General features: G+C 38.3%; 6 protein-coding genes across 6 annotated transcripts; 3 read left to right on the top strand and 3 right to left on the bottom strand.

The window, feature by feature from the left end:
• Positions 1–25,212: 25,212 nt before the first annotated feature.
• LOC149587330 (glutamate receptor-like) lies at positions 25,213–28,524 on the top strand. The gene is made up of 7 exons (XM_089863561.1): positions 25,213–25,260; positions 26,245–26,346; positions 26,874–27,026; positions 27,091–27,249; positions 27,889–28,030; positions 28,095–28,162; positions 28,336–28,524. Exons 1-7 carry the CDS (start codon positions 25,213–25,215, stop codon positions 28,522–28,524), a joined length of 861 nt encoding a protein of 286 aa, XP_089719687.1.
• Positions 28,525–29,198: 674 nt separating this feature from the next.
• On the top strand, positions 29,199–34,277 carry LOC149587331 (uncharacterized). The gene is made up of 4 exons (XM_089863562.1): positions 29,199–30,192; positions 30,241–31,150; positions 31,211–31,585; positions 31,664–34,277. The coding sequence occupies exons 1-4, from the start codon at positions 29,199–29,201 to the stop codon at positions 34,275–34,277; spliced, it is 4,893 nt and encodes a 1,630-aa protein (XP_089719688.1).
• Positions 34,278–38,148: 3,871 nt separating this feature from the next.
• LOC149587332 (uncharacterized) lies at positions 38,149–39,020 on the bottom strand. The gene is made up of 3 exons (XM_089863366.1): positions 38,704–39,020; positions 38,547–38,648; positions 38,149–38,479 (listed from the first exon to the last, which is right to left on the bottom strand). Exons 2-3 carry the CDS (start codon positions 38,634–38,636, stop codon positions 38,162–38,164), a joined length of 408 nt encoding a protein of 135 aa, XP_089719492.1. The 5' UTR covers positions 38,637–38,648; positions 38,704–39,020; the 3' UTR covers positions 38,149–38,161.
• Positions 39,021–42,673: 3,653 nt separating this feature from the next.
• On the bottom strand, positions 42,674–44,278 carry LOC149587333 (uncharacterized). The gene is made up of 5 exons (XM_089863778.1): positions 43,592–44,278; positions 43,469–43,534; positions 43,193–43,407; positions 42,916–43,134; positions 42,674–42,847 (listed from the first exon to the last, which is right to left on the bottom strand). Exons 1-5 carry the CDS (start codon positions 43,728–43,730, stop codon positions 42,674–42,676), a joined length of 813 nt encoding a protein of 270 aa, XP_089719904.1. The 5' UTR covers positions 43,731–44,278.
• A 426-nt stretch (positions 44,279–44,704) lies between these two features.
• On the bottom strand, positions 44,705–47,628 carry LOC149587334 (uncharacterized). The gene is made up of 3 exons (XM_089863563.1): positions 47,590–47,628; positions 47,336–47,482; positions 44,705–46,348 (listed from the first exon to the last, which is right to left on the bottom strand). Exons 1-3 carry the CDS (start codon positions 47,626–47,628, stop codon positions 44,705–44,707), a joined length of 1,830 nt encoding a protein of 609 aa, XP_089719689.1.
• LOC149587335 (uncharacterized) lies at positions 47,407–49,053 on the top strand. Its single transcript, XM_089863779.1, has 3 exons — positions 47,407–47,825; positions 47,912–48,514; positions 48,584–49,053. Exons 1-3 carry the CDS (start codon positions 47,627–47,629, stop codon positions 49,051–49,053), a joined length of 1,272 nt encoding a protein of 423 aa, XP_089719905.1. The 5' UTR covers positions 47,407–47,626.
• Positions 49,054–72,089: the final 23,036 nt, after the last annotated feature.

Genomic DNA, 72,089 nt, shown 5'->3' on the forward strand with positions numbered 1-72,089 from the left:
AGTCTTGTGTGCAAACAGATGTTTTAGTCTTGTGTACAAACAGATGTTTTAGACTTGTGCACAAACAGATGTTTTAGGCTTGTGTACAAACAGATGTTTTAGACTTGAGCATAAACAAATGTTATTGACTTGCGCAAAAAGAGATGTCATAGAAATGAGCAAATCAGATGTCATAGAAATGAGCAAATCAGATTCCATAGACCTGTGCACAAACAGAGGTCGTAGACCTGTGAACAAACAGAAGTCATAGACCTGAGCACAAACAGAAGTTGTAGACCTGTGCAAATAAAGATTTTTCACTTGGACAAATAAAGATTCTTCAGACTTTTGTGTGCACATAATGATTCTTCAGACTTGTGTGCACATAAAGATTCTTCAGACTTGTGTGCACATAAAGATTCTTCAGACTTGTGTGCACATATTGATTCTTCAGACTTGTGTGCAACTAAAGATTCTTCAGACTGTGTGCACATAATGATTCTTCAGACTTGTGTGCACATAAAGATTCTTCAGACTTGTGTGCACATAAAGATTCTTCAGACTAGTGTGCACATAAAGATTCTTCAAACTTGTGCAAATAAAGATTCTTCAAACTTGTGCACATAAATATACCATAGACCCATGAACAAAAAATTCCATAGACCTGTGCACAGAAGATTCCATACTCCTATACTCAAAAGGATTCCATGCAGATTTGCACAAAAACATTCCGTAGACCTGTGTAAAACAATATTCCATAGGCCTGTGTAAAACAATATTCCAGAGGCCTGTGTAAAACAATATTCCATAGGCCTGTGTAAAACAATATTCCAGAGGCCTGTGTAAAACAATATTCCATAGGCCTGTGCACGAAATGATTGCATAGGCCTCTGCACAAAGAGATTTTATACTCCTTTGCACAAAAATATTCTGTAGGTCTGCGCTTAAACAGATTCCGTAGACTTGTACACAAACAGATGTTATAGTTTAGACTCGTGTAAAAATTTAATTACCTATAATTGGTAATTATCTTTAATTGCTTATTTTGTTTAATTATCTTTAATTGCTTATTTTGTTTAATTAAGTTTAGTCCGTACTTCGCAACTAAATTAGTTGGACGCGCAATAGTTATAATGACAATTAAGTTAGCTAATTGCCCTACCAATTTGATTATCCGCAGTAAAACGACGTAAGTCCTAGAATGACTTTCTTTATTACTTAACCCAAGCAAAAAAGTCTTAAGTTCCACAGTTTAAAGGTAAACCACGTAATTCGGAGCAGGTACTTAAAACTATTAAAAACAATACTTAAACTTTGTTTTTCGTAATGAAACAAAAATTGGCGCCCACTTTAAAAATGGGGCTTTCATTTAAGACCGTTTTCAAATCTATCAAACATTTATCAAAACTGTCTTTGTACACAAAGACGCGAAAAAGTAAGAGATATGTGTAGAAAATTAATTGTTTGAAGTAACAGATATTCAAATTTTCATTTTTGAAGACGTGATTATAAAACATCAATTATTTGAAAAAATTTCTTATCTTAGTTTTTTTCACCAAAATTCCTTAAGTAAAATATTTTATCCTTAAACATGTGCATCATTTGAAAAATAGAACACGTATGCATTTTATTTTCTTTTTAAAATTTAGAGTTAGTTTGAGTATTCGGGCCTATAAGGAGAATAAAATGGACAAAAAATCGTTGATAGCAGACAAAATAAAACAAGCATGAAAACTTAACAAAACGTGTTCGTTAATTTTAAAGTTTTCGAAGTTTCAAAAATTGACGTGATGTATATCTCTCAAAAGATCACGATCAAGCTACAGATCCTTTTGACTCTAATAACTACATCACAGTCAAAGGGCGAATGTAATTTTCGGTTCGCAATATTTTCAATTTTAAAATATAAAAATAAATTCTTCTATCTCTATTTTTCAGATATCCGAGCATTTGAACTTCCTCGAAGCAAATGTTTCTAGAAAATAAAAAGTAGTATTAAGGTAGTTTCTCTGAAATTTTTGTGAAAAAAAACTAAGATAAGAAATTTTTTCAAATAATTGATGTTTTATAATCACGTCTTCAAAAATGAAAATTTGAATATCTGTTACTTCAAACAATTAATTTTCTACACTTATCTCTTACTTTTTCGCGTCTTTGTGTACAAAGACAGTTTTGATAAATATCTGTCACTTCAGTCTTAATATGAATTAAAACTGTTTAGAAACTAGTATTTTAAAACGTATACTGAAAAGCAGGCGCTCCATTTAAGTCTTGTGGTGTTGCGCGTATATTAGTTACCACGTTTGAACTAACAAGGCCCTAACCATCAATTATAGAAGTATTAATCTTGATTGCTTCAACGCCCAGTCCAACTCAAATTGCCTTCCCGTCGTTTTCACGTGCAAAGCACAGTGGATGCAATAATACAAATAGATTCCGAAGACTTAGGCTAAAAAAATATTACGTAGACCTGTGTACAAAAACAATCTATACACCTGTGCACAAACATATTCCGTAGACCTGCGCTGGGTGACCACATTTCCTAAATTTTATAATTTTTCCTATTTTCGGATGTCTTCCTATTAGTTCCTATTATTTCGATAATTTTCCTATTGTAACCGTAAAGTTTTAAAAGTAGGAAAGGGGCCTAACTTCACGATTCCACAAAGATAATTAAATAAAAACTAGAAAACTAGAAGTTCCCAGGTTACCCGCTTAAAGATCTTATTGATCAAGACTAAGTATTTACCAGATAGTCCATTGTTGTCAATGTTGTCAATAAAACGCCGTAGTACTTGAACTAATATTTTTATTCCGAAAACAAAACACGTCTCGACCTGCAGACGGAATGCGTAGACTGAGCTACTGTTACAGTGGCGGCGGGGGTTTTTATCCCCGCCAAATTATATTTTTTAAACAGAAAGGAGCTAGTGGCGCTTAAGGCGCCACTTGTGAGCAAAATTGTAATTAAGAGATTAGATGAAGCAGACGACTTCGGAGGAATGTGGAGGCCGTCGTTACATCCTCCCCCCCGGAAAAAGTCGTCTGCTCATGAGGAGTCAGACTCCGGCTCCCGCTGCTCCGGCGATCTTCTAGCCGCTGAAGGCGCGCTTTCCATTTTGGTCCGCTGGCGCTCCGCTTGGGCCGTGGCTTATGGCAGTTCTTTTCATGGTGTCGTCCCACCTGGCAACGGCGACACAGGGTGTATCGTTCGTCCGGAACCATGTTTTGGCGGCGCGGCGCTGGTTGGGCGGCTCGTGGAACCCGCGGGTGGTGGTAGTGTCGCCGCTGAAGTCAATGGGCGTCTCGTACCGTTTCCCACGGTTCTCGCGATATTGCTTGCCGCGCAAAGGTAAAGTCACACGAAGTCACATCGGTGATGTCATGCGCGCGCAAATAGTTTGCAACGTCCGGGCGAGACCGGAGAGTCTTATGCTGGTATTGTTCTGGAGGATGATAGTAAATGTCCATCTCCGGACCTCCAGGCTTAGGATTCTTCCTCAACACTATCTCACGTCTCCATCCTCTTCGAAAAGGGTTGACGAATCTCATGGGATTGACGGGAACAGGGTTAGACAATTCCTTATCGTCTTCCTCAGATTCGGAGGAAGAACTGGAATCGTCAGGGTGAGATAGAGGAGAGGGTAGAGGGAGAGACTTCTCCCTCGAGCTCCTATCAGGAGAGGAAGGTGGAGAAAGGTCTGGCGGCATCCGATTCACTCGGAAGACCGCGGGAGGATCTGAGAATAGGCGAATGCGTCTGGCTCAGATTCCTCAGGAAGATCAGAGACTTCTGGGAAGGCCTCTGGAACTTCTTCCGACGGGGAATCAGAGGATCCATTAGTGGATGAAGCTGAGGGTTGACGTCTCCTCGTTTCTTCTCCAGACGACTCGGTCTGCGCTTCTTGGTCTTTCAACAGTCGTCGTCTTCGTTCTCGTCGAGTCTCACGACGTTCGTCACCAGTACTGACTCCAGCGTCCTGAAGCGTATGTACGGACGGTGACGAGGTAGAACGGGAAGATGAACTACTTGACGTTGAGGATGACTGGCCTCCGGCCGGTTGGCAGACATCCTTGTTTGACCAATAAAGCTTGAGATGAGCGATATTCTCAATCCCTTTATTTTCTCCGGTTTCTGGGTCTTCTAATTTGTATCGCAAGCGGTCTAGCTTCTTCGCGATCTTGTAGGGACCATCCCACTTGGGACATAACTTAGCGGCGACATCACGTGCCGCTTGAGACAAAGGATGCGTCTCTTTCCAGACAAGCGCACCAACGGGAAACTCAATTCCTTCCCGCCTTTGATCGTAGTAGCGCTTCTGGTGTGCTTGCGCTTTCTTGGCAAGCTCCTTAGACAAAGCAAGTTGCTTCGCTAAAGCTGAGAGTGAGGCGGACCTTTCAACAAAGTCCGCTACTGGCATCCCCACGTCTAAGTCCCAGGGAAATCTCGGTTCCCTACCCATGTTAAGGTAGAACGGAGTTCTTCCTGTCGTGGTGTGAGTAGTCGAGTTGATGGCGAACTGAATGAACGGTAAGTTCTCATCCCATCTTCGGTGATCTCGACCAACGAACATTGAAATGATTTCGCCCAGAACGCGGTTTGTGCGCTCCACGATGTTACTCTGAGGATGATACGGAGTGATGTATCGTGGCTTTACTTTGAACATCTTAAGAATGTCCTTCCAAAGCTGAGAAACGAATTGAGTTCCATTGTCGCTTACGATGGCTTTCGGACATCCGTAGCGAACTATCATGGAGACGAGTTTCTTCGCACACGTTCTGGCGGTGATGTTCTTCATCGGGTATAGTTCGACAAATTTGGTGGCATAGTCCGTGAATACCAGGAGGTACTTGTGGTGGTGACGGCTTCTTGGTAGAGGTCCCATTATGTCCACTCCCAGCAGATCAAATGGCTCAGAAATGGCCGTTGGCTGCATGAGACCCGGACGTTTTCTATTGCGGGCCTTGTGCATCTGACACAAAGGACATCCGCGGACGTACTCGGTAACGTCCTGCCGGAACGATGGCCACCAGTATCTGGCTCGTACTTTGTCGAAAGTACGATCTCGACCTCGATGTCCAGACAGAGGATGATCGTGAAATAAGCGGATGGCGTCCCGCCGAAACCGCTGTGGCAAATAGAGCTTCGCTGGTTGTCTACCATAGGCCTTTCGGTACAAGACGTCGTTCTTCAGTTCGTAGTACCGATGTCTTTGTGGATTATCTCCTGATAACTGGACTATGATGTCTTTTGTGGCTTGTTCATCTTGTTGGGCTTTCCGCACTTCTTCCAGCGTGAAAGAGTGGTACAACGCGTGATTGGCGGGAGGAGCTAATCCGCCACTGGTTGAGGACGAGGTCGACGTCATTGAAGAGGACTCCGCTGGACTGGAATCTTCTGACGAGGACGGTGAAGTCATGTCTTCCAGCGACATGGCTAATAGCGAGACAGGCGCTCTTGATAATGCGTCCGCAACCTTGTTCTCAACTCCCTTCTTGTGTATGATCTTGAAGTCATACGTTTGCAAGTACATTGCCCAACGAACAAGACGAGAGTTCGGTTCTTTCAGTGTGAACAACCACTGAAGTGCTTTGTGATCAGTGATCACAGTAAATGGAATGTTTTCCAAGTATGGTCTGAACTTTCCAACTCCCCAGTAGATGGCAAGACATTCCTTTTCCGTGGTGGTATATCGTCGCTGGACGTCGGTCAGTTGCTTACTGGCATAGGCAATAGGTACCTCGACGTCATCTTGAATTTGCGACAGGAACGCTCCAAGTCCGGCGTCGCTAGCATCCGTTGTTAGGATACACGGCAACTTTGGGTCGTAAGCCGCTAAAGGAGGCGCCATACAGATCGCATCCTTGATGGCTTGGAACGCTTTCTGCTGTTCTTCTTTCCATTGGAATGGAACGTCTTTCTTCTTAAGATGATTTAACGGGGCAACGATCTTGGAATACTGCGGGATGAAGCGTGAGTGCCATCCCGCCATGCCCAGAAATCTTTGGATTTCTTTCACGGTTTTCGGGATTGGAAAGTCTACTATAGCCTTAGTCTTAGAGGGATCAATGTGAATCCCTCGTTCATTGACTATATGTCCTAACACGGTCGCTTCGCTTTGCGCAAAGCGACATTTCTTAGTCTGAAGCGTAAGGCCTGCTTCAGACAGTCGGTGAAAGACATATTCCAAGGCTTGAAGATGGTCGGCCCACGTACTGGATGGAATGACGATGTCATCCAGATAGACACAGATGGAAAAGTGATGTCCATCCCTGAAGACTTCGTCGATGAGTCGTTGAAACGACGACGGCGCATTGCATAGACCGAACGGAAGTACTTCGAATTCGTACTTTCCCGCATGCGTGATGAAAGCAGTCTTCGCTTTCGCTTGCGGATGGAGGTCTATCTGCCAATAGCCGCTCTTTAAGTCCAGTGCTGTTATGAACTTCGGGGCTCCCATTTTTCCTAATAGTTCCTCTATTCTCGGAAGCGGATACGGATCTTTCACGGTTACTTTATTTAACGCGCGATAGTCGACGCAGAAACGTATCTTTCCGCACTTCTGGTGGACAAGTACCACCGGCGACGCGTAAGGACTAACGGATGGCTTCACGATACCGTCGCGGATCATTTCGTGAAGGTGGTCTTCAATTATCCGCTTTTTCTCGTCACTAACACGATACGCGCGTTGACTAACGGGAACATCGGTGGTAGTGTGTATCTCGTGATACACTAAGTTAGTTCGACCCGCTTTTTCCGAAAATAGTTTAGGAAATCGTAGTAGTAAAGTTTTTAAGTCTTCCTTCTGTTTAGTACTCAGTGTAGGCGACGCGACAGCTTGTTCTACATCCTCGATAATCTGAGGTGTTGGAGTCTTTAACCCCGGGAGATTTAACACGAAGGGAAACGTTGTTCCGTCAATCTGACAAGTTTTTGTACCGAAGTCCAAAATGGCACGATGTTTATAGAGGAAGTTTTTCCCCAAAATAAAATCGTTTGGCAATGACGGAACGACGTGAAACTCTTGCGTCAGTTTGAACTGTCCTAAGCGGAAGTCTATTCGCGCGCGTCCCTTTGTAAAGGTGTAACGTCCATCGCCTAACACTATACACTGAGTCTCTTCTTCTTCCGGAAGCACTAAGTCTGGTTTCAAAGTTTTGACTAATTTACGCCACTGATATAAACTGATAAAACAAGCATCAGCGCCGGAATCTAGTCTGGTCGCGAAAGTCCCATGCGAATATACGGCATCTATGGCCACGGGAGGATCAACCTCACAGCGACGCACATCCATAGAGCCGCATTCAATAAGGGGCTTTACTTTCGTCGCGGGGCGGGAAGACGATCCCCTTTTTGCCTTCCCGCTTTCGCGTTTTCCGAAGCCTGTCTTTGCGCGACCTCTTGTTTTTCCGGACAAGTCGTGGCATAATGCCCTAAGTGTCCGCATTTATAGCATTCTATGTGACTTAAGTCATTTTGCCCTGTCTGAGCCGGTGTCGGTTTATTGGAAAGTCTTGCGTTTGGCGTCGCAACCTTTGATGTCGCACCTCCCCCCTGCGGTTTTGTTAAAACCGCGGCTGTGGGAGAATTTCTTCTCCCACTGGATTTACGCGGGGTAGACTTCGCACTGTCTCTAGGATACAATGCGCTAGAAGGGGTCGCCCGTAAAATTTCTTCTGTTACGCGGCCCTTTTCTATGAAGCTGCGCATTGTCCTTATGTTGTCGTTAAAGACATGAATGCGTATTTCGGGGAGGATATTTCTTTTGCAAATACCAACGAGTTCTGAGTCAGTGTACGGAACGCGTAAGTTCTGATTCATAGCGGTAATACTCGCGACATACGCGTCAAAAGACACACCTGCGGGTTGTGCAAACTGCGCTATTTCTAGGCGGAGGGATTCCTCCGCTCTTACAGAGAAGAAATAGTCTCTGAACGCGCCTTTTACTGTACGCCACGTTAGTGCTTGATTTGGCCTATTCAAGTCTCTAAACCAAATTAATGCACGGCCCCTTAATATTTGGGGTAGAAGCGCGATAATGTCGTTTCCCGACATGCCGTGATAATCCGCGAATTCCGACAAGGTCCGAAGGAATTCCGGCGCGCTTTCACCTTCGACACCACTAAATACTAAGTGAGGGGGCGGTTTTGGCCTACTTTTGGCAGCTGGTCTAGTGCCTACATTTGCTAAAGTAGTTGCTAGGGTTTGAATTGTTTGCAGCCAAATATTTGACGCTGCACCTTGCGGTGGCAGCGGCGGAGGTGGGAGTCCTCCAGCCGCTTGTCCTTGCGAAGGACTAGTACCGAGGCTTGGAGGGGGAGTGATCCCCCTCGGGGGAGTATGGGATCCCGGTAACTGCGCGTTAATCGCGGCGATCAAAGCATGCGGATCGGGCGGATTCATGACGCGACAGTTAATCAGTTCCAAGCAAGGCACAAGTAATTGTTCACAAGTACGCGTTTAAGTATAAATGGTAATGTCAGTCTAACGGGTCCTGGCAAGCTCGCCACTTTATGTAACCGTAAAGTTTTAAAAGTAGGAAAGGGGCCTAACTTCACGATTCCACAAAGATAATTAAATAAAAACTAGAAAACTAGAAGTTCCCAGGTTACCCGCTTAAAGATCTTATTGATCAAGACTAAGTATTTACCAGATAGTCCATTGTTGTCAATGTTGTCAATAAAACGCCGTAGTACTTGAACTAATATTTTTATTCCGAAAACAAAACACGTCTCGACCTGCAGACGGAATGCGTAGACTGAGCTACTGTTACAGTGGCGGCGGGGGTTTTTATCCCCGCCAAATTATATTTTTTAAACAGAAAGGAGCTAGTGGCGCTTAAGGCGCCACTTGTGAGCAAAATTGTAATTAAGAGATTAGATGAAGCAGACGACTTCGGAGGAATGTGGAGGCCGTCGTTACACTATATTTTCCGATTTTTTGAAATTGTAGATATTTTGTGCGCTCTCACTTTTGGTTTTGTTATATATCACCAAAGCTATGGAAGCCTCTAAAAATATTTGTCAGGGAAGTCTGTGATGTTTTAAAGTTATAGCATATGTTTCTAAGATTACGTTCCCTAAGTATGACACTTCCTATATTTCGAAATGCTAGAGACTTAATGAGAGCTAGTTCGAGAACGACGCGAGAATTGACTACACGCGATTTTCTACTCCATCTTCCTATTTAGTCTGTACTAAGCCTTTGACAGGGATTCATCAGGCGTCGCTCTACGAGAAGCTATGACGTTTCATTTACGTCACTTCGAGACAAGCTCTCAGTTTCCAGTGACAAATTTATGTAACATATCTTACGAACTTATGGTTATAATTAAACCAAAGCTCCTTTGTAAATCTTGTCTTATTACTTTCAAAGCATTTGCAACCTATATTTTGCTATTTTTTCAAGAGTAGTTCTCTTGTCTTTTCCTGTTTTTTTAATTATACATCTATATCTATATAAATCAAAGTCCTGACCGACTGACAGACTGACTGATAATCATCGCCCAGCCCAAACCGCTGGCCCCAGAAGGCTGAAAATTTGGAGGAACGTTACTCGTAAGTAGTAGGCGCGTACTAAGAAAGATTTTTCCAATCCGCCGCCATCTTCATAATTGGCGCACAGAAATGTAACAAATCTTCTCTTTGTAAGAAAGTCCGTGAGTTTCAACCGATTTCACAAATATTTAGTACACTGGATTCCTTTAACCTATATATATATGGTCTTTCGGGATCGATTTGTTGCCATCATTTTAAATGGCGGCCAGATATTTAAAAACCTTTCTTTATAGAATGTCTGCGTGTAAAGTAATAAAAAATGTCCCGACGAGCTGATGGGCGACGCCGAGTGCCTTCGCTCCTAGGATGCTACAAAAATATTAGTCGACTCAGTAAAATGTACCCATTCTTGATGGAGTTCTTACTACACTCAAGCGATGCCGCGGGTAACAGCTAGTCTCCCATAATTTCCTGTAAATAAATTGCAAATTTCCTATTTTCCTATAACTATTACAAGGTTATTTGTGGTAACCCTGAGTGCACAAACATATTTCGTAGATAACATAGACTTATGAAAACACATGTCATATAATTGTGTACAAACAGATCCCGTAGACTTGTGCACAAACAGATCCGTTAGAATTGTGCACAAACAGATCCCTTAGAATTGTGCACAAACAGATACCTTAGAATTGAACACAAACTGATGTCATAGACTTGCGCACAAAATGATGTCATAGACTTACGCAGAAACAGATGTCATAAACTTGTGCAAAAAGAGATGTTATATACCTGTACACAAAAAGATTCCATGGACCTCTGCACAAAAACATTCCATACCCCTATGCTCAAAAATATGCTCAAGAATATCTCGTACACCAGTGCACAAAAATACTGCATATCCATTTGCACAAAAATATCCCGTATCCATTTGCACAAAAATATCCCGTATCCATTTGCAGAAAAATGTTCTTTAGACCTGTGCACAAACAAATGCAGTGGCCTTTGCAAAGACAGATTCCTTAGACCTCTGCACAAACCGATTCAGTAGGCTTGTGCACAAAAATATTCCGTAGACCTGTGCACAAAAATATTCCGTAGACCTGTGCACAAAAATATTCCGTAGACCTGTGCACAAACAGATACCGTAGACATGTGCACAAACAGATACCGTAGACATGTGCACAAACAGATACCGTAGACATGTGCACAAACAGATTCCGGATACTTGGACACAAACGGAAGTCACAGGGTTGTGCACAAACAGATGTCATAGACTTGCACAAAAAATACATCATAGACTTGCGCAATAAGAGATGTCAAGGATATGTGCACATCAGATTCCACGGACTAGTGCACAAACAGAAGTCTTAGACTTGTTTACAAACAGAAGTCATAGACCTGTTTCCATAAAGATTCCATACCCATTTGCACAAAACAATTTCATACCCATTTGCACGAAACGATTCCATACCCATTTGCACAAAACGATTCCATAGACCTGTGCACAAAAATATTCCATAGACCTGGGCCCAAAGAGATTCCATAAAACTGTGCACAAAAGATTCCCTAGACCTGTGCTCAAAAAACTATGCCGTAGGCCTGTGCACAAACAGATGCCGTAGACCTGTAAGGAAACAGATTCCGTAAACCTGTGCACAAACAGATGCCGTAGGCCTGTGTACAAACAGATTCCGGAGATCTGTGCACAGATTCCGTAGCCATGTGCACAAACAAATTGCGTAGACTTGTGGAAGTCACAGGCTTGTGCACAACAGATGTCATAGACATGTTCAAACCAGATTCCATAGTTTTGTGCACAAACAGAAGTCATAGACATGTGCACAAAAAACATTCTATAGACTTGTGCACATCAAGTTTCCATAGACCTGTGCACAAAAGATTTCATGAAGATGTGCACAAAATATTTCATGGAACTGTGCACAAAACATTATATATGCTTGTGCACATAAAGATTCCATAGACGTGCGCGCTAAAGATTCCATAGACCTGTGTACATAAAGATTTCATACCCATAGCACAAAACTATTCCATAACCATTTGCACAGAAATATTTCCTAGACCTGCGCACAAAACATTTCATAAAACTGTGCTGTGCACAAAAAGATTCCATTGACCTATGCACAAAATATTCTATTGGCTTTTGTATAAACATGTGACATAGACCTGTGTACAAAAATATTCCATGGACCTGTGCACAAAAACATGCCTTGGACCTGTTCAGAAACATTCCATACCCCTATATGCTCAAAAATATTCCACACCCATTTGCACAAACATTTTCCGTAGACCCGTGCACAAACAGATGCCGTAGACTAGCGCATAAACAGATTCCATAGATTTGCGCACAAATATATTACGTAGACTCGTGCACAAATAGATTCCACAGACTTGTACACAAACAGAAGTCACACGGTTTTGCACAATCCGATGTTATAGACTTGTGCACAAACAGATGTCATATGCTTGTGTAAAAAACTGATTTCATAGACTTCCTCAAAAAGAGATGTCATCGACATTTGCACAAGACATTCCGTAGACTTGTGCACATAAAGATTCTTCAGACTTGTGCACAAACATATTTTGTAGACCTGTACACACAGATACCATGGACTTGTGCAAAAATAGATGTCAAATATTTGTGCAAAAACACATACCTTAGACTTTTGCACAAACTGATGCCATAGACTTGTGCACAATCATATGTCCTAGACCGGTGTACAAAACATTCTATAGATTTGTGCACAAACATGAGTCATATACCTGTACACAAAAATATTCCACGGACTTCTGCACAAAAACATTCCATATACCTGTACACAAAAAAATCCATGGACCTCTGCACAAAAACATTCCATATCCCTATGCTCAAAAATGTTCCTTACCCATTTGCACAAAAATATCACGTTCACCTGTGCACAAAACTATCACGTACACCTGTGCACAAAAATATTCGGTATCCATTTTCACAAAAATATTCCGTACACCTGTGCACAAAAATATTCCAAATCCATTTTCACCATAATATTCCATACACCTATACACAAAAATATTCCGTACACCTGTGCACAAAAAAATTCCGTACTATTGTGCATAAAAATATTCCGTACACCAATGCATAAAAATATTTCGTACACTTGTGCACAAATAGAATCACAGGCTTGTGCACAAAGAAATGTCGGAGACTCGCGCAAAAAGAGATGTTATAGACATGTGCACATCAGATTCCATAGAGTTATGCACAAACATTTTCAATGCCCCTATGCTCAAACAGATTTCAAACCCTTATGCTCAAACAGATTTCAAACCCTTATGCTCAAAAAGATTCCATACCCATTTGCACAAAAATGATACGTAGACCCGTGCTCAAAAATATTCTGTAGACCCGTGCTCAAAAATATTCCGTAGACCCGTGCTCAAAAATATTCCGTAGACCTTTGCTCAGACAGAAGTAACTCGCGTGTGCACAAACAGATGTCATAGACTTGTGCACAAAGAGATGTTATAGACTTGTTCACAAGCAGGTGTTATAGAATTGATCACAAGCAGGTGTTATAGAATTGATCACAAACAGGTGTTATAGACTTGTTCACAAACAGATGATTTAGACTTGTGCACAAACAGATGCTTTAGACTTGTGCACAAACAGATGTTTTAGTCTTGTGCACAAACAGATATTTTAGTCTTGTGTACAAACAGATATTTTAGTCTTGTGTACAAACAGATGTTTTAGACTTGTGCACAAACAGATGTTTTAGGCTTGTGTACAAACAGATGTTTTAGACTTGAGCATAAACAAATGTTATTGACTTGCGCAAAAAGAGATGTCATAGAAATGAGCAAATCAGATGTCATAGAAATGAGCAAATCAGATTCCATAGACCTGTGCACAAACAGAGGTCGTAGACCTGTGAACAAACAGATGTCGTAGACCTGTGCACAAACAGAAGTTGTAGACCTGTGCAAATAAAGATTTTTCACTTGGACAAATAAAGATTCTTCAGACTTTTGTGTGCACATAATGATTCTTCAGACTTGTGTGCACATAAAGATTCTTCAGACTTATGTGCACATAAAGATTCTTCAGACTTGTGTGCACATAAAGATTCTTCAGACTTGTGTGCACATATTGATTCTTCAGACTTGTGTGCAACTAAAGATTCTTCAGACTGTGTGCACATAATGATTCTTCAGACTTGTGTGCACATAAAGATTCTTCAGACTTGTGTGCACATAAAGATTCTTCAGACTAGTGTGCACATAAAGATTCTTCAGACTAGTGTGCACATAAAGATTCTTCAAACTTGTGCAAATAAAGATTCTTCAAACTTGTGCACATAAATATACCATAGACCCATGAACAAAAAATTCCATAGACCTGTGCACAGAAGATTCCATACTCCTATACTCAAAAGGATTCCATGCAGATTTGCACAAAAACATTCCGTAGACCTGTGTAAAACAATATTCCATAGGCCTGTGTAAAACAATATTCCAGAGGCCTGTGTAAAACAATATTCCATAGGCCTGTGTAAAACAATATTCCAGAGGCCTGTGTAAAACAATATTCCAGAGGCCTGTGTAAAACAATATTCCATAGGCCTGTGCACGAAATGATTGCATAGGCCTCTGCATAAAGAGATTTTATACTCCTTTGCACAAAAATATTCTGTAGGTCTGCGCTTAAACAGATTCCGTAGACTTGTACACAAACAGATGTTATAGTTTAGACTCGTGTAAAAATTTAATTACCTATAATTGGTAATTATCTTTAATTGCTTATTTTGTTTAATTATCTTTAATTGCTTATTTTGTTTAATTAAGTTTAATCCGTACTTCGCAACTAAATTAGTTGGACGCGCAATAGTTATAATGACAATTAAGTTAGCTAATTGCCCTACCAATTTGATTATCCGCAGTAAAACGACGTAAGTCCTAGAATGACTTTCTTTATTACTTAACCCAAGCAAAAAAGTCTTAAGTTCCACAGTTTAAAGGTAAACCACGTAATTCGGAGCAGGTACTTAAAACTATTAAAAACAATACTTAAACTTTGTTTTTCGTAATGAAACAAAAATTGGCGCCCACTTTAAAAATGGGGCTTTCATTTAAGACCGTTTTCAAATCTATCAAACGTATAGTTATTTTTGTAAGGGTAGTTACAAAATGGGTAAGTTTGGAAAATTTCCCATGTTATTTCTATGTAGATTCTCTAGTTTTTCAACAAAATCTGTGATTAATTTTATGGAAATGAAAACCACCCTTAGCAACTTTATGCTTTATAAAATAAACTGTTAGGTGGATCATCTTGAAATTTTTACCACATACTAAGGGCCCGGATTTTAGTTCAGTAGAAAAATTTCGAAACAATAAACTTAATACGAAAAAAGTTAAAACCAATCCAAAAACCTGGAATATGATAATTTAACAAGTTGGGAAAACCAAAATATTTCCTCTCCGAGGAGGACTACTTACAAACTTACTTAGCCAGATATGGAAATGTTTCTTTTTTTAAGAACAAATACTGAAGTTAAAATTTATGAAATATTAAAGGAAAAGTTCAGGGTACCTAACATTAGGCCTCAAATTAACGGCCTCGTTTAGAAGATATAGAAATGATTGATAAAAAAAATTATAATTTCCCTAATTACGATTAAAATCCAATTAATTGACCCAAAAATTGAATAGAGCAGCCGCGCCATTTTTTAAAGTCACGTGATAAACTCGCACACACGACGTTATTGGCCAAATGGCTAGCGAATAGGAAAGTTAGATTTCTCTACTGCAGACGACGATATTTATTGATATATTCAAGGTTGACTTTCAGCATAGCCCACTCGATCACGCGCATCACGACGTAAGCTGCTCGTGCTATAGAAGCCCGTTCAATCGGCCAAAAAGGGCAACTTTTGGATTCTTGGCGAGAAATTCGAAGTCAGCGAAAATTAACATTAAGTTCTATGGGATGAGGTAGGTTTTTTGACCAGATCCTCTGTCCTATTGATCGAAATGACCTGAAATTTTAATGAGACGTGTGTTTTGACGTGTTTTATTAATCTTAAAAGGATTCAAGCTTCTAGATTGGATAGCTTTTTTTAAAAAGAATTATTTTCATAGCCAAAATGATGGGTTCAGTGCTAAGACTGAATATATCTTCAGATCTACTGGTCCAAATGTCCTGAAATCTTAATGAGAGGTGTGATACAATCGTTTCTATTATATTAAAAAGAATTCAAGCTTTTAGAGTGGATAGTTATTTCAATAAAAATTAATTTCCAATGTCATAATTGTAAATTAAAAACTTAATGCACTATATCTTTGGATCTACTGGCCCAAATGTCTGGAAAATTTAATGAGAGGTGTGTTAAAATAATTTAACTTTCACTCCCTTTCCAAGAATAAACGTATAGCTTAAACATTACGTTAAAAATCTTAGAATTAAACAAAATTATAGGCCCTAAAGCCTAAAGCACACCTATTTTGGGGAAGTTCAGAAGAACCCCTGTTTTTCTGCCAAAAGCACTTTATTATGTAAACGCAATTTTAGTTCAAAAATGTATTTATTGGAAATATCACATATTTTACAAAAACCAAAAATTAAGCATAGAAAAATCATGATTAAGAAACTAACTAAAAAGGGTTGGTGAAAAGTGTCATAATACCAGTTGCAGTTGGTAAAAAACAAAGATTTAGTCGAGAGATAATTTTAAATTATAATTAATTGTCAAAGAGGTCCAAGAAGAAAAAGCTTCCTCGCAGCGATCCTATACTTGTTCAAAGACATTCTGAAGCATCTTGAGTGGTGCTTGATCTTAGATTTGAAGCTTTGTTTTAGCATTTGTCAACTTTTCTTATTTTGACGATATACTTTATATTTTAATCGATTAATCTTTTAAATGCCCCGCCCAACAAGTAAGGATAACAATTAAAAATCGCCAAGGGTTTTCGAGACATCTGCCCCTCTGCATGTTTACAAATCATAGAAAATTGGTTCAAGAGGTCTATGATTTATAATCTATTAATCCCCAAAAGGCAAGTTTTGGACAAGTAGAATGGGGCTGGTTTTTTATCGCGGAAAAAGGTTGTAAGTTCTTAATTTACAATTGTGACATGGGATATTAATTTTTTTTAAATATAATCGATTGTAACATACCTCTAAGTAAATTTTCGGGACATTTGGGCCATTAGATCCAAAGATATAGTGCATTAAGTACTTAGTTTAAAATTATGACATTGGAACTAAATTTTTATCAAAATAATTATCCACTATTAAAGCTTGAATCCTTTTTAATATAATACAATAGATTGTAACACACCTCTCATTAAAATTTCAGGACATTTGGACCAGTAGATCTGAAGATATATTCAGTCTTAGCACTGAACCCATCATTTTGGCTATGAAAATAATTTTTAAAAAAAAACCTATCCACTCTAGAGGCTTGAATCCCTTTTAGAATAATAAAACACGTCAAAAGACACGTCTATTTAAAATTTCACGTCATTTCGATCAATAGGACAGAGGATCTGGCCAAAAAACCTACCTCCTCCCTTAGAACTTAATGTTAATTTTCGCTGACTTCGAATTTCCCGCCAAGAACCCAAAAGTTGCCCTTTTTGGCCGATTGAACGGGCTTCTATAGCACGAGCAGCTTACGTCGTGATGCGCGTGATCGAGTGGGCTATGATGAAAGTCAACCTTAAATATATCAATAAATATCGTCGTCTGCAGTAGAGAAATCTAACTTTCCTATTCGCTAGCCATTTGGCCAATAACGGCGTGTGTGCGAGTTTATCACGTGACTTTAAAAAATGGCGCGGCTGCTCTATTCAATTTTTGGGTCAATTAATTGGATTTTAATCGTAATTAGGGAAATTATAATTTTTTTATCAATCATTTCGATATCTTCTAAACGAGGCCGTTAATTTAAGGTCTAATGTTAGGTACCCTGAACCTTTCCTTTAAAGCAGTATACAAAGCATAGCAATTATACTGTAAATCAGACGACATTTTACATCCAATAAGGATATACTTGTACACATTAAAATCATCCGATGGGGGAAAAACGGGAAATGAAGAGCTAAAACTTTGGAGGGATATTACCTTTACGTTTTTGTAAAGGCCCAATTTTCTACTTCTCAACTGTATACCCTCTATGTTCAAAGCCATATTCACAACAGGGTTGCCATGTAAACACTATACTCTCGTTTTACCTCAACGATTTTCTTAGTTTGTCAACATGACTGTTAACGTTACATAACACCAAAGCTTATTTGTGGCTACACACACTGAAAGTAAATGCGCACCATAAAAAGCATGAAAACACGAAGCTATAATCCGATTACGATCAGACATTTCACTGGTCTGGGCTGCGTCCAGCAGAGCTCCCCAAAATGACAGCGGATTTTGGAAAACGTTTACCGGTGAGATCTGTCGTCATAGCTTTTCTCCGGTCATCGGTGTTTTAAAAATGACGCTAGCGCAATAAAGCGTGCAAGGTACCAAGGCTTAACAAAAATTGTATGATAACATATTTAAAGAGATAGATAACAACTTTTATAATTAAAATTAGAAAGTAACATGTCTCTTAAAATTCTCGCGTGATCAACTGGTTTCACGCCAATTAAATAGCTATAGTCCCATCAGAATCAGCAAGAGCTATTTGTATTAATTCCTCCATGTTTTTTGCCAAGCTGAGAACTACGCGTTTTACGTAACGTTTTCCAAAAACCCGACTATTTTCTATGAAGACCGCGCTGGCTCAGCGCTGAGCACCGTGATGTCAAATTCTAAAAACAAAATCCCGTCCTGTAGGACACTGCTAACAGCGCTGAGCTCTGCTGAACGCGGCCCAGATATCCACCATGATTATAAAATCTAAGCCTAATTATTTAAAAGTGTATTTAACTTTCGGCTCACTCTGAACCGTTAATGTCTCTGCATTACAGAAACGGAACTAAACCCAAGCGTTTACTTTTTGGTTCACTAGGCCTATTGACAATTAGAAGTTCAATTGACCAATATCATTGCGTTCTTCTTGAAATCACTATAGAAAGGATTATGCTATAAACAGATGTAGTATAGCTTAAGTAATATATAAACTTCCATTTCAAATAACAATATTAAAAAACATCCTTGGAATATCAAAATGAAACAGAGCTTTAAAGCTACAAAAGTACTAAATGCATCGTAATTACGAAAAAGATTTCCACATATTCACTTTATATTATGGAAAAAGTTAATATTAAGGTTCTGTAGGATTTCTTAACACGTCAAAACAAAGCGAACTGCTAACTCGGCGCACTAGTGTGACAACGGACAGACACACACAGACAAAAAAATAGACTGCTTTTTAACTCTTTCCGTTTTAATTTTGATTTGAGAAACAAGATTATCTTAAATATTAAAACAAGTTGGGAAAACCAAAATATTACCTCTCCGAGTCAAGACGACTACTTACAAACTTATTTACCCAGATATGGAAATGTTTCTTAAGTTAAAATTTATGAAATATTAAAGCAGTATACAAAGCATAGCAAATATACTGTAAATCAGACGACATTTTACATCCAATAATGATATACTTGTACACATTAAAATCATCCGATTGGGGAAAAACGGGAAATGAAGAGATAAAACTTTGGAGGGATATTACCTTTACGTGTTTGTAAAGGCCCAATTTTCTACTCCTCAACTGTATGCCCTATATGTTCAAAGCCATATTCACAACAGGGTTGCCATGTAAACACTATCCTCTCGTTTCATCTCAACGATTTTCTTAGTTTGTCGACATGACTGTTAACGTTACATAACACCAAAGCTTATTTGTGGCTACACACACTGAAAGTAAATGCGTACCATAAAAAGCATGAAAACACGAAGCTATTATCCGATTACGATCAGACCTTTCACTGGTCTGGGCTGCGTTCAGCAGAGCTCACCAAAAAAGACAGCGGATTTTGGAAATGTTTACCGGTGAGGTCTGTCGTCATAGCTTTTCTCCGGTCATCGGCGTTTTATAAATGACGCTAGCGCAATAAAGCGTGCAAGGTACCAAGGCTTAACAAAAATTGTATGATAACATATTTATAGAGATAGATAACAACTTTTATAATTAAAATTAGAAACTAACATATCTCTTAAAATTCTCGCGTGATCAACGGGTTTCACGCCAATTAAATAGCTATAGTCCCATAGAGCTATTTGTATTAATTCCTCCATGGTTTTTTCGCCAAGCTGAGAACTACGCGTTTTACGTCACGTTATCCAAAAAGCCGATTATTTTCTTTGAAGACCGCGCTAGCTCAGCGCTAACCACCGTGACGTCAAAATTTTAAAACAAAATCCCGTTATGTAGGACACTGCTAACAGTGCTGGGCTCTGCTGAACGCGGCCCAGATTTCCACCATGATTTAAAAATCTAAGCCTAATTAGTTAAAAGTGTATTTAACTTTCGGCTCACTCTGAACCGTTAATGTCACTGAATTACAGAAACGAAAACCAAACCCAACCGTTTACTTTTTGGTTCATTAGGCCTATTGACAAATAAAAGTTCATTTGACCAACATAGTAGCGTTGTTCTTGTATTCACTTTAGAAAGGATTATGCTATAAACAGATGTAGTATAGCTTAAGTAATATATAAACATCCATTTAAAATAATAATATTAAAACAAATCTTTGGAATATCAAAATGAAATAGAGCTTTAAAGCTACAAAAGTACTAAATGCATCATAATTACGAAAAATATTTCCACATATTCGCTTTATATTAAGGATAAAGGGAATATTATGGTTCTGTAGGATTTCTTTACAAATCAAAACAAAACGAACTTCTAACGCAGCGCACTACTGTAACAACGGACGGACACACACAGACAAAAACATAGACTGCTTTTTAACTCTTTCCGTATTAATTTGGAATTGAGAAACAAGATTATCTTAAATATTAAAATAAATATAATTAATATTTAATATTTTCTTCGTTAGTTATTCGCCTTATTGAACGTTACATCGTTTTAAAAAGGAACGATTAAACATTCTTGAGAGACTTGACTAATATTGGCGTTTGAAATGAAGCATACGCCGGTTGCTTTGCCTTACTCTAATAGGTAGTATACAGCTAAAAGCAAGAACAACCGCAATTGCGAAAACCTATCGTGGACAACCCACCCTAGGGAGGCTAGACGTTTCTCGTAACCCTAGCTGATCGCCACGAATGTCTTAAACCCAACGATGACGATGGAGTAGAAGACAGGTGTGCAGACTGGTGTCCATGTGGGATGGACAAAAACAAAGACCAGAAGATGGTGGTGTAGAAGCCAGGTGTACAGACTGGTGTCCATGTGGGATGGACGAAAACAAAGACCAGAAGATGGTGGTGTAGAAGCCAGGTGTACAGACTGGTGTCCATGTGGGATGGACATAAACAAAGACCAGAAGATGGTGGTGTTAGAAGCCAGTATGTACAGACTGGTGTCCAAGTGGAATGGACAAAAACAAAGACCAGAAGATGGTGGTGATTAGAAGCCGGTATGTACAGAGCGGTGTCCATGTGGGATGGACAATGACCAAAATATGGTGGTGATTAGAAGCTAATATGTACAAACTGGTGTCCGTGTGGAATGGACAAAGAATAGAAGATGGTGGTGTTAGAACTCAAGTAGAGGAGCCATTTCCGTGACTGTGAAAGCAGTTCGGAAATGGCGAACATGTTTGCTCCGATTTGGAAACTGCGAACGCGGTCACGTGGGTGTAACAACAGACAGACAGACAGACACACACACAGACACACACGATCGTTATAGAACCTCTCCGTGACATACGTCACTCGGAGAGGTAATAAATATAATTAATATTAAATATTTTCTTCGTTAGTTGTTCGCCTTATTGAGCGTTACATCGTCTTGATAAAGAACAATTAAACATTCTTGAGAGACTTGGCGTTTAAAATGAAGCATACGCCGGTTGCTTCGCCTTACTGAAATAGGTAGTATATAAGGATTTCGAATCGCAGCTATGGATAAGAACAGCGCAATTGCGTGAACCTTTGGTGGAAACCCTGCCATTGGGAGGCCGGACGTTTCTCCTAACCCTGGCCGATCGCCGCGTATGTCTTAACCTTTAGGATGATGATGGAGTAGAAGCCAGGTGTGCAGACTGGTGTCCATGTGGGATGGATAAAAACAATGACCAGAAGATGGTGGTGTAGAAGCCAGGTGTACAGACTGGTGTCCATGTGGGATGGACAAAAACAAAGACCAGAAGATGGTGGTGTAGAAGCCAGGTGTACAGACTGGTGTCCATGTGGGATGGACAAAAACGAAGACCAGAAGATGGTGGTGTTAGAAGCCAGTAAATACAGACTGGTGTCTATGTGGGATAGACATAAGCAACTCCCAGAAGAGTCTGGTGTTAGAAACCAGTGAATACAGATTGGTGTTCATGTGGAATGGACAATTGACTAGTCAGATGAAATAATAGTGGCCAGTTGAATTGTGGATAGCCTCAAGTTTTGAATTTTCCGGGAACTGTGAATGCGGTCCGGAAATAGCGAACACATTTGCTTCGATTCGGAAACTGCGAACGCGGTCCCCTGGGGTGTAAGTTAATAACAACAGCCTGACACACACACACACACCCCTACACACATACAATCCATCAGCGCAAAAATTAGGTGTGATTATATAACAACACCAGGGAGGAGAGACTTGAGAGGGAGTGTTAAAGTGAATAGGCGCGTTCGTTCGCTTTCCTGGCTAAACTCGTCTCTCTCTGGCGCTGACTCGGGGACTCATCGCGGTGTCCGCGCGCATGCGTCAAATTTAAAAACCGGCTTTGAACTAGAAGGGGAAGGTCGTGTTTGAATTTCTGCCATGGTTATCTATAAGAAGTGTTGTTTTTTAATTGTTCAAGTAACCCTAAGTATTTAACAAGACCCGACATGGCAAATATCGTTTTCAAACCATTTCCCAAACCAAAAACAAAGCTTGAAATTTTTTAGAGGTGTGCGGTTAACCGTTTCAATCGAATAATTCGATCGAATACCGAACCGAATTATTCGATTCGGTATTCGATAAGCCCATTTTCACTATTCGATACGAATATCGAATACCGAACTGACTATTCGGATAAAGTTCGACTACCATAAATTTAGGTCCTTGGCACAAGAGACCCACCTTGTTTTAAAAATATCATTTAATTTGTCCTCCATCAAAAACTACCAACAAGTGCCTAGGAAAATTTTAGGAAACACTTGACCACCAGTGAGGAGAGGTATTTTGAAATTTAAGAGCTTCTAAATGTTTTTCTCCTTACTTTGTATTAACTATTCGCGAATATTGAGATTGCCACCTGGTTTATCGCGAAAAGTTAAGCCTAGTATTCGCGAGTATTAGGGTTAACTATTCGCGAATACTAGGCTTAACTTTTCGCGATTAATCGGGAAGGAAAAAAATTACCAAGGCCCAACTATTCGGTATTCGATTTGGAATAAACTATTCGATTCGGTATTTGATAAGGAAAATTTTTTAGTATTCGATAACCGGTTCGATACCCAAAAAGTGCTATTCGCACACCCCTAAAATTTTTTGAAAGTGAATAGAAGCTAGTGGAAATCGGTCTTCCACAAGCTAATATCCATCTTTTACATTTTTCTATCTGGGTTTTTGGCTTTGGAAACGCGTGGAAGGATATTCCTTTCATATATTTTTAAGCGAATACCTTGAATCATTCCTACAACCGTTACAAAAACAATTTGCATTTTTATTAAGCCTCGGTTTCCTCCCAACAGACGTTGATTGTTGGTTGAACAGAGTGAGTGGGGCAACAGTCGATGGAAGGGGAAGCTGGCGCTGGCGGCCACGGCCAACTTAGGAGATGATCTAAGTTGGCCGTGTGGCGGCAGATAGAATTTTTAAATTCTCTCTGCTGGCGGTAGTAAACGAGTCACTCGCGCCTGTGCGTTAGCTTAAATTGAGGAACGGAGATAAAAATTCCTACTTCCCACTTTCTTTCCTATTTGCCACTGTATGACGGTTTTTTTAGCATTAGATCAAAACTCCCTCTAACGTTCCTTACTCCCTGACCACACCTAGCTAAAAACTAATAGTTCGTTACGTTTGCGAACCATCTTAAATGAAAGATAAAATTTCAGTGTAGTGCCTTTTCATAGTTTACAAGTAGACTTCGGCACATTCTTCAATAAGTAGGGGGGGGGGGTTACAGAGTTCGTTTTAGCAGAAGTGAGATGAGACTAGAAGTACTGAGCTAACCAAATTCTTCACTCGGCGAAAGTGAATATTCTTGAAAACACACCAACGGTTGGCCCTCTATTGGCGGTTTCAGAATTTCCCCTCAAAAACGAGAGACGCTCGCGGTGGTAGACGGCCGAACTAGATTCAAGCACCCGCGTCCGTGTTTCGCCGCTTTAGGTTGAGGGGAAAGGGGTAAGAAATTTTTTTGGAACTCGACCAATTTTTTCTCTCTAGCGTAGGCGCGATTGAAGCGGCGTAAAATCCTCAAATTTGTTCACTAATGCCAGGATCTATTACCAATGCTAGACCCCTTCACTTCTAGTCTCATCTCACTTCTGGTTTTAGTATGTATTTCAGGCTTTTTCATCTCTACTCATTTAACATTCGTAACTACATTTAATAGCTCTTTTTTAATAAGTCAAGTCCGACTTTATCATTAAATAAACGTAACTTACTTTCAATAATTATCAAAATATCACGCACATAGTTCAAGTAATTACTGTTAAAAATGCGTCCGGGTTCAAAGATATTTGAATAGGCTTCCATTCAATAAATTCTTAGCAGCTTGGAAAGTAGGTAGCGTATTGAAATAAATAATAAATCCCTCCATGGTCGTTAGAATATAGAAAGCCAATGTTGTCCATAATAACCCAAAACATTTGGCGATCGACTGCATCTTGCAGCATGTCTTTCTCATATGAATTTTTCATGGGATTCTAAATGGGTTTTCTGCACCGTTTCGATCATTTAGTTATATTGACTCCTTTCATCATAGAGCAGCGGAAAACGCCGCTGTACGTTTCATAAACGCGATTGTCATAATTTGCAGTAAGTGGATTATTTTATATCTAGAAATTCGCCGTATCAAGAGCTTCGTTTAGTTGATTAACACTGTTGATATTATTTTGTCCAAGTAAACCCTTTACACTTTCTAGCTGGAAAACCGGGCAAAATATTAGATTATTTGACCGACTTTTAGTTATATTTACGAACAATAGAAGGGTATGTATGCATAGCAGCAGCTACATAGAAAATATATCCCATCCATTATCGCTTAAGTAAATATTTAACTTCCCCGGGTCTACTTTTCAAATATTCGTGACTGCAAAAACACACTTACATAAAAATATCTAATGTTTAGAATCATGAGTTATAAATTATAATTTTAGTGCTATTGTCATAGCGGCCGGTCAAGCGTGGCCGAAGCACTTAAGTTTATGAATAGTTTTGTTTCCCACAACAGTGGACTATTAAACTATATATAAATTCTAGGAAAATTTGCCTTGGAACTCGTCTATGGTCGACTCCAGTGAAAAATGTCAATAGTCGCTGAAGTAATCGGGACAAAAGAGGTTCATGGTTAGAAATTTTCCAATTACATTATCAAAATTTTCCTTAAAATTACATTTAGGTTTTCATTTAGATTTCAAACACGTAAAGCTGTATTGAGATCGGAATAGGTATGGCTTTCGACTCGATGGCAATAAACCTTTCCGTAGCAATATCAAAAGTAAGATTAATCCTTATTACTAAAAGATCAGGTGTCAATGAAAATATTTATATAGTTTTAGGGGAAGTTTTGGAATCATTTGATTTATTTTCTTTATGTAGAATAATTTGACTTATTTTCTTTATGTATAATTATTTGATTTATTTTCTTTATGTAGAATAATTTTATTTATTTTCTTTATGTAGAATAATTTGACTTATTTTCTTTATGTATAATTATTTGATTTATTTTCTTTATGTAGAATAATTTGATTTATTTTCTTTATGTAGAATCATTTGATTTATTTTCTTTGTGTAGAATCAATTGATTTATTTTCTTTATTTAGAATAATTTGATTTATTTTCTTTATGTAGAATCATTTCATTTATTTTCTTTATGTAGAATCATTTCATTTATTTTCTTCATGTAGAATCATTTGATTTATTTTCTTTATATAGAATCATTTGATTTATTTTCTTTATGTAGAATCATTTCATTTATTTTCTTTATGTAGAATCATTTCATTTATTTTCTTTATGTAGAATCATTTGATTTATTTTCTTTCTGTAGAATCATTTCATTTATCTTCTTTATGTACAATAATTTGATTTATTTTCATTATGTAGAATCATTTCATTTATTTTCTTTATGTAGAATAATTAGATATATATTTTCTTTATGTGGAATCATTAGATATATATTTCCTTTATGAAGAATCATCCTTTATGAAAATTGTTCTGTAATGAATTTTATATTGATTCTACATTTGATCAAAGCTGTGTCAAACATCATTCAAGAATTTTAGATTATAATTCAATTATATAAGCCTGGGCTAAATTTTAATTTTAAACATAACGAAAACCTTAAAATAGATTTACTATAATTTGAGTAACAAGTGTGATCTATGCAATTAATTATACAGTTTTGATCTCCAATTTGTTTTAACGGATGATATCACGCGATAATAAGAGCCCCATTTCTAAAACCTTTTATTTTCGTATCCAGTGGATTCCATGGATTTCTTATCAGAAAACGGAGAACGGCAATATCAAAGACTTGGAAGGTTCAATGACAACTTTACTAGATCAATTCACTAGAAACATGAATGTTAGGTGAGGTCTTTAAAATATGTTTTTACATTTACTCTCTACTTTTTAAATTGGCATCATATATTAATTTAAATTAATGGCATCACACCCTTATCAACTGCGCTAAAGAAAACCTTCCATTGGTTCACACTTGTAGACATCATTTATATATTTATATCTTGAAGGAAGAACTATTTTTTTCGAAATATCATAAGACATAATGAATATTTGATATCGGAATAATTTTTAGATTAATATATATATTTTAAATCGTTCGTTTCCGTGCGGATCTTTGTACGGGAACTCCATTTACCTCCAATTCGGACGTCAGACGTGCGAGGGTGACACTGTAAAGCTTTTGAGTTTGACCTCGAGTTCACAGAGGTCAAACCACATGATAATTTGACCCGCTTATGTCTTACACAGAAATGTTCTGTGAATTAAAGGGGCTGTCTGACCCCTCTCCTTTTTTTCCTGTCCGCTATTTATTTACACTTTAATCAAGCTTACTAATTGACAATTAAGACTGATTTTCCCACATCTTAGCAGAAAAGTTTTGATATTATTATCATTGCTATATCTATCAAATGCATATTTTTCTTTTGCAGTTTTCATTACATCGAAGCTCCTGATAAATCATGGGGTAGAAGACTCGATAATGGTTCGTACAACGGAATGATTGGAATGGTTCATAGAAATGTAATTATTATAAATTTAAATTTAAATTTAATTGAAGATTATAAAAATGCTATCCTTATTTTAGGAAGCTCATTTTGCTGTTGGACCATTTACAATAACTCAAGAACGAAGTTTGGTTGTTCAATTCACAAACCCAATCTATATGGATGTCGTGACGATGCTGGTTGGAAGCCAAGAAGAAGCGCAACCCTTATTCTTTGTTCTTCAAGTTTTTCAAAAACTGGTATTAGGCTACTGCGATCCTAAATTCATAAGATATGTTCCATAAGTTTGTCACTGTTTACTGAGATCCTGTCACGAAGTGACGAAGAAGAAATTTCATAGATTCTCGTAATGTGACGCCTGGTGAGGCGCAGTCAAAGGCTTGGTACAGACTGAATAGGAAGATGGACTGCAAAACCGACTGTAGTCAAATCTCGCTTGTCGTTCTCGAACTGGCTCTCATTAAGTTTCTAGCATTAGGGAGTATAGGAAGTGACATACTTATGGAATATATCTTATAAACTTATACTTTTATACAGTGTAAATTATATTTTGATAAGATCAAACCTCTCCCTAATTAGATTATGTAAGAACACCAAAATTAACAAATCAGAAATAGATATTATAAGGGTACTAAAACTTAAATGAAACTACTAAGACTCATATCAAACACCAAAAGCTTTAATAGTACCACACAGTTTCGCAAATACCATTCACCCAAGATAGTCAGGTCACCCCCATAGCGGTGCTACCATGGAAAGAAAACCTCTTGTATTATTGGCGCCTGATTCCTCTTAGACGCTGACGTAAAGGGCAGGAGACTTTCCAACAAAGACCTAATGGTGGACACTTAAAGATGATTATTCGCTTATGCTTATAGGTGTGGATGTCTATTCTTCTAGCATTCTTATTCATAGTCTCCACTCACGTCTTAATAGATTTGTTAATCAGTCACAAATCTAGCACCAATTATTTAGTCAACGACGCCTCTTTGACATATTTTCGACCATTAACATTTACATGTAAGAATATCTTATTTTGTTAACTTGCATTGTATTGCGTTGAAATATGTATTTAATTATAAAGGTACTCCTCTAAGACAAGACCTGAAGTTGAGCCAAAGATTGTTATTCGCATTTGGTTGTTTGCAACTGGTTTGCTGTGCCGAGCGTTATCTGGAGAGTTGCTTTCGTATTTAGTAGTAACACGACCGGAAGATTTTGTTAAGAGTTTGGAGGATTTCCAAAGATTTCCTAATGCAATACCACTCCTAGAAGATGGTTCAAGTTTTGTATCTGTTGTTAAAGTAAGTACCTGTTTCATTTAGCAAGTTTACCCAGGATGGAGTAGAAAAGGAGAGGTATTGCACGCGCTGACATCCGTCTCTAAACGGGAGAAAGCGGGATGTTGGAAAACTTGGTTTATCACGTGTCAAGTATCATCAGAGTTCCCACAAACTCCTGAATTGAACTGCCCTTTCGTGAGGATGTTGATCATGAAAAAAGGCATTCGCTGACTGTAGTTGCCCAATCAGTACGAGACCCTTTGGAAAATAGTTCATTTTTTGTTCGAGAGAGGGCACAAAATTGTAACAAATATACAAAGAAGGAACCAACTTTACCCCTCTTTATCGACCCTCTGTGGAGGATTAGGCGAGTGGTGTAAAATATTAGTTTGCCCCACAATAAGTCTCCTTCTCTACTGCTCCCTGAAGGCTTGACATAACCCAATAATGCATAAGTATGGGGCTACTGTTATAACTTCTAAACAACCGCCAAGATAACGAACTGAATAGAATCGAACTAGAATCTAGACTTATGGCTTTCAATTAAAAAACTAATGATTATAAAAAAACTAGATAAGACTGTATATAAACGAGATAACATAGTGTAAAAGCTCAGTTGTAAATAGAGTTTTAGTTTAGAGTATAATGTTTAATCGAGTATCCATAGTTCGCTTTGTCAACCTTTCTAATTAAATTTATGTTAAACGCACGGTTTATAAATTAAGCTGTTTAGGACATGACCAATAAAAGTTTTTAGTAACATATCTTTCGTGAGTCATTTCCTACTGCAACTGTCGAGTCGCAACATATTGGTGCCGAAACCCGGGAGACAAGGACTGAGGAGATATTTTGCGGCAGGTCAGACATCGAGAAAGAGCGTGCAGTAAACTTGATTCACCAAAGATATGGAGGCGGCGAAGAAAGCGAGGAAAGTCATTCGCCAGAGAACAACAATCCTAATGAACCAAATCGAGCAATATTTGAGAGAAGAGTATCTTGATACAAACGAGCTAGAGGAGCTCTTGGAGCTGCTTGAGAGTAAAAACACGAGTCTAAACGAGCTCAATACAGCCATCCAAGAGAACATGGAAGAGAACGAGATAGAGGCGGAGGTAGCAGCCTCAGAGGATTACAAAGAGAAAATAGTAAAGTGGCGAACGAAACTGAGAAGAGCTGTGAAATCAATACCGGACCGAAGACAGGAGGACGTAGTTTTCACCGAGGCTCAGGGACGAGTGGGACATGAGAGACACTTTGAACGCAAAGCTACAGTCAAGCTACCACGCTTGACCATTCAAAAGTTCGGAGGAGACCCATCAAGTTGGCAAGGCTTCTGGAGTCAGTTCGAAGCTTCGATTCATTGTAATTCAACACTAGCGGCCGTAGACAAGTTTGGGTATTTGAAATCATTCCTTGAGGGTCCAGCGTTACAAGCCATTGGAGGATACACTTCGTCCGCCGAAAACTACCAAGCTGCCGTAGATAAACTCATTGATCAGTTTGGAAAGAAGTCATCCGCCGTTAATACTCACATGGTGAAACTCCTACACTTGCAACCAGTGAAGAGAGCGACAGATGTTGTAGCCCTGAGACAGCTCTATGACACCTGTGAAATCCAAATAAAAAGTCTGGAGGCCTTGGGCACAAGCATGGAAACTTACGGCTCTTTCTTGTTCCCGATACTCACACAAGTTTTGCCTCAAGAGGTCTTGTTGGACTTTAACAAGACGCACCCGGACGAGCTACAGGATGCGGGAAACCTTCTCAGACATTGTAAGCAAGAAGTCGAGAGCAGAGAGAAAACGCTTGCTTTGTGCAGACCAAATCAACGAGCCGATGAAGAACCCCGTGGACAAGAAATTGGACGATGGAGTAATCAGAGAGGAAAGAACGAGCCCAGTCATTTCAAGATGTAGCATTACCCAAAGAGCCGGATTCCTACGGCAGCAGTCCTCAAGACAGCAGTATCGAAACTATGTATATATTGCAACAATTCTGAACATCTAACCGAGCTATGTCGAGCCATTTCCATAGAACAGAAGTCCGAAATCATCAAAGACCAAAACCGATGTTTCGTATGCCTAACTGAAGGACATCGAGCACGTCGTTGTACATCGGGAGTAAAATGTACCCATTGCCAAAGGAGACACCATTCATCAATCTGCCGTCTGAAGTTCGGGGAAGTCATTGATCCATCTAGAGAAGACAACGTAAAACCAAGCGACCAGCAACCTGAGAAGAGAACCATTGCAATGACAACCTTCATTCCACGAGCCCCAGAGACACCTATCCGACGCAAACTACTTCTCCAAACTATCGTGACATATGCCGAGGGGGAAGATATCAGAACCCCCGTCAGATGCCTTTTTGACGGAGCCAGTGAAGGGACATTTGTTCGAGAAGATTTGGTTCGACATTTAAAGTTACCAGTCACTAAGACAGAAACCATTAACGTATTTCCCTTCGGGAAGACGGAGGCAGAACGAGTAGTACGACGAACAGTAAAATTGACGCTGCGGAGCGTCACGGATCCCACGGTTGTCGTCCACATCGAGGCGCTAGAAGTCCCAACAATTAGCGGAGCTATTATAACCGTTCCTGGAGAGCACATTCGATGTCGAATGGAGGAAAGCAAATTAGTGCTGGGCGACATGGATGAAGTACAAGGAGTACCTGTCCCGCACGAGGTTCCAGTGCTGATTGGAGTGGACTATTTCTGGACGTTAAACACTGGAGAAAATAAGAGACTGGATGATTCGTTGGTTGCTGTGAAAATTATCTTTGGATGGTCAGTACATGGAGTCCAGAATCAGTCACTTGCGGTCAATTCCATACAAGTTATGACAGTGGGGATCAAGTAATGTGAACTGAATGGTATACTGAAAGACTTCTGGGAGATTGAATCGTTGGGTATCAGAGATAAACCCCAAACAACAGCAGTCGAAGATCAAGTACTTGCCTATCATGAGAACACGCTACAGTACGAAGATGGAAAATACACAACGATTCTCCCTTGGAAAACAAATAAAGATGAAATCGGCGACAATCTTACGCTATCCACCAAGAGACTGAACTATCTAGTCAAGAAATTAAAGCAAGACCCTGCGCTCTATATGAGATACGAAGAAGCCGTCGATGAGTTGCTCAATCAAGGCTTTGCCGAACTGGTCCCCGAGGAAGATTTATACAAGAGAAAGGGAATACATTACCTGCCACATTTCCCAGTCATTCGAGAAGACAAGACCACCACAAAGCTGCGGATAGTCCATGATGCTTCTTCACATGAGAAAGGGTTTCCTGCCTTGAATTCCTGTCTGCACAATGGACCTAGTCTTGTTCCAGACCTATTGACAATACTCTAACGATTCAGACGACACCGAATTGCCTTGATGAGCGACGTTGAGAAGGCATTTCTACAAATATGCCTAAATACCGAAGAACGAAACTACGTACGTTTCCTGTGGATTAAGAAGCTCCCGAATCCAGACGAGCCCCTGGAACTAATACATCTACGAATGACGAGAGTTCTCTTCGGGGTCGGTTCAAGCCCTTTCCTGCTAGCAGCCACTCTTCAGCACCATTTTAAGAAATTTCTGAAGCAGTATCCGGACATAAGCAAAATGTTGGCCACGCACCTTTACGTCGATGACTTGGTCACAGGAACAGAAACCGTTGAAGAAGCTAAAGAGATCTACAGGGTATCACGAGAGATATTCGCCCATGCCGGAATGAACCTGCGAAAATGGGTTACCAATTGCTATGAACTAGCGAGTTTGTGGTCTGAGGATCAAGCTACCGTCACCTTGCTAAATCAAGAATCTGATTCCAGTCTGCTAAAGGTCCTGGGTATATCCTGGAATCCAAGGGAAGATGTCCTGACTTTCGATGTTTCCGCTCTGCTTGAATTTCTGAGAGAGAGACAAGACACAAAGAGGGGAGTCCTTAAAGCGGCAGCGAGAATCTTTGATCCGATCGGCCTACTCTCTCCTTACCTTATAAGAGTAAAGTGTCTCTTTCAAAAGTTATGGATCAAAGGAATTGCCTGGGACGAGAAATTACCGTCAGATGAACAAGTCATGTGGGACGCCTGGGTGATGGAGCTAAAGCTATTCGAGAGAGTCCGGATTCCAAGATGGTACTATTCAGCTGTACAAGGACGAGTCACGGAAAGAGAGATCCACCTTTTCTCTGATGCTAGCGAGGTGGCCTATGGTGCTATGATTTACCTTCGTTACGAGACAAACGACGGGGAAATAGGAGTCTCCTTGATCTCATCTAAAACCAGAGTCGCACCAATTGAAACTCTTACCATCCCTAGACTGGAGCTGATGGCCGCCTTCATCGGAGCGAGGCTGTTGAAAAGCACTATGGAAGTGTTTGAGGGGATGGTGACGAAATATACATGCTGGACTGACTCGCAGATAACACTGCATTGGATTCAAGGAGTATCAAGGGAGTGGAAACCCTTCGTCGTAAATAGGGTCCGAGACATTCAGGCACTGACAGACCCTCATTCCTGGTGTCACGTGGCCGGCAAAGAAAATCCTGCTGATCTGGCATCCCGCGGCTGTTCAGTTGAAACCCTAATCAACAGTACGCTTTGGTGGAATGGACCGTCATGGCTTGCGGAAAGGAGAGACCAATGGCCGGATGGGTCACGAACGACTTTCAAGTTAGAAGAAGAATCAATCCTCAAGGAGAAAAGAAGTCTTGTGACCCTCCTATGTACTACGGCCTCAGAGCCTTTGATTGATGTGAAGAAATATAGCCGAGTCAGCCGTCTTTACCGGGTCACCGCATGGGTTATGCGCTTCGTCTACAATACAAGAGCTACAGTCAATGATCGCCGCAAAGGATCACTCACCGCGGAAGAACTTCAAGGATCAAAGCTCTATTGGATTCGAGAAACTCAACGTCAAGCGTATCCTGAGGATTTTGAGCGTCTTCAGGAAAGTCAACCATTAGAAAAGACATCAAAGATACTACAGTTCCAACCATTCTTCGAAAATAACGTCATACGCGTAGGAGGACGTCTTCAATTTGCGAACATCAGCTACGGATCAAAACACCCCTATCTGTTACCCGCTGAACAATGGCTGTCTGAAATTATCGCCTTGGATGCCCATCAAGAAGTAAAACATTGCGGTCTGGAAAGCACGTTGGTACAATTGCGAGAGGAGTTCTGGATCACTCGAGGACGCCAGTTAGTAAAAAGGATCATCAACCGATGCGGGAAGTGTAGACGTTTTCGCACCAAGCCTGGAGTTCAGATAGCTGCACCCCTGCCAGCTGATCGAATATCGGAAACGCCACCGTTTGCAACTACAGGCATTGACTTCGCGGGCCCGTTATTCATAAGAGAAGGAGAGAATCAGAAAAAAGTGTACATCGCGCTATTCACCTGCGGAGTAACCAGAGCAGTACACCTAGAGGTGGTGACGGACCTAAGTACTGAGAAATTCATTCTATCATTTCGACGGTTCGTCGCACGAAGAGGTCTTGTTACCACGGTCTATTCGGATAATGCAAGAACGTTCAAGAGAGCCGAGCAAGAACTAAAGGAGCTTTATTCCGGCATCGAGAACAACGAGTTTCAAGATTTTTTGGGTCAGAAAAATATTCGTTGGAAGTATATCGTCGAACGAGCGGCCTGGTGGGGAGGCTTTTGGGAAAGAGTCGTGCGATCAGTCAAACAATGCTTAAAGAAGACGCTGGGTCGAAGTAGCCTAAATCACGAGGAGCTGTCCACCAGCTTGACGGAAATAGAAGCAGTGCTCAATTCACGACCGTTAACGTACACCCTCAACGAAGTCGATGAGCCCTTTCCCATTACCCCATCTCAATTCCTCATCGGCCAGCGCCTCACAAGTCTTCCAAGTCAGAACCTTGCAGCTACGCCACCAACCGTTAGCCGAACACAATTAGTCAGACGTTTGCGCTACAGACAGATGATCCTCGATCAATTTTGGAAACGCTGGAACTAAGGTTTCCCACAGTTCGGTTCAAACAGTTCAGTTTTCGGTTCAGTTCAGTTAAGGGACTAAACTGATTTGATTGCTTCAGTTCAGTTTCAGTTCTTAAATTTCTAAACTGATCAGTTTTCGGTTCGGTTCGGTTTTTTTCTTAAACTGAACTGATAAAAACTGAACTGAAGAGAACCTCAATGCCAGAAAAAGATAAGGTTCTTAAGAGTGCGACTTCGCGAGTCTGTAAGAAGACGGAGAGGATCAGGCGGTGCTCTGCAGCACAGCGCATTCGAATGCGTGGTCGAGTGGGCTGTGGCCGCGGAGTTATAAATTCTTACACGCGTTTCACAAATTCACATATATATTCTTGTGCCAGCGGAGCGAACTTAGTCAAACCAAAACTAAACCTTTAAAAGCAGTCTGAGCTTGTGGTCTTTGAACATTGAAATTGGCGTTTTCACTAGACTCTCTAAAAATAAAAATTGGCGTTTAACTTTAGTAGTTTTAAGCTGAGAAGCCCTTGGCTTACTCAAATTAATACCAGTACCGGACTAATTAAATCCGAGTCATGGAGGAGGACGGAATTGCAGAATCACGGGTCTCTGATCAAGAATCTGATTTTACTGATACTGTTAATGACCACACTAATGAAATTGGTGTTTCGGTTTCGGCACCCAAGAAACGCCGCAGCGGAATTTGGGAACATTTTGATCTAATTGTTGAACAAAATCAAGGTAACAATGTTTCCTATGCGAAGTGTCGGCTTTGTAAAAACAGTAAAATGTAAGTATTTTATATTTATTATTTTTTTTTAATGTGGAATTAATAATCTATCTGCCAAATCTAAAGTTAGATAAGTCATGTCATATGATTCCTCTTATTAACTAAATAATCCTGCCCTCGTAGAAAATACAAAATTTCCGGAAAGACTAATGGCAGCACATCGAACTTGTTAAAGCATTTCAACACAAATCACAAATCGATCCAATCACATTCACAACCAACAATTGGACAAGTGGTTCAATCTCAGAAGGCTCGCCAAGGAATTTGCTTGGAGGTAAGTGTAGTACATAATTAAGGAAGCACTTTGAGCTATACTAACAAATATAACCGAAAAATAGGATTCGGAATTCTCCCAAAAGAACTTTCGAACTTCGGTTTTAGAATGGATTGTCCTTAACGACCAACCGCATACTGAAGTCGAAGCTCCTGCTTTTATAAAAATGATTAAAACTTGTAATCCCAGGGCTCAACTGTTCTCGAATAATACTGTTCGCAATGATCTACTTGAGGAATACCAAAGAAAATCTACCTGCTTAAAAGCAATGCTTAAGGTAAAATGATTCCTTTGCTAATAATTATTTAAAATTTTGCAGCTAGCACTATTAATACTAATTACTAAGTTATTTTTTAGGAAGTTAATGGAAAATTCTCCTTTACAATGGATATGTGGACTTCCAGAAATAATTTACCATTTCTTGGTGTGAAAATCTTTTTCTTGACAAACAGTTTTGAAAAAAAGGATATTTTGCTAGATTTCCCAGTTGTGAGAGGCAGTCACAGTGGTGTATCCATTTGCAACGCATTTTTGGGTGCATTAGAGAAGTTCGATATTCCAGCTAGCAAAGTGTCAGGAATAACATTAGACAACGCAGGAAACAATGATACATTTTGTCAACAATTCGACGTTCGATGCGCAGAAATAAAGGTCGCCTTTTCATCAAAAGAAAATCAAGTTCGTTGTCTGGCACACGTTTTAAATCTTGCTGTGCAGGATTTGTTGAGTGGGCTCAAGGCATCCACAAACATACACGATGAAGCTGATTTGGATGATGAAATGGAAGAAGATGAAATCCTCAATGAGTCTGGAATTGAAATAGAAACGACGATGAGGAAATTGCGTCGAATCATAAAAAAAATCCGGAAATCACCTCAGAAATCCGATAAGCTACAAGAGATTTGTAAACTACAAAAACTGAAGCAACTCAACCCAATTATAGATGTCAAAACACGTTGGAATTCCACCTTCGAAATGATAAATAGAGCTTCCTACCTCAGATCTGCCTTAAATGCGCTTATAAGTATGGATGGAGATTTGTTCGTATTAGCTTTGAACGAATCTGAGTGGAAAACTTTAGAGTCGTTGCAGGACCTTCTGCAACACTTTCATAGGACAACCAACCACATATCAATGCACCGTCATCAGACAATTTGTTCTTACATACCGGCTTGGGATTTTCTTATGGTAAAGCTGCAGTCATTCAAAACAAACGACGATATTCTAACACATGCGATTAATTCTGCCATTAAGAAGCTGGAAAAATATGCTCCAGATTTAGAAAAACACGAACTTCCTTTCATTGGAGTTATTCTTAACCCTGCACTGAAAATGGAGTATTTTAAGCAGCATAAATATTTGTACGACAAAAGAATGCTGAAAAACCTGAAAGATCTTATTACATCAAAATACAATTGGTATTGCAGCCAAGAACCAACTCCGATGGAAAACGAGCTGGAAGGTGAATTACTAGAAGATGAGTTTCTCATGCATATGCATTCTTCTAAAAAATCCAAGAAGTCTGAAGTCCAGAAATATTTGGATGAAGCTGTTTCAGGACGTACAATTGACCCTATTGAATGGTGGAAAGTTCATGAAGTGGAATATCCAATTTTGAGCAAGCTTGCAAAGGATGTGTTATGTGTTGAATGCACATCTGTTAGTATTGAGAGAACTTTCTCCGCTGGTGCTGATCTCATCGTTCCTACACGTTGTAGACTTAATGCTGAAACTATAACGAAGACAATGTGCCTCAAGTCCTGGTTTAAAGAAATTAAATAATAAAGTTTCAACTTGAAGAATCAAACTTTATACAAAAAAATGTACATTTGTAACACTTCAAATAAATTGTATGGCACTTCATGATTCCAAAATACTTATTTAGTGGTAGTAGAAAATGTTAGCGGTTAATAGTGATAGTCAAAAATACCGTTACAATCTGGGTATTTTGGGCCTCTGATATCTTTTTTTTCTTCTCTATAATTTCAGAAGGGGTTTTCGGTTCAGTTCAGTTATAACTGAAAACTGAACTGGTCAGTTCGGTTTCCTGGCTGAACCGAACTGATAATTTCAGTTCAGTTTCAGTTCTTGAAAATCCTAACCGAAAAGTTTCAGTTCAGTTTCAGTTTTAGTCCAAAACCGATTTGAACCGAACTTAGCTGGAACCATTCATACCTGCTAGAGCTCAAATCGGCTCACGCCAGTAAACCAATCCATGGGGTCATAGAGTTCAAGAAAGATGATGTTGTCCTATTATCGGAGCCCAAACTTCCTCGCCAAAGCTGGAGACTAGGACGAATACAAGAGGTGTTTCCTGGCCGAGATGGGCGCGTCCGAGCCGTAGCTGTCCAACTACCAGGAGGAACTATCATACGTCGAGCGGTTCAAATGTTACACCGTTTAGAAGTTTCGGCAGAATGAACAGTGTCCATTGTGTGGAGGATGTTATAACTTCTAAACAACCGCCAAGATTCACTGCAAATTCCAGGATCATTCCAAGAATGGTTGAAGCACACATTAAGACCACCAAATTTGGTATCGATTTAAGAACACATTCACTTCAGGATCATTACAAGACCACTTTAAAATGTTCTAAAAGTGATGTTGAAATGTTCTTGATATGTTCATGCGTTCTTAAAACATTCTAATCATGTGTTCTTGAAGTGGGTAAACGTTCTTATAGTGTGCCGTATATTGTGCTCTTATTGTGTTCTAAAGACGCGAAGTATTCTAAAATTCGCTTTTTTAAGAACACTTTATATGATCTTGATGTGGTTCTCGGAAGTGTGCTTAAAATGCTAATAATAATCATTCAGTATACATTTTCACTTTCTTTATTCATTTATTATTGCCACAGTGTTTTAATTTCCTTATCCAGTTTTGCTGCTCTATTTCCAAGCTTATAATACGAATGGTTCATGACCCATTTCGCAAAGAGGGCCATCGGTTGAAGAAACACAATTGGGTAGTCCAATTCTTGAGTGTAATATGCTGAAAGCAAGGTCATCAGTATCGTCGGGAGTTTCAGTTCATGATCCTTAAATATAATTTCGAATCCGTTGCCGACAATCACTGCTTTTGATATTTTACCGTTATCAATCGCCACTAGGCACAGGGGTGGTCCTTTCGCGCGAATTTTCATTTGCTCAAGTATTTCTGAGTCCTGTCAGATGGGGAAAAGAGTTAAATATTCAAATGAATAGATATGAAAATAAATGATATTTACATACTTTAACTTCTTCAATAATTGACATAGTTTTAATTCCTTTGGTTTGAAAATTTCCTGCCTTTTTAACAAACCACATCCACGCGAAGTACATAAAATCGTGGCCCTGAATTAAACACTTTAAAACGCTGTTTATATTAGTTTAATTGATATGCAAATACCTTATTTTTTCTCGCTTCTGATATGTCTATAATTATATTGAAGAATTTTTCAACATTACGGGATACTGATTCAAATACCTCTCTTCCGCATAAGGTTTCCCACAGTTCGGTTCAAATCGGTTTTGGACTAAAACTGAAACTGAACTGAAACTTTTCGGTTAGGATTTTCAAGAACTGAAACTGAACTGAAATTATCAGTTCGGTTCAGCCAGGAAACCGAACTGACCAGTTCAGTTTTCAGTTATAACTGAACTGAACCGAAAACCCCTTCTGAAATTATAGAGAAGAAAAAAAAGATATCAGAGGCCCAAAATACCCAGATTGTAACGGTATTTTTGACTATCACTATTAACCGCTAACATTTTCTACTACCACTAAATAAGTATTTTGGAATCATGAAGTGCCATACAATTTATTTGAAGTGTTACAAATGTACATTTTTTGTATAAAGTTTGATTCTTCAAGTTGAAACTTTATTATTTAATTTCTTTAAACCAGGACTTGAGGCACATTGTCTTCGTTATAGTTTCAGCATTAAGTCTACAACGTGTAGGAACGATGAGATCAGCACCAGCGGAGAAAGTTCTCTCAATACTAACAGATGTGCATTCAACACATAACACATCCTTTGCAAGCTTGCTCAAAATTGGATATTCCACTTCATGAACTTTCCACCATTCAATAGGGTCAATTGTACGTCCTGAAACAGCTTCATCCAAATATTTCTGGACTTCAGACTTCTTGGATTTTTTAGAAGAATGCATATGCATGAGAAACTCATCTTCTAGTAATTCACCTTCCAGCTCGTTTTCCATCGGAGTTGGTTCTTGGCTGCAATACCAATTGTATTTTGATGTAATAAGATCTTTCAGGTTTTTCAGCATTCTTTTGTCGTACAGATATTTATGCTGCTTAAAATACTCCATTTTCAGTGCAGGGTTAAGAATAACTCCAATGAAAGGAAGTTCGTGTTTTTCTAAATCTGGAGCATATTTTTCCAGCTTCTTAATGGCAGAATTAATCGCATGTGTTAGAATATCGTCGTTTGTTTTGAATGACTGCAGCTTTACCATAAGAAAATCCCAAGCCGGTATGTAAGAACAAATTGTCTGATGACGGTGCATTGATATGTGGTTGGTTGTCCTATGAAAGTGTTGCAGAAGGTCCTGCAACGACTCTAAAGTTTTCCACTCAGATTCGTTCAAAGCTAATGCGAACAAATCTCCATCCATACTTATAAGCGCATTTAAGGCAGATCTGAGGTAGGAAGCTCTATTTATCATTTCGAAGGTGGAATTCCAACGTGTTTTGACATCTATAATTGGGTTGAGTTGCTTCAGTTTTTGTAGTTTACAAATCTCTTGTAGCTTATCGGATTTCTGAGGTGATTTCCGGATTTTTTTTATGATTCGACGCAATTTCCTCATCGTCGTTTCTATTTCAATTCCAGACTCAGTGAGGATTTCATCTTCTTCCATTTCATCATCCAAATCAGCTTCATCGTGTATGTTTGTGGATGCCTTGAGCCCACTCAACAAATCCTGCACAGCAAGATTTAAAACGTGTGCCAGACAACGAACTTGGTTTTCTTTTGATGAAAAGGCGACCTTTATTTCTGCGCATCGAACGTCGAATTGTTGACAAAATGTATCATTGTTTCCTGCGTTGTCTAATGTTATTCCTGACACTTTGCTAGCTGGAATATCGAACTTCTCTAATGCACCCAAAAATGCGTTGCAAATGGATACACCACTGTGACTGCCTCTCACAACTGGGAAATCTAGCAAAATATCCTTTTTTTCAAAACTGTTTGTCAAGAAAAAGATTTTCACACCAAGAAATGGTAAATTATTTCTGGAAGTCCACATATCCATTGTAAAGGAGAATTTTCCATTAACTTCCTAAAAAATAACTTAGTAATTAGTATTAATAGTGCTAGCTGCAAAATTTTAAATAATTATTAGCAAAGGAATCATTTTACCTTAAGCATTGCTTTTAAGCAGGTAGATTTTCTTTGGTATTCCTCAAGTAGATCATTGCGAACAGTATTATTCGAGAACAGTTGAGCCCTGGGATTACAAGTTTTAATCATTTTTATAAAAGCAGGAGCTTCGACTTCAGTATGCGGTTGGTCGTTAAGGACAATCCATTCTAAAACCGAAGTTCGAAAGTTCTTTTGGGAGAATTCCGAATCCTATTTTTCGGTTATATTTGTTAGTATAGCTCAAAGTGCTTCCTTAATTATGTACTACACTTACCTCCAAGCAAATTCCTTGGCGAGCCTTCTGAGATTGAACCACTTGTCCAATTGTTGGTTGTGAATGTGATTGGATCGATTTGTGATTTGTGTTGAAATGCTTTAACAAGTTCGATGTGCTGCCATTAGTCTTTCCGGAAATTTTGTATTTTCTACGAGGGCAGGATTATTTAGTTAATAAGAGGAATCATATGACATGACTTATCTAACTTTAGATTTGGCAGATAGATTATTAATTCCACATTAAAAAAAAAATAATAAATATAAAATACTTACATTTTACTGTTTTTACAAAGCCGACACTTCGCATAGGAAACATTGTTACCTTGATTTTGTTCAACAATTAGATCAAAATGTTCCCAAATTCCGCTGCGGCGTTTCTTGGGTGCCGAAACCGAAACACCAATTTCATTAGTGTGGTCATTAACAGTATCAGTAAAATCAGATTCTTGATCAGAGACCCGTGATTCTGCAATTCCGTCCTCCTCCATGACTCGGATTTAATTAGTCCGGTACTGGTATTAATTTGAGTAAGCCAAGGGCTTCTCAGCTTAAAACTACTAAAGTTAAACGCCAATTTTTATTTTTAGAGAGTCTAGTGAAAACGCCAATTTCAATGTTCAAAGACCACAAGCTCAGACTGCTTTTAAAGGTTTAGTTTTGGTTTGACTAAGTTCGCTCCGCTGGCACAAGAATATATATGTGAATTTGTGAAACGCGTGTAAGAATTTATAACTCCGCGGCCACAGCCCACTCGACCACGCATTCGAATGCGCTGTGCTGCAGAGCACCGCCTGATCCTCTCCGTCTTCTTACAGACTCGCGAAGTCGCACTCTTAAGAACCTTATCTTTTTCTGGCATTGAGGTTCTCTTCAGTTCAGTTTTTATCAGTTCAGTTTAAGAAAAAAACCGAACCGAACCGAAAACTGATCAGTTTAGAAATTTAAGAACTGAAACTGAACTGAAGCAATCAAATCAGTTTAGCCCCTTAACTGAACCGACAAATAACTGAACTGAACCGAAAACTGAACTGTTTGAACCGAACTGTGGGAAACCTTACTTCCGCACATAAGGCGAAACTCAAACAAAAACTGCAAATTGCAAGAAATCTTATTCAATGTGGGCTTTATAAAGCACTTTTCTAAGTTAGAAGTTAAAAACAATACGTTTAACTTACAATGTCGACAGTTTCAAAACAAGAGAACACTTCTAAAATCACTTCATCGCTACTGATAAGGTTGGTTCGCAAATTGAATGTCTTTTTTAAATTTGCCTTTACAACGCCCATATCTGGCTTGGCTTTAATCCACTCAGTTTGAATAATTTTTATACAATTTTTCTCTTCATCAGCAGTTGCCTGGTCTCCCTTATAATGGCTTCTCGAAAATCCAGTAAAACAAACACACATATTTAAAGGAAAAATTGATAAAGCCCTATTGAAATATGAAAACCCACAAAGTAAAGAAATCATTTAAAATAATAAGAATCTTAATATAAAATAATGTTACGCTGCTAGCTCTGGTGGGTATGCACATTTATACATTTGAATGAAAGGAAATAAATGATGGCAAATATATTCATTTAATGTGGGGTATAAAGTACAGCTATTAAGTAATTAATAATTTAAACGAGGGTTTTAGCTATAGAAATACTGCAAAATTCCTTTACTTTAAGATATCGTAGAATTTAGAAAGGCATTAAAATATAAATGCTCACTTTAAGACGGGTTTTGATTTCGAATTCTTAGAAACTTTTGGTTTTGAGACTGTCTCTGTATTTGCCGCAGCTAAACGCTTGAATCCTTTTGTTTCTCTCGTTTCATCAGTCGATTTTTCAATTATTCTTTGCTTTCTTATTTTCGAGCTAAGTGATTTTGTAAATTTTTCCTACAATGTATACAACTTAATTACTCATAGCGAAGAGCTAAAAAATGCATTCATTATCGGATTTATACCCATGGTGTAGTGCCGTCTAATTTTATGCTTGGATATAGTTCATACATCCTTGAGCCTATATTTGTGTAAGCGGTTCGTGTACAAACATTGGGGTTTTTTATATAAAAAAAACAGCATTCAGAGACGAAAATGTGCCAAGTATGGCCACTGGTGACAGTACCATCCTTTAGGGCTTTCTCTATAAACTTAGAAAAGGCAGGAATACCATAGTCTGAAATCTTCGCGTATATATAGTTAGAATATTATCAAGTTATATATAATTCAAATATAACTTACTGAGTTTTCTGGCTTTTTGTTATTGGTATTTTCTTCCTCAATAGTAATAGAAGCAAAGCTGGCTTCTTGATCTTTGCCAATGGTATCAGTCTCATCAGCAGTTTCTTTGCTGTTTGAACTAAGAAAATTTGGCTTCTCCGTATGCTGCTGGCAATTTAAGGTCTGAGAATAGTTCTCGCAACTAGTTTCCATCACAGACATGCTAGAATTAGGTCCTACAAAAACAAAATCATTTCAAATATATAAAGTTACACCCCTATCCAATAATTTAACTACTTATGTCAGAAGACGCTCCTTTTTCTAATGGCAAGGCAGGTTTTGAAACATCATTTGCGTTAATCACTACATTAATAAATGCGCAGTTAAGTAATAGTCTATTTATGATGGTTTATGAAATACTTTTTTCGTGTTTCGTAACTGGGCAACAACAGTAAGCACAATTGTTATTTGTTACATCTGCACTTCTTTCGTATTCACAGCACTCGTCCTTTCCACAATCTTTACACGCACCCCTAAGGATGTTCCGACTATCTAACATTTCCGAACTGCAAAAAAAATCTTCAAATTAGGAACAATATGCGAAATTGCAAGGGGATGACTAGCAAATTTGTCTTTCATTTGGTGGGATGAAATTAAATGTGCTAAACCAACGCCTTATTACACTAAATATCAATATAGCACATCTATCTCATTGAGAATAACGACTCAAATTATTAAAATTAAAAATTATATGGTACATAAAAAATTAAAAGTATCAAAATATACATAATTTTCATTAAAATTTAGTATAGTTAAATATGAATGAATATCTATAAATTTGTACTAGGAATGAGGCATGAATATTTGTTGACCACATAAAGATTTTCTGCTAAGTACCTTGGGGCCAATGGAAATGGGTTTTGCAGAGATGACTGACGAACCAAACTATATAATTCGTTTAATACTAATTTGTACGCATTAAAATCTGGGTTGTACTCGTTTTTTGAAGACTCTTGGATCACAAAGCACAAATCATTTTCTAAACTTAATATCCGATGAACAACGGCAAAATTTGGCTGTGCTTCATTAATGCAATTTAATACTATACAGTTGCCTTCCCTGTAGATATGGCCATGTACAACAGCTTCTTTGATATCCCAAATTTGAGATAATCCCGCTAAAGCCCTAATGCCCGTTATTATACATATATTCTGGATATTTTGACAAGTCCAATGGTCTCTTAACAGATATGTCATTTCCACCGTATAAATAGTTCAAATTTGGGCTTCCATTTGGTCCTCTTTGATAAAAACAATTTCTCAGTAAACTATAATTGCCCATGCTTTTCGCTATGTTTTTAAAGCTTCCCCACTTGCGCCCTTTAAATACCGAAAAAAATGCTTCAAATCTCATACACCAATGGTGTCTTAATGGTCCAAACATAGAAATCTGCCTAGGTAGATGTATTAGATAATGGAATTTTGGTTTAATTGAAATATCCGGGTAAAGCCGCCGAAACTCTATTATGTATAGTTAAACGGCATTTTTAAGCTCGTCAACCGTTTTTGATGTTGCGTAAGGCGATGTCCCGATGTGAACTATTTGCATCAAGCGAATGAAGTTTTTTAGATTGTCCTTTGACTCATCTGTAACCCTTTCTCGTATAACAAATGGCAAGATTTCTATTAGAGTTAGACACGAAGCTGCGGATATATTTAAAGATCCTTCAGATTTCAGGATAGAACTTTCAATTGTTGGTGGTTTATTTCTATTTTCAAGATAATAGTATTTAAAATTATTAAGGGATTGATTTAACCATTCTAAAGTAAACAATTTGGCTTCAGAAATGAAATAACTCAAAACTGCTTTTAACTCAACAAGGGCAACGCCTTCTAACAAAACATGCATAGGGTCATGGGTCGAAATACTTAAGTCAATACCCTTTATATCAAATAGAGGGGAACGCCGGTTTATACCATATTCCTTACTAAAATCCTTCCTATATTTTTCGGTAGAAATTTCATCTAGAATATCACATAAATCAAGGTGATCTTCTGTTGTACGCAAACTAAAATGCTCTTCTCTGAAGTGCTCAAAAACATCAGGCTTAGATCCATGGCATGTTCTGCAACATTTATGAGCGAATCCAACCCCCTCTTTAAAACCCCAAAGCTGGTTTGAAGCAGGAGTATCTGCTGGTGTACCAAGTAAAAGGCCAGTTAAATTTTTACTAACGCCATCTATTTTAAACCCCAAATCTACACCATTCTGAAGTTCATTCATAGATTGTACAAAATCTAAAAGAATATTTTTCATACCAAATTTCTTAATGTAGGATGATTTAACAATTGCCAGTAATTGTTTTGTGTACAATTTTGACCTGAACATAGGAGGGATATTCACTAACTCATACGTGAAAAATGTCAGTTTGTGAATTTTTTTGTGCATTCCAATTGGATTACATGTCTCAACATCATCTACATTTAAAATAATTTGCAGGCAAAATGCTCCAGCTAAATTATGGTTTTTATAGAAAATACCATCACACCAATCTTTCATTACGTCCCCAGTAGTATCAAGTGCATTTGTAAGCCAGAATTTGACATCAGGCATGGCAATTAAACATTTTAAGCTCTCTAAAATGGGAATACTATAACCCCAAACCGACTGATTTTTCAATTTCCCCTTAGAAACGACGGTCATTCTTCCCATGTACACTTCCTGAGGTGTAATTAAATTGAAATCTGACTTATAAAATGTTTTCCTTAACGCGTCAGATTTGAGAGATAATGAAATGTCTTTGATATCAAAAAAATTATCAAACAATGTATCTGATAACTTTTTCCCATCTTCATTTGCAAAATTGCCAAACTTAGAACGGATAAATACCCCAAATGCTTTCATAAGCTCACTAAATTCTTCAACAATGCAGTCTATACTTTTCTTACTGAATCCAAACTTTGCTTCAAGTTTTAGCAAAAAGTACCCGAAAGTTTTTTTTAGCAATAAGTATTCATTTTTAGGATCCTTCCCTTCAATTAACGGGGCATGGTCATTAATGTTAAACTCATCTGTGTCCATTGAAATATCTTCCAGCGAATGATATTCATCTTCATCATCAATTTCATTTGGAATTGGTTCATTAAGTTCCGGTTCAAGTTCCGGTTCATTATGATACTTTGAACAATGTTTTTTAAACGCGTGCCAACTTTTAGATGTGTAAGGACAATTTTTGCAAGAAACAAAAAATAATGGATCATTCCGATGTAATTTTATGCAATGCAAACTTTACGCTTGTAAAGTTTTTCCAGAATAGCTACAAATATTGCATGGGAAAGTATTCATATCTATATAATCCGTCCCTAGCTTAAAATAAGCTAGCCAAAAATAGCTGAAAAAAAGGGAAGAGAAACACTGATTCCTGGTCAGTGATGTTTCGAAAATTGATTTTTATCATAAATTGAACTTTGCTAGGTTATAGGACTATGAAATAAATGTGCATAAACAGAAAATTTCTCACAATTGCTCGTATACTTACCTGAAAAACAATGATCTTGTTTAACCAAGAAGCCTAGAAAAAATAAGAAAAATTTTTGAATACCTAGATTTACCGATGGTGAAGGAAAATAGTTTTAACTTTAAAATCTATTTTCCAATAATTACAGCCAAACTTCCCCAGCCACGCTTGCTCTTACCCAACTGTTCTCCGTTTGAATTTCCTTAGCACAGTTAATTACGAAACTGAATTTGTTTGTAGGCCTTTAACTAAGCCTATTGCAGATACAAAGAGAGCCTCATGTTACCCTAAGCCTAACAGAATTTTTTTTTGCTCCGTTTTTATTGTCGAGCTAGGACCAAAGAAAAGGTCTTACAGCTCCGAAACTTTTTGAAAATACTTATGTACACTTTACATTACAAGATATAGGGAATATAATACAAAAGTAACATTAATTAAAATTCAAAATTTCATCAGTACATTCTATGTCCTATAACCCCTGTGTTATTGTTATATAGAGTACCTTAACCAGTGGGAGCCGTAACGCTTTATCTTTTAAGTTGCTCAATTATTTTACGTTATTAAACAACAAAAAAGGTACTTACTTATGCTTATTTACTCGTGCCCTCTGCCGAAAAACTGGACTACGTTCAACAGAACTTAGTAACCTTCGCCGAAAGCCCGAAAGAAAACTTTCCAAAAACCGATAACTTCAACTCAACCGCCGGCTTTTCCGCAAGCCCGTATTCCGTTATTTTGCTCTTCAGAGACGAGGCAACTTCACTCTTTCTGTCCGAGTCGTGTCGTGTCACGTGCTATGAAACTAACAACGGCATTGGGTGAAAGAAATGCGTGCCTTCTGGCGGGTTTTACCGAAACGATCCTAAGACAGTAAGCTTAGCTCGCGAACGCGAAACCGTACGTCTCCGAACGCAGGAGCCTCGGAAAGTTGGAACATCATGGCGCCGTCGTTTTGTTGTGTACCTCAGTGTAATTCTTCGAAAAATAAAACCATCCCAGGACTTTCAATGCACTTATTTCCAAAGGATAAGAATATTAGATTAGAGTGGAAACAAAAACTAAAAATTAGGAAGAAAATAAGCAATTATATGCGGGTTTGTGGCCTTCATTTCCAACGGAAGGATTTCTTCTTTCCAGGTAATTGAGCCAAGGCTTAAGTAAACATTTTGAAGTTCTGACCAAGCAATAATAATTAATTTGGAATAATAATATTTTTCTATTAGATTTGCCAGCAAAGAGACGAAAACTTAAGAAAGGAATAATTCCTTCACAGAATTTGCCAGTAACTTTGCTAGAACGAAAGGATATTGTCGGGAAGAGGAAGTTACGAAAACAGTTTGTGAAACATATTCCGAAGGAGGATAGTGGCTCTAAATCGGTTCAAGATAGCGTATTGAAAGAAACTGACAGTAGTAATTCTGAAAATTCGGACCATTTATTCAGTTCATGTAATTTGACTACGTCCACTGAAACGTTTGTGTGTGTTAGAAAGTTTGACAAGACTTGCCAGGTCAATAAACATGTTTCCCATAACTTCAATCTTTTGAACATTATAAAAACTGATAGTGACTTGTATAATATGTGTGGAATAGCTTCTTTTGAGCTGTTCAACGTACTTGTTGGCTGTACGCGTTCCATATTTACTATAGATATTTCCCTGCCAACCGAAGGTCTAGTATTTTTAGTACTAATGAAAATGAAACTCAATCTGAGTTTTATCGTCATAGCGACAGTGCTAGGCATTTCTGAAAAAAGTTGTAGACTCTACTTTCATCAGGGTGTACGTGCTTTAGCGGATGTTTTGGAAACAGCAATTGAATGGCTCAGTAAGGATGAAATTCTAAAAAACCTGCCTACGTTTTTTGAGAATTACAAGAACGTGGTTTTGATTTTAGAATGCACAGAAGTACTAATTAAAAAGTCCAAGTGCTTGAGGTCCAGCATTTTGACATGTTCATTCTGTAAAAGTTGCAACTCAGTAAAGTTTTTAGTGGGTGTTGCTCCAGCTGGAAACATAACGTTTATCAGTAAAGCTTATGGAGGACGAACCTCTGATACGTTTGTAACTAATGATAGCCAAATATTAGACAAGCTCACACCATATACAGATGGTATTATGGTTGGCAAAGGTTTCCACATCGATGAACTGTGCTACAGTCGAGGAATTGAGCTAATTAGATTGCCATTTCCTAATAAAAACAAAAATCAGCTAACCGTTATGGAGCCAAAAACTGAAGTAGACCTAGTCAAAGTCAGGGATCATGTCAAAAAGTCCATTAAGCGATTAAAAATATTTGAAATATTTAATAACAACATGGAATGGGAATTCATGCCTCATTTTCATTCTATGATAACTACACTGTAAAAAAGTGAGGTTCATCTTTGATTGCTTAGGCGTGCATAGCCCCGACACTGTGGTGGTACGCTTTAACATTCAAATTTGAATAAATTATTTGTGTTCAAATTTGAATCACTTCTTTGCGTTCAAATTTGAGTAACTTCTTTGCGTTCAAATTTGAACAGAACACTATTGTTCAAAATTAAACGCTCACGCATTCATATTTGAACGGTGCGTAAGAGGTTAGTATATCGTGTAAATTTAAGCACGAAACCGCTCAAATTAAATTGGAAAATTAAACGTTTAATATTGTATCTTTATGCATTCATTATTGAGCAACATCGGAGAGTTTGATCAAGCGTTCATATTCAATTGCTTACGTTCAAAATTAAGCAGTTCACCATTTAACAATACATGGTGGACAAAGCGTTTGATGAAGCATTGAAATTTGACGTTGAATTTTGAATAGCCTAGAGAAATTTGATTTCAAATTTCATCGCTGAATGCCTTATGGTAGGGCATACTATATTAAATATAGTAAACACACTGATAAGAAAGAAATCTAATGTGTTTAAAGCTTGTACATCTTCTGAGGGCGGGTGAAATTGAAACACATAAACTATAATCGTTGTGTTAAATAATAATTCAGTTGTATGAAGAAAGTCTGCACTTAAGGAAAGAGTTCATTATCAAGTTCTTTCCGATTATAACGTTGTAGCAATTATCAAAATATTTGAAGGCCTAAGGGAAAGGTGAAATACGCAATAATCCGTAACATTTCCTTTGATATTATTGTATAATGATGTTTATACAGGCAAATATATATTTATTTAAAGGTAAATAAGTAAATTATAGTAAATTGATGAGAAGTTATTTTATTTTTAATGAAAGCTTTGTTTGTAGTACAAATTTACAGCAGCGGAATCAAGTAAATTTAGGGCAGAATTAATTTTGTTTTGCTCACCTTTTGCGATTGAACAATTTAGTTCTCGTGTGAACGCCAATATCGCTCTCGTTTGAACGCCCATAATGCACTCGTTTGAAAGTCAAAAAGTTCATATTTGAATACCTATAACGCTCTTGTTTTAATACTAATACTAATACAATCCTATTAGAACGCCAAACGACCATATCTGAACGCTTCATTAGCCCAAGGCGGTTATTCAAAATTGAAATTGAATGGGATAAAGATTCATTTTTGAATGATAATGTATAAGTTGTTCAAAAATGAGTGCTTGAGTTAAAATTTGATCGACATGACGGTAGTTTGCTCAAAAATAAATGCTCGTGACTGGTTTTGAACGCCTAAAACACCCCTTGTTCAAAATTGAATGTCTCTGGTTAAATGTGAACGCGTCAATAGAGGCTTGTTCAAAATTGAACGGTCGCTATCATTTTTGAATGCCAAAAGCACGCTTATTTTTTACAGTGTATAGCCTCAGGCCTTGTGAATTTATCAAGGCCATAAGGCTGATACTGAGTCACTTTTTTCCCTGAAAGTAAACTATTTTTGCCATTGGTTACTGAAAGCAAGAGCAAATAGAAGAGTATAATACTTTGCCTCCATGCGCTGAACCTCGTTTGAGGGGCAAGATTCCTACCACGCGGTTAGCGTCGGCTGACGAGCAGCGGGATCTCTACACTCCCACACTCCCTTGAGTGGTTCTACTTTCTCAAAACACCTCTAGCGTCCTGATAGGTTAATTAAAATTCTAGGGGCAAAAGTTAGATTTTGACTTGAGTCAAAGCTATTTTTTAAACTGAGTTACTTAAAGTTGCTGATAAGTCCTATCTCAAAAATATGTTTTCCCTATCATTTCCGAGTTAATTAAGGGTGAAAAACCCGTAAACTAATTTTTATCAAGGTATCTGTATTATTCCAGGGTTGCCACGGGTCATAGAGAACCTGGAAAAGTCAGGGAATTTAAAAATGGGCTGAAAATCCGGGAATAGGGACTTGGCAATTCAGGCTTAACTCCGCCCCCAGCGCCATTATGGTATGTTTTTTAACAGAATGAAAGCTACATAAGCCCCTCCTCCTGGTATGTTTTTTAGCACTAGTGGAAGGTAGCCTGACGTTGCATGACGTAGTACTGCCAAGTCCCTATTTTAAAAGTTTCAGCAAAGTCAGGGAATTTGATTTTAGTGGGTAAAAGTTATGGTGATAAGTCTTTATTGAAAGAGTATAGTGAAAGTTGCTCCTCATCCTTTCTTAACACGGATAACTCTAGAGCAATCCTTAAAAATGTCTAGAATTTGTTTTTGTAAAGTAAATGCTCTCTAAAAAAATCTCTTAGACTGTTATTTATAGTTAAATATTTCTTAATCATTTTGGTAGAACAAATACATTGGAAAACTTAATGTAGAGAGTTTATTTAATTATAAGTACTTAAAATGTTTATTGCTCTGAATAAACTTAGTAATTTTTTGGAAACTTTTGGTTATCATTTCGTTAACCTTCTCTACGCTGATATGAAAAATTTAATTACTTTACAACCGTAAATCATGATAAATTTAATGAACTTGAGCAAAATGTGTTTTTAGGGTAAAAGTATTATTGTAAACTTCTCGTTAGAACACTTAGCACAGGAGCATAGTAAGATCACTTTCAAATATTTGGTGTTCTTGAAGTGTGTAACTCGCTTTAATTTTCAAAGTCAAGTCATAAGAACACTTTAAACTTTCAAGAACACGAATGATCGCTATTAGAACGAAAACGGAACCATAAGATCATATTGAGAACACATCGACTCACTTCAAGAACTCATCAGGAACACTTAAGTGTTCTTTTGTGATCTTGAAGTGATCCTGAAATTTGCAGTGTAACGAACTGAATAGAATCGAACTAGAATCTAGACTTATGGCTTTCAATTAAAAAACTAATGATTATAAAAAAACTAGATAAGACTGTATATAAACGAGATAACATAGTGTAAAAGCTCAGTTGTAAATAGAGTTTTAGTTTAGAGTATAATGTTTAATCGAGTATCCATAGTTCGCTTTGTCAACCTTTCTAATTAAATTTATGTTAAACGCACGGTTTATAAATTAAGCTGTTTAGGACATGACCAATAAAAGTTTTTAGTAACATATCTTTCGTGAGTCATTTCCTACTGCAACTGTCGAGTCGCAACAGCTACCGTTTGGAACTTTAGTAGTGTCATTGTCCGAGCGAGATAAAGCTAAACAGAGTTCTGCGTCGTATAGGGAGCTAACAACTGGTTAGGGGGAAGAGATAGTCTGACGTCAAGTAGCCCCTCTCTGGTTGGCATTTTTGCGCGTAGAATACTGTTTCCAAACGTTAGGGGAGATGAAACTCCAGTAAGAGATAGAAGGGTGTGACGTTTCAGGGTCAGAACTGTTAGCTCCCTATTCTTTTAAACAAGTCTCCTACAATCCTGAACAAAATCGAGGCAAGAGTATTCGATGGTTGCTATTTCCGGCAAATCCGCCACCAGAATACGTCCCTATACGAAAAATACACCTCAACGAGGCGCCACTCTACCCGTTTATAAAAGATTCTGTTATATTCAGTAACAAACAACAAATCAAATACAATAGTTCCTATAACCGCCGCTAGAAGACGACACATGCTTAACAAGACGTCAGGCTTTTTGTATGTAAGAAAGTCGGGATTGGGGATTTTAGAGATCGGGACTTCTCGGAGAGACGCCGAGTGTGAAAGTCGATGTACACATTCCTTAATATTGTTTACCTTTTTATTGTTGATTAAACTTAGTAAATTAGTAGAACCATGTCTCACAATTATTACAAGAACACAACAAAAATGGCGACGGAGGCGAGATGTGAATTTCCTATTACGTATTAAAGTAAGACACTTTCAACACGGAAATCCACGCTATAATCGAACCAGTATTAGCCAAGGCTTAACCACCCAACGATAGCACAAAGGAAAGAACCATCGCAAGTTTGGAGACAACGTGTATACGCGCAATAAATAGCGAAAAATACCGACCCAGACTATTCACAACCACGTGTATACGCGCAACAAATAGCGAAAAATACCGACCCAACGATATACGAATCACGTTACGAAAATCGATTTCCATCGTCAAGATACTGGCCTGTAGCCCACATGTTACAGCCTTTTGTAATAAACAATTACATTAACTCGACGTCTACACAAGTATTTTTGTGATTCATCACTCACACACCACCTTCATAACGGGACTAGCACTCACAAACAAACACAATGGCACTGTTTGGTAAGCTAAACATATTTGATAACAAGACCGAATCATGGTCCCAGTATTCGGAACGTTTGAATGCCTATTTCTTGGCCAACTCTATAGTAGAAGCGGAAACGAAACGCGCGATCCTACAAACTGTCCTTAGTCCAGACACTTACACTCTTTTGCGGGATCGAATCCGTCCAGCTACGGTAGCTTCCAAGTCTTATGCCCAGTTGGTAGATACACTGAACACTCACTTCAACCCTAAGCCGTTACGTTGCATTGCCCGCCTGAGATTCTATCACCGTAATCGTCAGAATGGAGAAACCGTCGAAGCTTTTATCGCTGCGCTTCAATCTCTTACAGAACACTGCGAATTCACGAATCGCGAAGAAATGATCGTAGATAAGCTCATCTTCGGAATTAACAATGACACAATGCAACAAAAGTTAATTGCCGAAGAAGAAGAAAAGAAGTCGGTTACGCTAGCAAGCGCAAACACTATCCTGACGGCGATGGAAAATGCAAAACGATGTTTGGGTGAAATGAAAACGGAAGATTTGACCAGAGGGGCAGCTTCAGAGGTGCATCATGTTAACGGAAAACCTCCGGCACATCAACACAACGGAAAACCTAACAAAGGACGTCATAAACGACCACAGTCGCGTCCACAGAACACTGCCGAGAAACACACTCCGGTAAAGCCTAAACCTGATTTCAGTCGGTGTTTACGATGTTCAAATGATGGCCACAAGGGTCCAGCTTGCCCTTACATTGACGCAACATGTCTCCGATGTCATCGCAAAGGACACATAGCTAAGGCTTGTTTAAACCCTCCTGATCAGACCACACAACGATCTCTTCAGCGTTCCCACTACATCGACAGTAATCCAGGTAATCCAGCGCTAATTCCTAATGACGATTACTCACCCGAAGTCTATCACATCGACGCATCGCCGCTGTCAGCTGCAGTTCCCCAAGCTGCTATAACTACAGTAGCCAACGTCGCGCCAGGTGACGAGGAGGTACCGCCTCCAGAACGCGTCACCTTGGATGTCAATGAGACCAAAATAGAGTTTGAAATCGATAATGGCTCTGGGTTTACGATGATCAATGAAAAAGATTTTGACGCGCTTGGATCAAGAGCTCCTATCACGCCGTTCCCACTGCAGTTGCAGTCTTACACGGGCAACAACATCGAAATAAAGGGCCAATCACTCGTCTCCGTCACGTTTCGGGGTCGACAGGCCACGTTACCCCTGTTGATCGTCCACGGCTCAAGACCAAATCTTTGCGGCCGTAAGTGGCTATACTCCACTTTGAACATTCTGCCCTCGTTTCACACTCATAACGATGGCACCGAAGTCGTCAGTACAATTGCATCACCGGACGTTCCGGAGCTCACTCAACTCTTGGATAAACACGCAGCTTTATTCACGCCAGGCCTGGGTAAACTAAAAGGGATAAAGGCCAAACTTTACGTCAAGGAGCAGGCCACGCCTAAATTTTGCAAGGCGCGCACCATTCCCTACGCCCGCCAGGAGGCCGTGGCGACTGAGTTGCGTCGAATGGAGAGCGAGGGTATTATCACCAAAGTCAACTATTCTGATTACGCATCCCCTATTGTGGTAGTACAAAAACCACAGGGTGGACTACGCATTTGTGCGGACTTCAAAACGACGTTGAACCCGCAATTAAATATCGAAAAGTACCCGTTACCACGCCCTGACGATATTTTTGCGACTTTGGCTGGTTGTCAACTTTTCTCAAAGCTCGATTTAAAGGAGGCATACAATCAGATAGAGCTGGAAGAAGAATCCAAACAATACACAGTCATTAACACCCCACTGGGCCTACTTAAATTCAATCGACTGCCATTTGGAGTCGCCTCAGCCTCCGCGATCTTCCAACGCATTATGGAAACCGTACTTTCGGACATCAAACAAGTCACGCCTTTCCAGGACGACACCCTAGTTGGTGGTCGATCCCGCGAGGATCATCTCATCATCCTCGACGCTGTCCTCACGAAATTCATGCAGTATGGTTTGAAGCTGAAGAAAGAAAAATGTACCTTCCTTCAGACAGAGGTAGAGTTCTTGGGCCACCGATTAGACGCTAACGGAATACAGCCCCAAGAAATCAAGATGAAGGCCATTATGAATGCCCCGGCACCGCAGAACGTAGAAACCCTGCGTTCCTTCCTTGGTCTTGTGAATTATTATTCACATTTTCTTCCAAATAACGCGACCAAACTCGCGCCTCTGTACGAATTGCTTCAGAAGAACACTCCATGGCAATGGGGACTGCCGCAACAAACAGCATTTCAGAACGCCAAAGACGCATTCAAGTCTTCAACGTTACTCGTCCATTACGATCCGCAACAGAAAATATCTCTCGCATGCGACGCTTCCCCGGTAGGCATCGGTGCCGTTTTATCACACCATTGGGACGACCAAGAAAGACCAATTGCATTCGCATCAAGAAGCCTCACCCATGCTGAGAGAAACTACTCCCAACTCGATAAAGAAGCGCTCGCAATCATCTTCGGGGTGAAGAAATTTAAAGATTACCTCTACGGCACGCACTTCACGTTATTCAGTGATCATCAACCCTTGATCACGCTTCTGGGAGCCCACAAAGCGGTACCACCAATGGCAGCGGCTCGCTTACAACGCTGGTCGCTAATCCTAGCAGCCTACTCTTACACGCTGAAGTTCCGTAAAGGCTCCGCTAATGCCAATGCTGATGCAATGAGCCGGTTACCGCTTCCCGTCGACGCGACAGCAACACCAGTCCCGGCTGAGTATGTCTTTGTCGTCAACGAAGTAACGAACGCGGGTCCTTTAACGGTGCGCCAGCTTGACGAGGCCACGCAACGTGATATCACTTTGCAAACTCTCGGGACATACCTGAGAAATGGATGGCCAGACAAAAACAAACTGCCACAAGGACTAGAAGCGTTTTACCACAGACGAAATGACCTGTCAAACTTTAACAACATTTACCTGATGAGCAACCGCGTCATCATACCAGAGATTCATCGAACCTCAATGTTGCAAGAGCTCCACGGCTCACACATGGGCACAGTCAGAATGAAAGCTACCGCACGTTCCAGATTCTGGTGGCCCAATATAGATCGTGACATTGAGCGCATATCTCAGACCTGCCAGGTCTGTAGTGAACATGCTGCGTTGCCACCACGCGAATTCCGGCCATGGCCTCCTACCAACACACCCTGGGGTCGTGTACATGCCGATTTCGCAGGTCCGATAGAAGATAAATATCTCCTAATCTTTGTAGATAGTCATACAAAGTGGCTAGAAGTCTACGTCACCAAGTCACAAACTACCCAAGTTGTCGTGTCACACCTGCGCGAACTCGTAGCTCGTTTTGGCATCATGCCAATTCTCGTCACGGATAACGGGCCATGCTTCGCAAGCATAGAATTCGCTGAATTTACACGTCTAAACGGCATTCGCCATATCACCTCCGCTCCATATCACCCTGCATCGAACGGACTCGCGGAAAGGGCAGTGCGAACTGTCAAAGATACCCTCAGGAAGATGTCTTCCCCTACTACGGACGTCATCGATGTTCTTAATTCCGGATTTGAAACACACAAATCGGGTTCGCTGGAAATACGTTTGGCGCGCATTCTCCTACACTATCGGCGAGCTCCCAATGACTCCGGAAAATCACCGGCAGAGTCCATGTTCGGTAGACAAATTACCTCGCGATTGGATCTTTGTCACCCGAAGGTAGTTACGGCACAACTTGAAGCCGTACATCGCCCTAACAAGGGTAAATTCGAAGTCAACGACTCCGTCTACGCCTAAAACTATGGCAGAGGCGCTAAATGGATAGCTGGCACAGTCACGGGTCACATCGGGCAAATGATGTACGCTGTCCAAACCGTTAACGGAACGTTACGCCGTCATCGAAACCAAATCAGAGCTCGTCATGACTCCGCTGCACCCACATCACCTCAACCAAACGAGAATGGCTTCCTGCTCTGGGACACGTTCCATCAAACGCCAACAGATCCAGAAGGAGATCATACCTCTAGCGAGCCCATCGCGCCACCGATTCGACCGCTTAATGCACCACGACCTGTCCCTAAGGAACCTCAGCCACCCAGAGTTAACTATGACGCTGACCCATTAACAACAGTCCCAGACGTCCCACCTACGCAGAGATCGAACACTCGTCCCCAACGTCAAAGACGTGTGCCAGAACGCTTTCGCGATACTTGAACTCACCGTGTAATGATAACACGATAGGACAATGACATTTGATTTTACTTTTCCTTAACGTTTGCAATTTCGTTCATGTACCCTGTATTACTTTCATTGTTTACCTTGTGATAACATTAGTACAAAACCAAAAAGGGGGATATTGTTATATTCAGTAACAAACAACAAATCAAATACAATAGTTCCTATAACCGCCGCTAGAAGACGACACATGCTTAACATGACGTCAGGCTTTTTGTATGTAAGAAAGTCGGGATTGGGGATTTTAGAGATCGGGACTTCTCGGAGAGACGATGAGTGTGAAAGTCGATGTACACATTCCTTAATATTGTTTACCTTTTTATTGTTGATTAAACTTAGTAAATTAGTAGAACCACGTCTCACAATTATTACAAGAACACAACAGATTCGTGGTTATATCCAATATCCATCGACCCATACTTATGGAGAATATTCCATGCTTATGGTTTTTAACGATAGACTTTATTCTTTTGCCATCTTAAAGCAAAGCGCAAATGACGGTACAAGACATCTGTGGGACATCATCCAACAAAATCCAAAGCAGTGCTTACTATCTAGTGACGTGATATTTACGCACCGTCAATTCCTTTCGGTATTGCGAGACAAGAGATACGTTGCTATTACCGAACTTTCATCAGTAATGGCGATGTTGGCTCAAATGGTGGCCAAAAAATTACCTTGCGGGTTTCACTTGACTGCCCTAGAGGCTTATGGTAAACCGCAATCGATTGCTTTGAACAAGCATTTGCCAAGAAGTTTAAAAGAACGCTTTACTTTCAAGTAAGAAGTACTTCATAGGAGCAGGATTTCCACTATTTAAAGAAGCAGAGATGAATAGCCATTTACCTTTATTTTAGTCCCAACTCCTTTCCCGAAGGTAAGACCCAGCCCTCAAAGCATAACGAAATTTTAAAATATAATGTTTACTCTATTTAATCTATGTTTTGGTGAAGTTCTGACTTGTACTAGCACTAGAGGCACCCTGCCTGTCAGCCCCTTGAGACATTCTTATTACTTTTCGGGAAGCCATTTGAAGATATGAAAGCAAATCTTACCCCAACAAACCGGAAGTTCGTCTATAGGAAAAATAGGGAACCAGTCTACTAAATATTGGTGAAATTTGCTGTAACGAGTGGAAGTTATTTCATATGAAAGGTTTTTTTTATTAAAGCTAGATTCCCACTCGACGGAAAACACGACGGAAACCCGACAGAAAGGGGTTCGACCGAAAAAATTTTACGTTGAGCCCGACGGAATTACCGTTCGGCCGGGCGTAAGTTGTGTTCTATTTTTTCGGTCGTGTTCGGCGTTACGCCGGTGTCTCAGCCAATGAAATTATCCCACTGACTTCGTCATAAATTTCAAGTGCGCACGCATACGCGAGATAGATTTTATAGCCGCCATTTTTTGTGGTTGACCAAGGCTTAGCTTAAACTTGCCACCAAGAAAGAAAAATGAAACCTAATGGAAGTAAAAAGAGATTAGATGTTAATAGGAAAGAATTTAGTGAGGAGGCTAGAAAATATCCCTTCTTGTACGATCGAAGCGACCAGGGGACAAAGATACCAATTCAGAGTGCGAAAGAGATGATGTGGAAACCACTTAAATCTGTCACGTGACCCAAAAATATCTAACGCCAAACTAAAAATTCAGTCGTAGTGAGAACGGTCTACCGCCGGACGCTGGCGTAAGTTAAAATTTCTACCGTCAGCTGCGTGATTTCCGCCTGGTATTTTCGGTCAAGTGGGAATCTAGCTTTACACTTCTGGCCGCCTTTTTCAAGATGGAAACGCCCGGAAACCCACTAAAGCTAGATTCCCACTCGACCGAAAAAACCCGGCGGAAATCACGCAGCCGACGGTAGAAATTTTAACTTACGCCGGCGTCCAGCGGTAGACCGTTCACACTACGGCTGAATTTTTAGTTTGGCGGTAGATATTTTTGGGTCACGTGGGAGATTTGAGTGGTTTCCACAACATCTCTTTCGCACTCTGAATTTGTATCTTTGTCCCCTTGTCGCTTCGATCGTACAAGAAGGGATATTTTCTAGCCTCCTCACTAAATTCTTTCCTATTAACATCTAATCTCCTTTAACTTCCATTAGTTTCATTTTTCTTTCTTAGTGGCATGTTTAAGCTAAGCCTTGGTCAACCACAAAAAAATGGCGGCTATAAAATCTATCTCGCGTATGCGTGCGCACTTGAAATTTATGACGTAGTCAGTGAGATAATTTCATTGGCTGAGACACCGGCGTAACGCCGAACACAACTGAAAAAATAGAACCGCGATTCTGTCCGACGAAACCGAAGTTCCGTCGGGGTCGACGCCAAATTCTTTACGTCGAGCCCTAAACGCCGAGTTTCCGTCGTGTTTTCTGCCGAGTGGGAATCCAGCTTTAAGCTTGTTATTCATTCCTGCTTCTTTAAATTAAGCAAATTCCTGATGTTAATTTAAAAACAGTTTCCATTATTTCGGTTATTTATTATTTCAAAAACTATATCATTGTTGAATTATCTTGTTTTCTATTTTTAATTATTGACGGTTTTAAGCAATGGCGATAAAAAAACTTAAATTGATAGCGTATTTTTCTATACATTTGCAGCTCTCTCCGTTTAGTGGACAATGGTTTAATTGCTCAAGACATTAAGCAAAGTAGCGAAAACTACGAAGTGTGCCTTCAAATTTTAAACAATGATTCATTTAAGGCTATAGGATTTTCAGATGCAAGAGGAGTTTTTATAATTTTTCTTAGTGGAGTTGGTGTTTCAATTTCATTGCTTATTTTGGAAAACGTTTTCCATTTTCTTTTTAAACGAAATTACTCTTATGGAAGAAGCAAAGCAAAATGAATTTTTTTGGGGGCTTTTTACAAATATAAAACATTATGTTTAAATTTATTGAAGAAATAACGCTTTAAGACAAGCATGGTCTAATAAATACATCGTCAAGAATGCATGAACTACTTCAATTTTCGCGTAGCTGATTTAATGAACTTTCACAATTTAATTAAAAGATCTGAATCGGATGAATTAAGATTTTTGTAAAGTAATTTTTTCGCTATGTTGAATAACTTTACTGGAAAACGTAATTAAGCATTAAAATTTTCATCGAGACCTTTGTAACAGCATATAAAACAAATTTGAAAATTTGATATTTTGACTTAATTCCTCAACCTAATTTAAGAAAATTTTATTTTTCTGATTCATGCTTGAATAATTTTATTAAAATACGTAATTAAGCCCTTTCATCGAGACATTTGTAATTACGTGTTAAACAGCAAATAAAGCTAATTTGATATTTTCACTTAATTCCTTAACCTGATTCACACTTCAATGAGTTTGATATTTTTACTTAATTCTTGAACCTGATTAAAATAATCTTTATCTTGATTAATTTCGGCCAAATCGTTTAAATGCCCTAAAAATTTATCACGAGCTTCCTGAAACATTTTTGCAGCATTATCAATTTCTCTTTCATAACCTTCAACCTTTTCCATTTGTCCCAAGAAATATTCCACAGGTACATTTACATATCGTGTCACAGTTTCGTTAAAAGTATTTCCTAATTTTTCCACAATTTCAAAGACGAAATAAGGCTTTGTAAAATAAGGTTTAATAGTCAGTACAATAACCCTATTTCGAATCAATATCTTTCTAAATGGAATTTTGGTAAACAGGCCAATTTTACGGCTAGATCTGGTCGATGAAAATTTCCTCCAACGAATAAACAAAAAGAATAGACAAATTTATCGTTTACGGTTCTTGTAATCATAATGTATCTCGGGTCAGTAAACGAACAGGACGTTACGCCATTGTACCACTCGACTTTGAACTGCTCACCTTCGAAAATCAGCGTTGGTTTTTCTAAATAGCCAATCATTTCGAAGAATACTCGACCTTTTCTACCATTTACTACAATATTTAAATAAAGACAGCAGTGTGGGCTGTAATTTCTAATGAAAAACGTGTCCAGAGCAACGCCTTTTGCTTCCAAAACATCAGCTTCTTTATTACCGTTAGTGCTTGAAGCGATGCACCACATATTATCGTCAATATTGAAACTGGATTTAAATTCTTCACTTAAAATGTCCATTAACTTTAGCGCCCTTATAACGCAATTCATTTGCGTCGCGTCATACTTTTTGAAACTCATTTCATAATCGACGAAAAATGTTGCGAATGGTTTACTCTGATTCTTGAAGTCTTTGTGGAGATCGGTTCCAGGTGTGACTTCAACACTGCAGTTGGCTTCGAATTCATCAAGTATTTTGTGACATTGGTTCATAAAGCGTCCAATTTCTACCTCGTCCGTGAACTTTACCGTTGGCAACTCGAAGCTCCACCAATCTAATTTGGGTACTAATACTGAGTAAATTGACTCCATCGTGCTTGCGTGGTTCTGAACTGTTGTGAAGACTGACTTAAATATAGTATCTGAATACGATTTTATTAAACGATTTATCTTCTGTTACTCAGATTGAGGGCACAGATGTCAATTGATTGGATAAGGATATTTCTTTTGTTAAATTAATAATACATCGAATATATACGTCTAACAACAACACATGATATCGTGCTAGTATATCAAAATTATCCATCATACATTTCGCCAGTCAAATTTAAGTTTACGTTTTCTATAAAAATAAATGGACTGTTTTGCCATTTTTAGTAGAATCAAAAATCTCTGATATAAAACTTGACGTATGCCAAAGTATAGTTTGAGTTAAAGTACGCCAAAGCATAGTTGGATTTAAAGTATGCCAAAGCATAGTTCGAGTTAAAGTCTTGCTAAATACGCTTTTATTTCCCCATTGAACCGTAAAAGGTTTTGTGGAATTCGAAGTTAACGAAATTAAAACAAAAAAAAAACGTTAATGTTCACGTTTTGATGTAAACTTTTAAACACTCTAATGTAAATTGAAGAAACTTGGAGTTGGAAAAGTCCAAAAAGATAACTTCGCAATATATCTCAAGTGATATATTAATAAACATCAACTATCATTAATTACCAGAACTTGCTGAGTTAGAAGAAGTAATTGACAATTAACCTAAATCGAGGTTTGTATAGAGATGGTTGAAAAACTATGACTTTCTGAGTGGCTAAAGTTTGGATAGACGAACCATTCCTGTCTTCCAACCATCTCTACACAAACCTTGCCTAGATGAACCTAGGGAAAACCCAAGTTCTTCAATAGAAAACAATTATTACACTTTCAAAACAACGAAAATAATGGAGGAAAACAATTACGATAATTAATATTTCACTCTTATCTATTAATGAGAACCACAATGACGGCAAGAAACATAAACATATCCTTATGTAATATAAAAACGGTAGCCTATCAACAATAGCAAATTGATTTTAGGTTGCAGAGTGTAGAAACCATTGAATTAACAATATGGAAAGCGTATACGAGGAATGCGTTCCTAAATGGGACTGGTGGCAGTACAATGTCGAATGGTTCGAATTCAAATCCAAGAAAGCTCTGGAAGAATTCGTGGACAAATGCAGCCAAATATGTTACGAGTATGAAGCCAATTCCAAACAAACCCTAACACAAACGCAAGACATATACCGTGAATACAAGAAACAGCAGCAATCATTCGAAGTATTTTTCTCGACCTATAATCCTGATGCGAATGACTACGGAATTGAAAACATAAACTGTTCAATTCGCGCTCGAATTTTACGAAATTTACTGGAAAACAAACTTCAAGATGACTACCCTGGAATCAGAAATAAAATATGCATAGCAAATTCAGTTATGGGTCACGAAGTGCCAATTGAAAACTTGGAAAACGTTGAAATTACAAAAATTCTTCATATTCGAAAATTTTGTCCACATTTATGTCCATTTTTAAAATTTAAAATTCGAGACCAGGATGCTGCTGGTTACATTATTTTCGAAATGCCGACGTATTTTGAAAAACCGGTAGTGATATTTGAAGGCAAGGTACAAAGATTTGATGGAAAATTTGATTACAAAATATGTCAGGTTATAAATAACTACGTCGTTATAAAGAAGTACGAGCGTGATCAGTTTTTGTTCATGTTCTATTTATACGTAGGTGGAAATTTAGTAAATTTCAATAAGGCTTTTAAATTATCTTGTTTACCGTTGGTTCCTGTGACAAAATACAGAATTAGTCAAGGACAGGTGACCTTTTTCTTATTGGGTAATTTGGTTAAATCGTATTTTAAACTTTTCTTGTGTAACAATATTCAAACTGAAAAAATGGAGAGTAATGAAAAACATAACAGACTTGTTAGTAAAATTTCGGTTGATTACATTTTGAATCGTGGTAAGATTGAGAAGGATTTAGACACGGAAAAAATTCTTGAAATGTGCGCGGAAAATTATGGAGAGACTGTTGAAGAATTTATGGAATGTTTAACCGAGATTGCAATTATTAATAGAGACAAAGAATTTGCGATTCAATCTCAAAATTATTGTCAAAAAGTGGATGAAATGAGAAAATATTACGTAGAAAATTTGCTACCAAAACTGCATTTAAGTTATCATTAAGAACTAAATAATTTTTTATGGCTTTTTTGTTTATATTTGGTGGTGGATGATCTTATACTAGTAATAACCTATCAATCTTTAGTGTCAAATAACTTATGATGTATTAAAAGAACATACGAATAAACTATCCATTGATCTTCAGTAACAGGTGCGTACTTCATTTACTAAGAGAGCGGTTGCAATCCGCTTCTGTCTTTTTGAAAATGGTGGCCTGGGTTTAATTAAGTTTTGATATTCTAAACGCGAATAGAGCAAATTACCAACTTTTCTTTATACATAAGTACTTATCCAATTTTTTTTTGTAAAAAAAATAAAAGAAAGTGTAATTTTCATTACATTAAAAATGTTTTGATTTCGGTCTAACCAGGGTTCATTTTCAAGTAATATCTAAACCGTAATGACTCTAGATTATACAGGGTGTTTCTGAAATTTCTATCAGAATTTTGAGCGATTTCGAGTCAAACATTTTCAGTGACATTTTGCCGTCTGAGTCACCGTTTTCAAGCTATGTTAGGAGTACTTTACAGATGATCCCTAATTAAATTAGCATTGTCTTCCATAAAATACTCCTATCTTAACTTGAAACCGGTGACCCGGACAGCAAAATGGAGATAGAACAATTTCGACTCAAAATCGCCCAAATAACACGCCCCTTTATTTCAGACAGACTTTTCAGTAACACCCTGTATCGCTAGCACTTCACTAACCAATACATTATCTAAGCTTGACATAATTACAAAATCAACAACCTGCCTTCCATATAACGAGGAAATCATTATAACAATGAGGATAATCAAAAATGGATTTGACCAAAGCCATTGTTTTTCGTTTTCAAAACTCTCGACTCCAGAACATTTTGTTTGATCAGTTGGTATTGACAGTTCGGTCATAAGCATATAATGTAACATATTGCATAAGTCATCGAAAGTTTGGATATAAACTAAACTATGATTTGCTTAAGTATAGTCTGTTCTCACGTCGTTGTTTAACTTTATTTTTATTCAACCACCCTATTTCGTTAATTTTATACCAAATGTATGGTAAGTCGTTGTTTACACATACGTCATTCTGCTAAGTGTGGGCTGTTTTTACATTGCAATAAATAAATCTCGAACTAAGGATGTTGGTATCGGGAACAAAAATCGATATTTCGATTTATAGATATTGTTCAACATATCGATAAAAATTTCAATGTGAGAGAGTAAGGATGACGGTATAAACCCAAAAATTTTACCCCCCTTCTTTCCCCCCCTTTCAGGGGGGGGGTAAAACTTTTTGGTTTATACCGACATCCCTGGGGTAGGGGGATATGGGGGGGAATTGATGACGTCACGTGATGGTGTTGCGGGGGGGAGGAGAGGGGGGGAATTGACGACGTCACGTGATGCTGTTGGCGGGAAATTTGAATTGGTGCGTCGTTGTTGTTGGATGTTTTAGGGGTATATTTTAGCGTCTTTGGTGATGCTTGTTGTCGATTGTTGCGCCACCTAGTGGTGGGGTTTTTTTATTTTATGATGTGGCTAATTTTAGGCTTATTGTATGGTAGATCTTCCTTGTTGGTGGATGTTTTGGGGGTATATTTTAGCGTCTTTGGTGATGCTTGTTGTCGATTGTTGCGCCACCTGGGGGTGGGGTTTTTTATTTTATGATGTGGCTAATTTTAGGCTTTTTCTATGGTAGATCTTGAAAAAAATAGGCTTATGCTATGGTAGATCCTGAAAAGATAGGCTTATGCTATTGTAGGCTTAATTTATGGTAGATCCTCTTACGCTTATGCTAGTGTGTATCCTCAAAAAGGTAGGTTTTTTTTCTATGGTAGATCCTGGTTGGTTTATGCTATATTAGATCCTGAAAATATGTTTTTATGCTATTGTAGGCTTATTTTATGGTAGATCCTGGTAGGTTTATGCTATATTAGATAGGTTTATGCTATTGCAGGCTTATTCTATGGCAGATCCTGGTAGGTTTATGCTATATTAGATCATGAAAGATAGGTTTATGATAGGCTTAGTCTATGGTAAATGCCGAAAAAGATAGGTTTATGCTATTGTAGGCTTATTTTATGGTAAATGCCGAAAAAGATAGGTTTATGCTATTGTAGGCTTATTTTATGGCAGATCCTGGTAGGTTTATGCTATATTGGATCGTGAAAGATAGGCTTTTATGCAACGTTTATTCTTTTGTAAATGCTGAAAAAGATAGGCTTTTGGTATTTTAGACTTATTCTATGGTAGATCCTGGCAGGCTTATGCTGTATTAGATTCTTTGGTAAATGCTGCAAAAATATACTCTAATGCTAGGTTATTCTATGGTAGATCCTAGGCGTTTTAAAATAGCTTCGTACATGCATTTTATAACTTGATCATTCAAAAGGTTGTAGTGAAATTTCATAAAACTAAATTTATCGTTCAGTTTCCATGCCTCGGTCTTTGTTAGAGTGAAGACGCTACCCGCGTTGAATACTATCTCCCCTCCATAACGGTTACTTTTATTTTCAAGTTTAAGTAACGATAATTACCCCAGTCGCTGAATAGATCTCCGTCCACTCCTCCATAAATTCCTTCAAAACGTCTTCTGATATGGTAACAATGAATCTATCCTTTTCTGTCAAAAGTATACTTGGCTCGTATTCACCCCGAAAACGGCATAACATTCATCCCCATAGTCTAACGAGTGCATTTGCGCGGTTTTCTTGAGAGTTCGGGTTGATAATTATCCTGAGGGTATATTGACTGATGCTTTTTTATTGTCCTTTCTTGGCTACATACCATGTGATTTAGGACCTTAAAAGGGGGCGTGGCTAAAGCGTAACGAATGGAATTTATCCCCGTCGGCTTTTTATTTATAGGTAGAATAACCAGGTGGTGGTTTTCTTGATGGCGTCAGCACTAATTTTTGATGACATCACGTGGCTGATACCTGTAGGGGTAGGCTTATGCTAGGCTTATGTTATGGTAGATCCTGAAAAGATAGGCTTTTGCTAGGTTTATTCTTTGGTAAATGCTGAAAGATATGCTTATGCTTGGTTTATTCTATGGTAGATCATTAAAGATATTCTTATGCTAGGTTATTCTATGGTAGATCTTAGTAGGTTTATACTATATTAGAGCTTGAAACATGGACTTTTGCTAGGTTTATTCTTGGTAAATGCTGAAAAATATAGTCTTATGCTAGGTTATTCTATTGTAGATCCTGGTAGGTTTATACTATACTAGTTCTTGAACCATAGGCTTATGCTAAGTTATTCTATGATAGATCCTGAAACAATGGCTTATGTTAGGTTATTCTAGTTGTATAGGCGGAAGAATCAGAGTTTGTATTAGGTTTAGAACATTTAATGAGCACGAAAATCTGATTTTTCATAGAAAAATTACTACCGTTTTTTCATACGAATACTACTAAAATACACATGAATATTGATTAAAATACTGGCATTTATATAATACTACCTTAAAAAACACCAATTTTACCCTGCACAAGTGGCTTATTAGAGACTAATACCGATTTTCTATACGAATAATAATACTAAACTACATGGGATTTATATAAAATACATGCAAAGGTTATAGCTGACTACTACTAAAATACCCATTAATATTGAATAAAATACTGGCATTTATATAATACTACCTTAAAAAACACCAATTTTACCCTGCACAAGTGCCTTATTATATACTAATGCTGAACTTAATACAAACAATACTAAACTACATGGGATTTATATAAAATACATGCAAAGGTTATAGCTGACTACTACTAAAATACCCATTAATATTGAATAAAATACTGGCATTTATATAATACTACCTTAAAAAACACCAATTTTACCCTGCACAAGTGCCTTATTATATACTAATGCTGAACTTAATCCAAACAATACTAAATTACACGTGATTTATATAAAATACATGCAAAGGTTATAGCTGACTACTACTACTAAAATACCCATGAATATTGATTAAAATACAGGCATTTATATAATACTACCTAAAAAATCACCCATTTTATCCTGCACGAGTGGCTTATTAGAAACTAATACTGAATTTCATACGAATAATACTAAATTACACGTGATTTATATAAAATACATGCAAACGTTATAGCTAACTACTACTAAAGTACACATGAATATCGACTAAAATACAAACATTGTTATGATGCAAAGTGAAACATACCCTTTTTTTATGAAGCAAAAGTTGATTTGTATTAACTATGATGCTTCCAAAATTCTATTTCATCTCAAAAGTCACTGCCGTACCTGATTTAAATCTCTGGTGAATCATCTGTCCATTTGTAACACGGGCACAAGTCCTTAATTCGGTATTTAAACTCACTGCACAGAGTACAAAAGTTTCGCTCGTCAAGAAGATGTCTTCGCTCTTTATGGGTCGACATACGGATAAGGTTTTTGGTTTGAACTAAAACACAACGTCTGAAGTGCGCACAGTCAAGTGATGTGCAGAAATAATTTAATTGGCCGCAGTCAGGCACGTCTTTTAAAGTCCCATCACAATGAGGGCAGTGTAGATGACCCGTACGTGGCATGGGGGCATACCCTAGTTTTTTGAGGTTTTCATGAACATTTTCGGCCATACCGAAAGAGATGTGGTCAGATGAATGAAATATACCGGAATATAACTTATTATGCTAAAAAACTTACCGATCTTAACATTTCCGAGTAAAGTATACACGAATATGGCTAGACTGTCTCATATGTTTTCTATTTAGCACACATTTTAAGGGACATTTTTACCAAAACAAGAATTACATATTACGTAAGGTGCATCGGAGGAAACACGTGATCTCTTACTAGCCTTGTCACCAACCTTTCTCTCCAGAGTTCGGAAGTGAAATGACTCTCTATAGTTTACAAAATCGCCTTTTGGCCACCCAGGTGTGTGTTATATGACATTAAGGGGAGAGGAGGGGGGTCGAACATGGTTCATAACAAAAGAATTTATCCCAATCTGTTTTTACTTATACGTAAACACGTTCAGACGTGTCGTAATGGCTTTTGGGGGCGTGGTCGAACCAGTTGTATTGTTATCAATGGAATTTATTTTGTCCTTTCTTTAATTGGACCACCCACCAGGTTTTATGACATTGAAAAGGGGGGGGGGTAAACCTTTATCCCCATCTGTGTTTTAGGTATACGTGAACATGTCCAGGCGTGTCTTAATGGCTTTCTGTAGAACCATTTGTAGTGCAAGGTTATCAATGGAATTTATTTTTAGAGTGATTTATTGCTTTATTAATAGGGGCTGGTGATTCATCCTACAAGGGGGTTCAAGCATTTAATTGATTACAGGTGGTTGCCCCGAGGGCATTATTAGTACAAGTCTCAACAAGTTTAAGATGTTTCCGTTGCGTCAACAAAAAAGGCAATATATCATTAGACCGAAGCATTGACCTAATCGTACTATATTTATCAAAATTATCGGCAGCGTAATCAAAAATTTGTGAAAAACGTAAAACGGTATTGAAAGAAGAATCATTCACAACGCATTTCGTGTTAGAAGTAAAAAACAATCGAAACGTTTTTGATCAACTACGATACATTTCTTCGAAACGAAAACACTAATTTACAATTCCTAAAAACCCATAGGAATACATGGGAAAATGAATAAGCCACCGAAACGAAATCAGTCGTTTAGGATACATTTTACCGAAACGAAAAGCGTCATTTGAAAAACATTTCAAACTGTTAAAAACGTTGAGTTAAATTTCAATGAAATTTATCAAAATTACTCTATGTTTCACCAAAAAAACTTTTAATTTAGCACCGATTAAGAATTTAGGATACATTTCTTAACGGTATATACTCCACCCAAGGGGGGGGTGGGAGGGGGAAGGAGATCAACAAAGATGTTAACGGCATGATTGTAAAAATAACTCACTATGACACGCTGAAGGGTCCGTTACCATTAGGTGCGGGAGGTTGCTACGTTCTCCCCATCCCCATTGTATGTTGTGAGTTGTTATGGAGTCAAGTACACAAAGGTTGACAAGAATACGCCAGATCTTGTAGTACAACCTCCTAAAAACTACTTATTGTACTATTTATTTCATTGATCTTGGGAATGCTGGAATTCCTTAATCTCTGGTTTCAGAGTTTGGACGAGATTGTTTGAAGAATGACGTCATCTTACAAACATGTTGAAACGCGCCCGTAACGAATAACTTAATCCTTTTGTTGAGAAATACTCTTTGTAATCTCTTTTGTATTTTTAAAAAATAAATGTGTCACCTTTTTAATACTGTTTTCCTTTATTTCATATATTAAGTAATGGAGGGGGGGTAAAAGAGAGGGGTAGGAACTATTGGTGATAAATAAATCGAATATTTCTATCATCATATTCATTCATCATCATGAACTCGGAGCTGCAGAGATATCATACTTTTTACTCCTGGCCACAAGATGGAAACTATAGAAAAGCTTTAAGTAGAGCGGGGTTTTATTCGTTACATACCGATGATCTAGTACAGTGCTTCGAATGCAACGGCATTTTATTAGCCTGGAAACCCACCGATAATCCTTACGAAGAACATTTGAAACATTTCCCTAAGTGCAACTTTATCAGAGGTAGGCACACAAAAAACATACCCTTTAGCATAGATGAAACACAGACGTACACCAGGTCAATAAATAACAAAATCAAGACCGAGGAAAAAACACCTGAAAAACCCCAAGAAAACAAGGAAGAAATTTATCATACCTTTAAAGTTAAAACTACAGATCTCGAAAAATTAGTCTTGGAACTTTACGTTAGAAAACAACTAAACGCTTTGTATATCAAAGAAAAACTTAATGACTTACGTAAGATTTACAAATAATATTAAAATTTATCATCTTCCTTACGAAGATAGAAAAAATTACTATAGGTTAAATCAAATGCAATTTAAAATGAAAATTGAAAAAATATCCTTATTGTTAGAACCTATACTTTTAAAGAAAATAAATAACTTTTTACTTTATATCATAGTCTTTATAAATTTATTCCTACAGAAGCATCCTTTGTTATAAGCTTACAAAACTATAAGCCTACACAATCAATCAAATATTGACAGGTTGAGAAAAAAAGAGGGGAGTACGTAAAACCCGGTCCACGCCTTAACAGTGGCCGAGCATCTTGTTTCCCATGCATATTTATGGAATTACAGAAGATGTAAAATATTATTTTCGCTTTGGTCGGTGGCAAAGCAATTGATTCCAAAAATATGTTGTTACACACAGATGGTGCACAGAACTAGGCATTATCTTCTATAAGTTCCGAATTGAAAAAGGGGGAGGGGTTGCAAGAGCTGAAGAAACTCACTATCGTCCAAACATCAAAGGTAATCCTAATTTAAGAGTGGAACCTTGCGTTGACAAAGCATCCATTTACCGCCAAGAACGCTAAAATATGCCGCACAGAAACACACCACCAATTCAAATTTCCCACCAACAACATCACGTGACGTCATCAACCCCCCCTCCCCCCCAACCCATTCCTATTTCTAATTTGGTCTATGAGAGTTCCACAAAGTGATTTATGGCCTTTTGGGTGGGCACAGCAGAAATTACACTACCTCACAACTAGCCGTTCATTTAAATGTTATTATTCATGTCGGAATATATTACAGTGTAACTTTCTAGGATGTTTTCTTAAATTGTATATAAATTTTGTCTAAAATTGTCAGGATATATTATAGTGTATTTTTCTAGGATTTTTTTCTTACATTTTTTACAACTAGCCTTTCATTTAAATGTTATTCAGAATATCTTACAGTGTAGCTTTTCTATGATGTTTTCTTACATTATATATAAATTTTGTCTAAAATAGTACCTATAATAGTGTATTTTCTTAATGACATTCTACCGTGCTAATATATTTTTGCTTGAGTCATGCCTTAAGAGTTTTTTAATATAATATTTCAACTTTTTCTGAAACCAGAGATTAAGGAATTCCAGCATTCCCAAGATCAATGAAATAAATAGTACAATAAGTAGTTTTTAGGAGGTTGTACTACAAGATCTGGCGTATTCTTGTCAACCTTTGTGTACTTGACTCCATAACAACTCACAACATA

This window comes from Phalangium opilio, unplaced genomic scaffold (genome assembly GCF_054372755.1).
Source record: "Phalangium opilio isolate 3A_F unplaced genomic scaffold, DU_Popi_V2 ptg001170l_1, whole genome shotgun sequence".
Taxonomy (NCBI): Eukaryota; Metazoa; Arthropoda; class Arachnida; order Opiliones; family Phalangiidae; genus Phalangium; species Phalangium opilio.

Coding starts and splice junctions, on each gene's coding strand:
- LOC149587331 (XM_089863562.1), top strand. CDS start 29,199: ATGGAGGCGGCGAAGAAAGCGAGGAAAGTCATTCGCCAGAGAACAACA. Junction 30,193..30,240: donor GAGAGGAAAGAACGAGCCCA/GTCATTTCAAGA, acceptor TTCCTACGGCAG/CAGTCCTCAAGACAGCAGTA. Junction 31,151..31,210: donor GTTATGACAGTGGGGATCAA/GTAATGTGAACT, acceptor GTTGGGTATCAG/AGATAAACCCCAAACAACAG.
- LOC149587332 (XM_089863366.1), bottom strand. CDS start 38,636: ATGTACTTCGCGTGGATGTGGTTTGTTAAAAAGGCAGGAAATTTTCAA. Junction 38,480..38,546: donor CAATTATTGAAGAAGTTAAA/GTATGTAAATAT, acceptor CCCATCTGACAG/GACTCAGAAATACTTGAGCA.
- LOC149587333 (XM_089863778.1), bottom strand. CDS start 43,730: ATGTTAGATAGTCGGAACATCCTTAGGGGTGCGTGTAAAGATTGTGGA. Junction 43,408..43,468: donor AGGAGCGTCTTCTGACATAA/GTAGTTAAATTA, acceptor TTGTTTTTGTAG/GACCTAATTCTAGCATGTCT. Junction 42,848..42,915: donor TAGACGGCACTACACCATGG/GTATAAATCCGA, acceptor TATACATTGTAG/GAAAAATTTACAAAATCACT.
- LOC149587335 (XM_089863779.1), top strand. CDS start 47,627: ATGGCGCCGTCGTTTTGTTGTGTACCTCAGTGTAATTCTTCGAAAAAT. Junction 47,826..47,911: donor GAAGGATTTCTTCTTTCCAG/GTAATTGAGCCA, acceptor TTTTTCTATTAG/ATTTGCCAGCAAAGAGACGA. Junction 48,515..48,583: donor AACAGCAATTGAATGGCTCA/GTAAGGATGAAA, acceptor TTTTGATTTTAG/AATGCACAGAAGTACTAATT.
- LOC149587334 (XM_089863563.1), bottom strand. CDS start 47,628: ATGATGTTCCAACTTTCCGAGGCTCCTGCGTTCGGAGAC. Junction 47,483..47,589: donor AGGCTCCTGCGTTCGGAGAC/GTACGGTTTCGC, acceptor TTAGTTTCATAG/CACGTGACACGACACGACTC. Junction 46,349..47,335: donor CTTTCGGGCTTTCGGCGAAG/GTTACTAAGTTC, acceptor CATTGTTCAAAG/TATCATAATGAACCGGAACT.
- LOC149587330 (XM_089863561.1), top strand. CDS start 25,213: ATGGCTTTCGACTCGATGGCAATAAACCTTTCCGTAGCAATATCAAAA. Junction 27,250..27,888: donor TTCAAGTTTTTCAAAAACTG/GTATTAGGCTAC, acceptor TTATGCTTATAG/GTGTGGATGTCTATTCTTCT. Junction 28,031..28,094: donor TCGACCATTAACATTTACAT/GTAAGAATATCT, acceptor TTAATTATAAAG/GTACTCCTCTAAGACAAGAC.